This window comes from Myotis yumanensis, unplaced genomic scaffold, assembly GCF_028538775.1.
Source record: "Myotis yumanensis isolate MYYU_CA2020_CCGP unplaced genomic scaffold, mMyoYum1.0.hap1 SCAF_15, whole genome shotgun sequence".
Lineage (NCBI taxonomy): Eukaryota > Metazoa > Chordata > Mammalia > Chiroptera > Vespertilionidae > Myotis > Myotis yumanensis.
In genome coordinates, this window is record NW_027223766.1 from 10,870,912 (window position 1) to 10,942,634 (window position 71,723).

The window sequence follows — 71,723 nt, forward strand, 5'->3', positions numbered from 1 at the left end:
TGCAGGTCTGGGGGCGAAAGAAGCTTTCCAGCAGGAGTGTTCACATTGCCCCAGCGAAAGTCCTTTGCGTTCCTGTCTCCCATTACCTTGGCTTGCCTCCCTGATTCCTAATCTTCAACACCAACTCCTAAGCAAAGTTTTTAATAGCTCCCCAACTGAGTTCCTGGCATTCCCATGTGACCTCCCGCTATCAGCTTGGCAGGTCCCAAGGCCTCCGAGTGGCCACATGTATTTGTGCAGATTGTCCACTGCACAGCTCCAGGGGTTACAACGAACACAGATGACACTATGAAGGATACCTCCTGAGTTGTGCAGTGCACAATCCACACAGCCATGCGTGGCAGCCCAGCCTGATGCCCTGAGCCATCAGCATGGTCTTCTAAGCATTCTGTGGGGTGAAGTGCTGCTCAGAAGATGGCAGAGCTGGGCTTGGGAGGCAGTACACCTAAGGCACCGCAGTGTGGGCTCTGAAATCAGACTGCCCGGTTTATACACTGCTTCTTCCACTTAGCAACTGAGTGACCTCAGACAAATTATTTCATTTCTCTGTTAATACAGCTTCAGTTCCTGTAAAATAAGACAACACTAGTACCTACTCCCCAGTGTTGTTCTGAGGATTAAATGAAGTTAAAATATAGAACATTTAATCAATTTCCTGTCCCAGGGTAAGTGCTCAATAAATGCTAATTATTATAACTGTGATTTCCTCTGAAGTCAACACAGAAATCTAGAGACAAGGTCTTCAATGCTAATTAAATGTTGTATTCTTATTTAGCTTTATCTGGGTGGGGTGAGGGGGAGGCTCGGGAGGGGATGAGTTCCATGGGGCCAGAGTGGATCATGGGTGTTCACCAAGGCGGCATAGGGTTCAGAGAGTCAGAGCGTCCAGCTGAGTCGAGGTTGGTTAGGATTACTGCCTAAGAATAGATACTGACAGCTAAGGCAAGAGACAGGAAGGAGATGAGGGCTGTGAAGCCCAGAGTTAGGATCAGGTAGGAGCTCTGAACACCCTTGGGAAGCTCTCATTTTGTGGACAGCGGGTCTGGATCAGGGTTAATGCCTTTTCTTTCTATAGTAATTAGGGTCGGCTTCAGCTGTGAGTTTTGAAAACATGTAACAGTGGCTTGAACAAGATGTGTATTTTGTCAAAGAGTAGAAGTAGAAATCCCAAGGCTGACTTGTGGCTCTGCTCCTTCCGGCTCATGCCTGCATCTCTGCAGGGTCTGGCTTCATCCCCATGGTCCAGTTGGCATCCACAGCTAGGCAGCAGGATGCAAAGGAGGTGAAGAAAGGAAGTGGGGTGGGGCACTACTGCTATAACAAATGACCACAAAGTTAATGATTTAGCACAGCACTAACTTATTATCTATAATTCTGGTTGTCAGAAGTGTAAAATGTGTCTCATTGGGCTAAAACCAAGGTGTCAGCAGGACTGGGTTCCCTTCTGCAGGTTCTAGAAGAGAATCCATGTCTTGCCTTTTCCAGCTTCTACAGGCCACCTGTTCCTTAGATCACAACTTCCTCCCATCTTCAAAGTCAGCACTGGCCAGGTGAGTCTGTCTCCCAATGCCATCTCTCTGGTCCTGATTCTTCTGCCACCTTCTTCCCCATCTAATGATTACATTAGACATACCTGGATCATTCAGACTAATCTCCTTATTTTAAGGCCATCTTATTAGCATCTTTAATTTAATGTGTAACTTCAATTCCCCCTTGCCATGTAATATAACATATTCATAGGTTCTGGGGATTAGGACATGGGCATCTTGGGGGGGGGGGGCGCATTATTCTGTCTACCAACAGGCAACCATGGCAAAAGTTCTATCACTATAGAAGAAAGGTACGTGCCACACTCCCCAACAAGGCTATGATCTCAGAAAGTGGGAGTCCCTCCCCCCCCACCCCCCGCCCAGTTCCACCATAATGATGTGCTCATGGTGGAGGAGGTAAGCCTTCTTGTTTGCCCAGCATCTCTGAAGGATGCTCTTCCCTTATGTGTAGTCCAGCTGGTTCAGGTGGGGCAGGCCCATCCTCTCAGCTGCTGGTGGTGCCAATCCGAATTCTCCTACTCACTGCAATTGCTTCAGGAAATGGGCATGTCACCCAAGCCAGGTCTATCATGTCATTCCTGGGCTGGAATTTTGGAAATAATGGTCTCCTTTCAAAATTTCCTGCAGTTGCATGCCCGGGTCCTGAAAACAGTGGTGTGCATCTGTTCCCAGACTTAAACACCCACCAGCACTCTTTCCTTTTTCCCAGGTGGATGGAACCTTCTCTGCTGTGCAGGGCTGGAAAGCCTATAAGACCTATCTGGATTCTAGTGTCTTTGAAGAAAGCAACACCCTCTTTGGTCATTCATTCAATGAGAAATTCATCCTTGTAATCTTGGAATTTTGAATAAAATCAAATGTGAAATCATAGTAACTATGGCAAGTTACAGAGTGCCTCCCTTTACATCATTATCTCCTCTAAACCTAACCACAGCTTATCATCCCCAATTTACAAACCCACAGAGGGTAAGTTAATTGCCAGGGACTTTCTTACAATAAGAAAGTATGTGCTCAGAAAGAATTCAATCCCACTGAACTAATTAATACGTAAGTTTTACCTAGCAGTTAACTAAAAATAAGTGATTTGTCAACATATGACAAGAGTACCCATCTGTGCTCCCAATGGGACTGCTCAACCTCTATGTATCTTCTATATGACTCTGTTATGAGAAAAGTCCCATGGCGACACATAGTTGGAAGACCACTGGGATTGTAGAAAGAGTCCAGATCTTGGAGACAAAGGGTCGGATTAAATTCTGGCCGAACTGGTTTGGCTCAGTGGATGGAGCATCGGCCTGCGGACTCCAGGGCATGTACCTTGGTTGCGGGCACATCCCCACTGGGGGGCGTGCAGGAGGCAGCTGATCGATGTTTCTCTCTCATCGATGTTTCTAACTCTCTATCCCTCTCCCTTCTTCTCTGTGAAAAATCAATAAAATATATTTAAAAAAATAAAAAATAAAAAATTCTGGCTCTGCCGCTAACTAGCTATGTACCTTTGGATAAGTCAGGTAACCAAGCTGAGCTTCAGTTTACTGAAAAATGGAGCTACAAATACCCATTGCTGAGGAGTGCTGTAGGGATTTTAGAGAATCTTGTTAAAGTACCTAGCAATGAGCTTATAGTCAATGCTCAATGCATGGATTGATAGTAGTTAGGTACTATAATTGGTTGATCTGAGACAAAGAAATAGTCTCAATGAGTGGGAGGATGGTAAGGGCAGAAAACCTCTTGAAAGAGACCTGGGAGAGGGACTGTTAGGGGACTGTATGGGCAGAGGTCATCAGACAGCAAGGTGAGAGGTACAGGGAGGTTATAGCATGGACCAGGTGCTGTGGAAAGAGTACTGAGAGCCACAAAAGATAAGTGGTTCCATTACCAATAGTGCCAAGGACCCCATGGCCTAGAACCCAAGGGCTGGCTGGATTAAGAACCACCTCTAAGACCTTTCTCCCAGAGGGAACATTTGCCCAGATGCTGACCTAATACCAAGACCCTTGGGTTGACTTCCTATGCAAAAGGGCTGTGGCTCTTGAGCAAGTTCACCTGCTCTGCTCTTCCATCACTAGATAAGCAACCCCTCTGTCTCCCACCCACTGTCTCCCTCATCTCTCTCCAGAAGTCCGAGTAGAAACATTCTCTAGAGCTGCCTCTTCTTGCAAAACCATGGGAAGGAAGCTCCTAAAAAGCAAATATTTGGTCTCATAAACATGTCATAAATCCATAATCAGTTCTCTACATTCTTTATGTTTTTATTGATGCGTCTAATATTGTTCCGCCCTTGACTTTGAACCCACATCTTCTGGGTCCAAATTACTAAGAAGTGGCTATTCACAGGAGATTTTATTACTATTTATTACTTTTTTGTCAACGGGGCGGTTGCTTCTTTTTTATTTACCTCCAAGAAAAATATATTCCCTGGTGCACCCAGACAAAATGTGATATTAGATATATTTTCATTTTTCTGCAGAAGTGTGATATTGTCTAACCTAAATCTCCAAGAGGTCAGCTTGCCTTAAGGGATTCAGAGTGGTGTCTATTGCATGGGAACCTAAATCAACTTCCTTCCCTTAGAATGAATGAACTCAGGACAAGTGTCATCTGATGTCCAGCACACCCCTTGCAAATCTATAATAATAAAAGCTTAATATGCTAATTAGACCAGACAGCCGAACAACCTTCTGGACAACCTTCTGGACAAAGCCATGGCTGCAAGGGCCAAGCTCCTTGCACGAATTTCGTGCATAGAGCTTCTAGTTCTATCATAAATATGCATGAACCACAAGAAGGGATGGGAGCCAACTCTTGATTAACCAGCCTTCAATCAACCAGAACTCTTAGTTAACCAAAACTTTTGTACTTGGCTTCAAAGAAAAAGACTAAGGACATGGAAGAAAGAAGCTAATACTGAGAGGTTAGCTTTAGAAACAAATGTTCCAGTGGCTGTTATTTCGAGCCAATACTTCAGTAGGAGCTTACAGGGTGCCAGTCACTGTGCTGAGTAGCTTACATATATTATCTAATGTAATCCTTACAACAACTCTTGAAGGAAGTACTGTTATTAACCCCATTCTACAGATCAAAAACTGAGGCTTAAAGTGATTACATAAGTTGCCCAATCACAGAAGACTGACCTTGAACCCAACACTCTAGCTCTAGAATCTACAGGCTTGACTTATACCACCTTATTCTAGGAATCAATAAATTCAGGTCCAATGCCTACACATTTTACAGGGGCACCTAGAACTACAGTTGAGGAAATAAATTCCCAAGGAAAGGAAGGGGTTGGCCTGTGGGCACCCAACCAGCAACTGACAGAGCCAGAATTTGAAACAAGTTCACCTGCAGGACAGTACCCAGAGGTTGCACATTCAAAAGATGACAGCCAAGTTCCTCAGTTTCCAGGACAGGCCTCTCTACTCTTCCCGGGGCTCATTAAAATAGGACAATGAGACCTTGGCTTTTGGGCAAATTTCCAAGAAGAAAATTTGGAGGGGAGTAAGTTAGTCACTTAATTACCTTTTTAATTTATCAGTCAAGTAACAGGACCTAATTGAAGTTTCCCGTGGAAGTTAGATTCCATAACCAACATAATAGCCAGCATTCAATAAGCACACACAATGTGCCAAGTTCTATCCCAAGTAATTTACATGCTTTAACTTAGTTAATCCTCACAAAACTTGATGACATGGGACTGATAATATCATTCCCATTTCACAGGTGATAAAATGGAGGTGCAGAGAGATTAAGCACTCTGCTAAATTTACCGGATATTTGTCCAATAGTGCTTCCACATATATTTTCTCATTTGATGTCAGAACAAACTTATAACTCAGGCAAATTTTATTATTTTTATCACCTCTATTTTAGATATGGAGAACCAAGGGGGTTGTGTGTGTGTGTTTAATTGACTTCAGAGAGGAAGGAAGAGGGAGAGAGAGATAGAAACATCAATGATGAGAGAGAATCATTAATCGGCTGCCTCCCACATGCCTCACACTGGGGACCGAGCTGGAAACCTGGGCCTGTGCCCTGACCCAGAGTTAAACCGTGATCGCCTGGTTCATAGGTCAACACTCAACCACTGAGCCACACTGGCCAGGCTGGAGAACCAAAGTTTTGCCTGGACCCTGCCACTATTAAGTTATGAACCTTGAGCAGGCTCCTGACCACTCGTGGCCCCAATTTGGGGGCCTAAATATGGTTTGGGGTGAAACTGGATTCTCTCTAAGAAACCCCCAGCTGGAATACCCAAGATAAAGAGAGATGGCCTTGTGCTCTGGAATGTCCTTCCTCTACAGCTAACAAACCTGAGATCTCTTGGCTTAAGTACAGGGAGCTTGGCGTTTCCTTAGCGGTTCTGAATAATTATGCAGCTTAATTATCCATGTGCCCAAGGGCAGAGGAGAGAGGGTGCATTTTTACACAGATCTAATCAATGACTGCTTAATTCAGGATGAAGCCTCTCTGATGGTGCAATAGCTCTATTTCCATGAGCCCCAGATGGATGGTCTGGGGCCAGCTTCCCTGGAGATTCATGTTGAGGGAGTTCACCCATGAAAAGTCCTGGGAACATCAAGGAAAAAGCCACGCGTTTCTCAATATATTCCCCTTTAGTACAAAAGGGGGGATGGGTACTGCCACCAGGCCACTCCTCTCAAGGTCTACAGCAACAGGGAGACTCTCCCATCACACATGCACGGCAAGATCAGAGGCTGAAGTCCTCATGTTTTTCTGATTATCTTTGTGATGTGTAAAATTATTTTGTAAAGCATTCAGCTCTGCTTACATTTAAAAAGGCACTGTGTTCCGGCAGCATTTGCTTTTAAAACAAAAGGTGGGAGATAAGTAAGAATTAATAGGCCTCCTGAGTACTTGGTGACCTGTCATGGCTTTGACACCTGACATTTGGAGAGTGGGGAGCAGATGAAAAATAACACAGCAAGACTTTCACTGACTCAAAAGGTTCATGGAACTGGGCATTTTTCCAGAAGCTATCAAACAATTAAAATGTATCCAATTTGGAAACCTATTAGGAGAGTGAAATTTTTTTTTTCTACCCAACACTAAATATCCCTGGTCTAGAGAACTCCCCACTAAGAGTGCTGAGTAAGGCAGAGCCCACCTCCACTGCAGAAGTCTAAAAGGCCAGATACTCACTTTCCCACCTTCCTTTGCAACCAACTCACAGCCAATTAGAGGGTCCCCTAGGCCAGTGGTCAGCAAACTCATTAGTCAGCAGAGCCAAATATCAACAGTACAATGACTGAAATTTCTTTTGAGAGCCAAATTTTTAAAACTTAAACTATATAGGTAGGTACATTGTTATTAACTTAATTAGGGTACTCCTAAGGCTTAGGAAGAGCCACACTCAAGGGGCCAAAGAGCCACATGTGGCTCTCAAGCCGCAGTTTGCCGACCACGGCCTTAGGTTTTCAATCAGCAGCTAGTGATACAAAGAAGGAGGGCCAATGGAAAGGCATTCTGGTGAGGCTGCAGCAGTAGCAGCAATGTCTGATATCCAGGGACGTGACGGCAGCAGTGGCAATGTCCTCTGGTCAGGAGAGACATCAACAGTGTCCTCACTAGTCTGCTTTTAGACACGATTCTGGCCTCCATCCCGACAGCCACCTTGCCTCCTTGTTCCAGCTCATTTTCCAAGCCTGGGTCTCCCTGGTGATTCTGTGAATTCCCCAAAAGCCTTTCCTTAAATTACTTTTCTTCTTAAATCAGCCAAAGTTGGTTTCCATTGTTTGTAATTAGGAAGTCTGGTGATGTACTAGTCATATGATTTGGGCAAGTTGCTTACTCTCCCTGACCCTCAGTTTCCCCGTGTGTAAAATGGGGGTCATACTCCCAGGTCTTTGATTTATTTACTCAGTAAATGTGTAATCGTTGAACATCTACTAGCTGTTGGGCACGGTCTAAACCAGTGATGGAGAACCTTTTTAGCTCGGCGTGCCAGCATTTTGAAAAACCCTAACTTATCTTCACCGATACAGATCCTAGGGCATTGGAAACTAAAGAGAAAATAAACAAATGGGACTACATCAAAATAAAAAGCTTCTGCACAGCAAAAGAAACCATCAACAAAACAACAAGAAAGCCCACTGCATGGGAGAACATATTTGCCAATGTTATCACTGATAAGGGTTTAATCTCCAACATTTATAGGGAACTCATACAAATCAACAAAAGGAAGATAAACAATCCAATCAAAAAATGGGCAAAGGACCTAAATAGACACCTTTCAAAAGAGGACATTCAGAAAGCCAAGAGACATATGAAAACATGCTCAAAGTCACTAATCATCCGAGAGATGCAAATCAAAACAACAATGAGGTACCATCTCATACCTGTCAGAATGGCTATCATCAACAAATCAACACACGACAAGTGCTGGAGAGGATGTGGAGAAAAAGGAACACTCGTGCACTGCTGGTGGGAATGCAGACTGGTGCAGCCACTATGGAAGACAGTATGGAGTGTCCTCAAAAATCTAAAAATGGAACTCCCATTTGACCCTGTGATCCCACTTCTAAGAATATATCCCAAGAAACCAGAAACACCAATCAGAAAGGATATATGCATCCCTATGTTCATAGCATCACAATTCACCATAGCTAAGATCTGGAAAGAGCCTAAGTGCCCATCAGTAGATGAATGGATTAGAAAACTGTGGTACATCTACACGATGGAATACTATGCTACTGTAAAAAAAGAAAGAACTCTTACCATTTGCAACAGCATGGATGGAACTGGAGAGCATTATGCTAAGTGAAATAAGCCAGTCAATGAAGGAAAAATAGCACATGATCTCACTCATTCATGGATAATAAAGACCATTATAAACTTATGAACAAAAATAGATAAAGAGGCAGAGCTGCCTCGAACAGACTGTCAAACTACAGCGGGATGGCCGGGGAGGGTTGGGGGGCAGGAGCGGGGGGAGGGGGGGGGGGCCGGGGGGGGGGAGTAAGAGATCAACCGAAGGACTTGTATGCATGCATATAAGCATAACCAAAGGCCCTAATCGGTTTGGCTCAACGGATAGAGCGTCTGCCTACAGACTCAAGGGTCCCAGGTTCGATTCCGGTCAAGGGCATGTACCTTGGTTGCGGGCACATCCCCAGTAGGGGACGTGCAAGAGGCAGCTGATCGATGTTTCTCGCTCATCGATGTTTCTAACTCTCTATCCCTCTCCCTTCCTCTCTGTAAAAAATCAATAAAATATATTTTAAAAAAAGCATAACCAATGGACATAAGACACTGGGGGGTAGGGGAGGCCAGGGGATTGTCAAGGGCGGGGGAAAAAAGGAGACATATGTAATACGCTTTATAATACTTTAAGCAATAAAAAAGAAAAAAAGAAAAGAAAAAACAAACAAACAACAAAAAAAAACCCTAACTTAACTCTGGTGCCATGTCACATATAGAGATTTTTTGATATTTGCAACCATAGTAAAACAAAGACATATTTTTGATATTTATTTTATATATTTAAATGCCATTTAACAAAGAAAAATCAACCAAAAAAATGAGTTCACATGTCACCTCTGACACGCATGTCATAGGTTCGCCATCACTGGTCTAAACTCTCCTGGGAAAGATAGACACCAACAAATTATCATAGAGATAACTTATTATAATTGTGTAAGATTCTATGAAAAATTCCTAGCAGGATTATTTATAATGGCAAAAAAAAAGGCAAATGTCTATCAACTGATGATGGAGAAAGAAAATGTGGTATATCCATACAATAGAATATTATTGAACCATAAAAAGGACTGAAATACTGTTACATGCTTCAATATGATGAACCTTGAAAAAATTATACTGGTGAAAGAAGGCAGGCACAAAAGGCCATCTATTATATGATTCCATCTATATGTAATGTCCAGAATAGACAAATGTGTAGAGACAGGAAGTAGGTTAGTGGTTTCCAAGGGCTGGGAGGAAGGGAGAATTGGGAGTGACTCGTTAAAGGTTACAGAGTTTCTTAACTCTGTGATGAAAATGTTCTGGGATTAGATCATAGTGACGTTTGTATAAATCTGTGAATAATGTAAGAACCACTGAATTGTACACTTGAAAAGGGTCCATTTGTGGTATATGGAGTATATTTCTAAGAAGGGCTTTCGTTCTTGTTCCATTATTCATCACTGCTTCCCTTGGTGCTGGGCCTTCTTTCTCACCCAATGCTGATAGTTTCCTCAATGCTGCTGAGAAAGATGGCCTCTGGTATCCCGAGATGCACATGCTTCTGGCCCAGCGGCCCCCTCAGAAAGACCCTCCCTCTCTCAAGGTCTCTCCAGATGAATTTCAGAGAAGGCCTGATTGGCCCTCCTGCCTATCTATGGATTAATCACTGTGCCCGGTAGTAACTGATTGGCTCAGCCTAGTTACCTGGCAGCCCCTGTGGGGAAGGAGACTGGCACTGACATTAGCAACCCCACCAGAACCACACAGACAGGGGGAAATTTCCCCCCAAAGGAGGGGCTGTTATAAAAAGGGGTGAGTGGGGTGAGACGGTATGCTTGACCACCACCATCTGCTCTGCTTCACTGTGCTCACTCCAGGAACCAAGCTGTCCCCGGGGTGCCAGAAACCCTCCCTAAAGGACATCCAAGATAAGACCTAAAGAGTAGGTGGAGCCCGGCCGGTGTTGCTCAGTGGTCGAGCATCAACCCATGAACCAGGTCACAGTTCGATTCCCGGTCGGGGCACATGCCCCGTGACAGGCTCCGTCCCCAGTGTGGGGCGTGCAGGAGGCAGCCCGTGGATGATTCCTTCTCATCACTTACGTTTCTCTCTATAGATCCCTCTCCCTTCCTCTCTCTGAAATCAACAAAAGCATTTATTTTTTTAAAAAGTGTAAACTAGTGAAATAAAACCCAGTCCCTGAGGAAGAATGCTACAGGCGGAGGGAATAGCTCACAGAGGATAATATATGTCAAAACGCACCAACTCTAAACCACTAAGTAACCGAGTTGTTCTTCTGGGGCCCGGGGATCCTGACCCCCAGACTAGGTCTCCTGTGCTCTGGAGAGCTGGGACCCAGACCCCGGCCTCAGCTTTCCCGCGGGAGCGCCACCCCGCGGGCCACCACTGCGCACCTCACCCGATTCCTGAAGACGCTCCCGCTGTTTCCATCACGAGCAAAATAGGTACAGTCTTGCACCAAAAATGATCTCCAGGCCACCGAGGGAGCGCACACATGGACAGTGGTCCCATAAGCTTACAATTCAGCTGAAAAATCCCCACTTCCTAGTCATGACGTCAGGCCGTGGTGACGTCACAGCCATCCTGACGTCCCAGCGCAACGCATTGCTCACGTGTTCGTGGTGACACTGATGCGAACGAACCTACTGGGCTGCCAGCAGTGTAGAAAGTACAGCACACCCAAGTATATGCAGCACATGATGATAATAAATAATTCTTTCTACTTATAAAAGAATTGATGCAAAACAGTATGACTTAACGTTGGCAGCAGCCTCATCCTTCTTGAGTTCACTGCGTCTCTTAATTGCGTTGTTTTCTCTTGTGCTGGATATAAGCTCGTGCTGTTTTAGAAGTTTAGTGTAGCCTGAGCGCAGTGTGCATAAAGTTCCATAGGCCTTCAGGTTCACTCATCACTCACTCACTGACTCACCCACAGCAACTTCTGGTCCTGCAAGCTCCATTCATGGTAAGTGCACTATACACGCATACCATGTTTTATCTCTTATACCATACTTTTACTGTACCTTTTCTATGTATAGATACGTTTAGGTTCCCAAGTATTTACCCTTGTATTACAATTGCCTACAGTATCCAGTACAGTTACATGCTGTACAGGTGGTAGCCTAGGAGGAATAGGCTATCCCATGTGGCCTGGTGTGTGGTAGGTTAGACCATCTAGGTTTGTGCAGGTTCACTATGAAGTTCATACAATAAAATCACCTAACGATGGATTTCTCAGAAGGTATCCCCATCGTTAAGCAGCGCATGACTACAAGCAGCCTAGGGTTCCACCCCTCTTCCCAAAGAAGAAATGTCCCATAAAAGTTGCAAGCAGATATGTTCACAGTCCTCATTTTCATCGAGGTATGACTGTGCTAAAGGACGATAACATCAGCTCAGGCACATCGCTTGCATTTTGGAGCACCTTGCAAAGCAGGTTGGTTTTATTTGCATTTGAAAAAGGGAGAGGAGGAGTTTGCAAGACTGGACTGATACAGAGGCATAGTTTTTACAGGACTGAAAGAGAGCATAAAAGTCATCTACCCGCTCATCTCAGAGACAGGGAAATCGCGGAATACAGGAAGGCTTCAGTGCCTGTCCCCTAAGCTGCCCATGTCTGGCTTAGTCAGGACCCATTTGCCTGCAAGGAGAGAAGCCAGTGAAAAATCCACAGGCAGAGCTGGATCAACTAAAAACTTGGAGAGGAATAAATAAATGTTTGGCGAGTGCATATCCTAAAGCAGTGATGGCGAACCTATGACACGCGTGTCAGAGGTGACACGCGAACTCATTTTTTGGGTTGATTTTTCTTTGTTAAGTGGCATTTAAGTATATAAAATAAATATCAAAAATATAAGTCTTTGTTTTACTATGGTTGCAAATATCAAAAAATTTCTATATGTGACACGGCACCAGAGTTAAGTTAGGGTTTTTCAAAATGCTGACACGCCGAGCTCAAAAGGTTCGCCATCACTGTCCTAAAGGATTATAACTTGATGACAGCCAATTGGAAAGGTAGAGTAACAGCAAAATTCTACTACAGACCTGTAGAAATCAACTTTCTCATATATGGCATTGAAATGATGTAACTTGCCATAATAATGCTAGGAGGAAAGTATATTTGCCTAAGTTTCTTAGGTAAAAAAGACTTTAAAAATAGCCCCCTCCTCTTATTTTGTATTATTCCTGGCATGGCTTCTTCCTGGAAGGCTGCATGTGAATCAAACATTTGTAGATGAAATTGATATAAATATCACAGGAACTCTTGCTTTTTCAAGAAACACCACTGCCTATCCTTTGGGAAAATTAAGGCTGCTTCAGTAGAATAAAAAAATGGTCATTTTGTGCTTCAATAAAATGAAATCAGCTCCTAATTTGTTTCCCACAGGGGCCCAATAGGTTATAAAACTCTGCTCAAATAGTTTAACTTAAGAAGTTTAAAGAAGGGATCAGTGACAGAGGTGTGGACAGAGTTACGGGAGCCTGCAAGAGGTGAGGGCAGCAGGGAGCGGTTGTTACCTCTGTGTCTTAGGGGCAAGAGGAGGAAAGTGATTTCGCAGAATCCAATGGGAGCTGAAATCAGGGCAGAGGAGCTGCTGGCAGGAACCAGAGTCGTTGAAGGGCTCAGCCTAGGGCGCCGAAACAAGGAGGAAGAGAGGGAGAAATACTCTGACTGGTCTCCTCTCACTGTTTAATCTGTTGCAGGTAACTTTCATCGACCAAACCCAACAGAAAACCAGAGGACAAGGAGCCGGGGGGAGGTGGTGTGTGGGGCTCTGCCTGCCTGGAGGACGCTGAGAGGAACCTGCAGGCTCCACCACTTCCACATCCACTCAACATCCATCGTGTCCCTCATTCAGATGAAGAGACTCTCATCCCCAACGTTACTGAGACACGAAGTCCCATAAACTGCCATGTCATGGTAAGGAGATGTCGATACAGTCGCACTCTCACTCACAACCTAAACTGTAACATGCCCTTCACTCCAGGTAGCAGAGAGGCAAGCAGTCAATTAGAGAAGACATGCTACAGTCCACACCTCAGCCGCTGGTCATGCAGCAAAAATCAATAATCCTTCTTCCACCACCACTCCACCTTCTCCCTACCCTCAGCACCTCAAAGGCCTGGAATTTTGTTATCTGATAGAATAAAGCCAACCTTTCATTTCCATCGGATCAGAGCTCTTAGTGACCCTGTACATGCTGAGTTGTCACACTTTTCCACTAACCATTCTTACTGTATATGAGAGTAGTAAGAAGCGACCCAATGAGTTTTCTGGGCTCTGAATATGGTTCTTCTTGCCTTCATTGGGTAGCAGTAACCTAATTTCCCCTATTAATGAGAATCAGGTGCTCTACTTAATACAGTAACCTTCTGTCTGCTTGTTGGTTCAGTGGCATGAATAGTCTAAATAATCAAGGACAAGTTCAGCCTTAATGAAACCATGTCTGTGATTCCTCATGGGCCTCCAAACCCACCAACCCAAGATTTCAGGGATGGGAAGCCAAAATGCTCTAAGTGAATTGTTAGGTGTAATAGTCTAACGCAGCTGTGGGCAAACTAAGGCCCTCGGGCCGGATCTGGCCCGTTTGAAATGAATAAAACTAAAAAAAAAAAAAAAAGACCGTACCCTTTTATGTAATGATGTTTACTTTGAATTTATATTAGTTCACACAAACACTCCATCCATGCTTTTGTTCCGGCCCTCCGGTCCAGTTTAAGAACCCATTGTGGCCCTCGAGTCAAAAAGTTTGCCCACCCCTGGCTAATGTGAGGTGGGGCTACTCCTATCTCCTTCTTTGTTTCCAAGACCATGCATTCTGGAAATGGGAGAGACACTGTGTTTACTGAATTCTGTAGGACGGGAGCCCCAAACTTTGAGGATGTTATTTCCTGGCGGTCTTTAGATGGTCATTCCAGGTTCTGTCAAGCTTCTGAGTGATGGGTTACACAGTAAAATCAGCTAGCCCTTGCTGGTTTGGGCTCAGTGGGTAGAGTGTCAGCCTGCGGATTGAAGGGTCCAGGGTTCGATTCTGGTCAAGGGCACATGCTTGGGTTGCGGACTCAATCCCCAGTGGGAGGCATGCAGGAGGCAACCAATCAATGATTCTCTCTCATCATTGATGTTTCTATTTCTCGTTCTCCCTTCCTCTCTGAAATCAATAAAATATATATGTATATATTTTTTAAATCAATTAATGTCAGCATGAACCCAGCACTAAACTTCTTTTGCCATCAATGAGTTCCTCAGTTACTTAGAAGTTATATTATGTAGGACGCCAAGACAATCAAGGTCCCTTCAGAATACACAATGGCAGCTATGTTAATAACTAATCAGCTATATCTCCCGTCCTGAGTCACTTATATGGAAGAAGAATTTTCTTCCTAACAGCCCCCTTCTTTGCCCTTACTCTCCCTGTTGCCCTCATGTAACTTTCAGGAGGCAGAATGGTGTCATAGGAAGAGCCCTAGCTTTGGAGTCAAAAGTCCTGGATTCAAATTCCAGCTCTGCCCCTTGTGAGCTGTGTGATTCTAACTATGCAGTGTCCTTGTGAATAAAATGGAGATATATACCATGTAGGGTTTTGGGGTGAATTAAATAAGCCAATAGGCACTCAATAAATATGACTGCCTTCCAGCCAAATTCCACATCTGAAACACCAATTTCAGAAACAGTTTATAACAAAAGGGGTACCTTAGGGAAATTTATAAAATATCATCAGTTGAACTTTCTCTGGGCTTAGTCTTTCTGCCCTGATGATGCTCATTCCACAGTTTTATAAGCAAAATCTACAACTCTAAGCTTTTCAATTCCTCATCTTTTGCTTTCGCACATGAACAGCTCAACATTCTTTTCTGTCTCAATATTTCTAAATCTGCCAATTTTGTGTAAACTAAAATCCCCTGTCTGGGCTTGAGTCCAGTCTTCTCAGCAGATGATTTCTTTGGTAAGTCCTAATACTTACAAATCATCCTCTCTGTTCTAATTCAACTCTTGGCCCAAGTGCACACATAAGCACATGAGACTCAGGGGCTTACAGGAGTGATGGGTGGAGGAGACATTATGTGTTTGTGTGTAACCCAGTCTCTGAATACTTCTCCTACATGGAAGTTCCACACTGTCAGGATTAATGTTTTTGTAACAGAAATTGACCCTGACTCTCCTAAGCACAAATATTTTATTGGAAGACTATCAGGGTCCATAAGATCGTCATGAGGCTAAAGAAATAGGTGTGGAAAACCGAGGTGGGAGCTAAGAAGACTAGACAGCAAGGACCAGGGCAAATCTGCTGCAGCAGAGACCACCTGGGGTCAATACCCCTCCAACCATGCTGGCCACAAATGCCCTCCAACAAGGAGCCACCAACCTCCTGTCACTCCCTGACTCCCACCCCGAGAGAGTGTGATCCCTAAAGTTTGTCACATGCCTGCTCCTGGCTACACCACAGCAGGGAGCAAGAAGATCTGGTCCCTTTAGGTTCTGTATTTGAAAGTAAGCACAACCTTCAACCAAGGCACAGGAAGGCATCCCTCTGAATCAGGAGGCTAACAGGAGGTTCTAACTGAATGGCCTAAGCCAGCAGTCGGACCTCCTTAGCGCTGCCACGGAGCTGGGAGAGACTCCTGCCACCGCCATTGCTCTCGCCAGCTGTGAGCCTGGCTTCTGGCTGAACGGCACTCCCACACTGACCACCAGGGGCAGCTCCTACATTGAGCGTCTGCCCCCTGGTGGTCAGTGCACATCATAGCGACTGGTTGTTTTGCCGGTCAGTTGATTTGCGTAAGTGGGGCCTTGACTTACAAGTTTAATTCGTTCCGTGACGGAGCTTGTAACTCAAATTACTCATATATCAAATCAAAAAGTGAACAAGTGAGACACGTGATGCTGGGCTGATGTTGTGGCGTTCACTGTGACGTTCGCTGCGCCAACTAGCGGTGGGGTATCTGAAGCTGGCTTGTAACCCGAATTTTAGCTCACAACTCAAAGCAAAAAATCGGCTGAGAGACGGCTCATATCTCGAAAAACTCGTTAGTCGGGACACTCGTAAGTCAAGGCCCCACTGTATTAGCATTTTATTATATAGGACTAGAGGCCTGGTGCACAAAATTCAGGCACAGGGGTAGGGGGGGTGTCCCTCAGCCTGGCCTGCACCCTCTTGCAATCCAGGACCCCTCAGGTAGGGTCCCTAGGCCTGGCCAGCGATCAGGGCCTATCGGGGCTTTCCTTCCCCTGGCTGCCGGCAGCTGGCCCTACCCACCCGCCGCAGAGCCACCAGCTGGGTGGCCTGGGCCTCCCTTTGTGGCCACTGGTCAGGAGGCCCCGCCCACCCACTGCCGCTGGCCAGGTAGCCTGGGCCTCCCTCTTTGGGGCTCTACGATGATCTACTATCGGTTGCCCAGCAGAGGGAGGCCCTGCCCACTCGGCCGGGGTTCCGCATTTACAGGCCTCCTCCCTCCTCCCTCACCCCCCATTGATCACCCCGCTGGCTAGTGGCCTGGGCCTCCTTCTTTGGGGCGATTGATCGTGGAGCCCCCCTATCAATCGCCCCACAGAGGGTGACCTGGGCCTCCCTCTGCGGGGTGATCATGGGGTGATGATGGGGCCCCCCCACCAATCAAATCACACCCGCCTTGGCTGGCCTGGCTCCAGTGCATGTCATAGAGTGGTCATCCAGAAGGTCGTCCGGACGGTCGTTCTGCTGTTTGGTAGTTCAGTAGATTTGCATATTATGCTTTTATTATTATAGACACACATACACACACACACACACACACACACACATAATTTCAGCACACACCCATTCATTTGTTACTTTTAGGCAATTTCATCTTTTGCTTATTTGTTTAAGTTTTTCATAACTGATTTGTAGTGAGAAATAGCACTATTTATAACATGTTTTCAGGATGTGAAAATGGAACATTTCATTTCATGGCACAGGACCGTGTGCTATGACCACTAGCAGAGGAAAACCCTCTCCTTCAAGATGGGTCAGATCAGTGAGCGCAAAAGAGATGATCCTTCTGAACATTGTTCCAAATGGAGTTCCTGCCTCCTCAGACCCAGCTGAAGACCAACTCCAGGAAGCCTGGCCTGACGACTCCAGCCAGGCTGGGTAGGTGCCTTATCCTCATGGGTGTCCCAACAACCCATGTGCAGATCTCTATCGCTGCACATGTCACAGATTTGGAAATGCATACTTATGTCCCTCTGTCTCCCTGTGGCCTATATGCTCTGAGAGTAAATGTTGGTGTTTGTGTTTCCTGAGATGCTTTAGAAGAGCACCAGAAACATAGCCAAGGTCTGATGTATCCCTGTTGAGACAATGAATAAATGATATTCTATAATAAATTTTATAGCCTGGCCCTGGCCAGTGTGGCTTAGTTGGTTGGACATTGTCCCGTGCACTGAAAGGTTGCTGGTTTGATTCCTGGTCAGGGTACATGCCCAGGTTGTGGGCTGGGTCCCCAGTGTGGGGTGTGCAGGAGGCAGCTGGTCAGTGTTTTTTTTCTCTCTCTCTCTCTCCCTCTCCATTCCTCTTTCTCTAAAAACCAAAACAATAACAGATCTTTGAAGAAAAATAAATAAAATTTACAGCCTTTAAGATGCTTTTTTAAAAAATAAACAGACCTAAAGATAACCACTCCTTTTGTTTAGTTGACAGAGGAGGGGAAAAAATCTAATTTATGTACCATCTCTTCAACACATACACAATTTGAAGACCTTGAGCAAAGAATTTATGGAATACCATCTTTAGCCAAGCAGATATTTTAAAGACTAAATTATTTCTTAAACTACTACCAACAGTATACCCTGATTGAAAATATTATGTCCCTTAGGGACTGAATTTCTCAGGCAGTAGTCAGAATGGGAAAGATGAACATTCTGTACTTCTTGTTAAATTATTTTCTTCTTCCTGAAATGAATAAACTGTTGTCTAAAAGAAATCATGGGCTCTTTTTTATTTTTATTGCTATGGAATCAGCTGAGACACAACTTGGACATTCAATTCCACATACACTGACACCTCATATGTGCCAGGCATCAGGCATACATACAGCAGTGAACAGAATACATGTGCAGACTTTTGCTTTCTGGGGGGAAATGATGGGTTTAAGGCAGGCAGAGATATGCAAAGCACCCAAGAAAAAACAAAAACGGAAGATTGTATTTTTCTATTTCCCAATGAAAATTTGTAATTATTGTTAACGATTGCCCTTCAACCAATGATGTCACAGAAGCATACAACCATCTCTATAATACTTGTGTGTAAATAAATGTAAAAACTGAACAGGTTAAGTGACTTCTCCAGAATTTGACAAATCAGTAGCTGACTCATATGAGGAAACACATTTAACATGACTCAGAAACCTCTTCTCCAATCACTAGGCTTGACAAGTCCAAACATGCAGTGACTACAGTTTGTCGAAATATAACAAGCTGCGGATCTGCATTTTATCTGATGGCCAGGTAAGGACACACAAAGCACCTGATTGTTCGATTCTGCTCTTTCTCTGGGATCCTGGCTGACACTGAATAGTAGCCTCTTTAGGGGCACGAATACCTCTTATTGTTTTTCTTGTGCCCTTTGGACCAAACTCATTGATGAGAAGTCCTGATAATATCCAATCACTGGAATGTGTAAATCATAGGATTTGAATTTTACTGTGAAATTTACATTTCTCAGGGACATTGGCCAGTCCAGCAAGATTCACGGAATATTCTAACCTTTGGGTTTGATCTCAAGATGCCCAATAACCAGGACTGCTACTAACTAGCTCTGTGTTTGAGTGAGTTTCTCTTCTTTGGGCCTTAGCCTTGTCATGGGAAAAAGGAGGGAATTGAACTAGGTAACCTCTAAAAGTTTGGTTTGATTTCAAGCAGACTTTTGAGTAAATGGTTACTAAACATAGCTGAGCTTCAGTCTCCTCATCTGTAAAATGGGAATAAAAATACCTACTTTGCAAAGTTCTGTGAACATTAGTGATGAAAGTAAATAAACTACCAAATACAATGTCTGGATGAATTTTAGTCCGAGCTTTTGTTGCATATGAGAAATTTCAGCACTAAAATTTGCTGCTCAACCATTCAAGATACCATTTGAAGGGCTGTAGATAGATAGGCTTGTTTTGTTTTGTTTGTTTTTTAATACTTTTATTGATTTCAGAGAGGAAGGGAGAGGGAGAGAGAAATAGAAACATCGATGATGAGAGAGAATCATCTATCGGCCACCTCCTGCACGCCCCCCGCTGGGGATCGAGCCTGCAACCCAGGCATGTGCCCCTGACCAGAATTGAACGCAGGACCCTTCAGTCTGCAGGCCGGAGCTCTATCCACTGAGCCAAACCAGCCAGGGGTAGATAAGCTTGTTTAAATCAATTTCAGGCACTAACACAGTATTTAAAGCTTTACATCCACAATAAATTTAACAATTGGGCTATGAAAGAAGGAGGATTATAGCAAAATGTCCTCAGCCCTCTCTCACAAACAGAACCAGGACCACATTTGAGGAATACCAAATGATTCTCATTAAAGTAATAAGAATTTTTTTGGTGACATGTGTCTGACAGATTCATGGCAGCCAGAGACCCAAAAATAACACACAGCCGGCAGTTCCTGCTCAAACACACCTAACAGACGTATTTCACACTGTTTCAAGGATGCTCCACCCTAGACAGACTGGGTGGGAGGTCATATGCAAATTGCTGTGGCATTAAGCATGCATTCCTTGTGACAATACTGACAAGTTGGGTTTAATATACTGAGTTCCTCCAGCTCTTCCTTCAAAAAAGTCGCTCTAACTTGGACAGGGCGAGCCAACAAATTTGGTTGATTCCAGACCCTGCCCCACCCAACAGCTAAAGTTATTTTTAACTTACAGCTACTGTTGATAAGTATTTTTCATACACACACACACACCCTTTCAGAAAGAGAAACTCCGAAAAAACAAACATCATTACATTTCAATGACAAGTGGTCAGTCCCTGGGTCAAAGCTATAAACGAATGTCATTTTGGTTTAGAAACAACAGAGCATTTCGTATGTATCCAAGTTTTTCAGTCCTTTTTACGATTTCTCTAAATTGCCTTATGAGGCAGTGAGAAAGCTAAAATTGTACCAGGTCTACCTTTGAATAATCTAGAATTCTGAACCAAATAAGACCCATTTCCATAGTTCAAGTGCAATAAACAATAACTAGTTATATGAAAACTATCATTTCATTGCACAATTTGCTCCCATCAACACATTTTCCTGTATCTGGAAATAAGTTGAGTGAGCTACGCTCCATGACCTCAAAAGTTAAAATATGGTGGGGAAGATAGACAGGGCCTTAAAGAAGTCCAAGATGGAGGTGCCAACTTTGCATAAAAATAATAATAATGACTACCATTGGTGTCAACACCATCATGGGTATTTTATACAGATTATCTCAATAAATCTTCACAACACCCTTTACGGTAGCTACTGTCACTATTCCCATTTTACAAATGAGAGAAATGTGGCACAGAGAGGTTAAGTAACCTGCCCAAGGTCACACAGCTATTTAAGTGAGGAACTATGATTTGAACCCAGTCATCTGGCTCTAGTTGGAATTGGCAATAGACATGGGTACCAGCTTGGATTCCACCCCAGACTAGCTGGGGGTCCTTAAACAGGCTATATAACTTTTCTGAGTCTCCGTTTTCTCATCTGTAAAGTGGAGATGGCAATACCCAGCCCACAGGGTTTTATGAGGAGTATTAAACAACATGACCTTTGCAAACTGCACAGTGTTGGTGGGCTGGAAGGTATGGATGGCTGCAGAGGAAGGGATCTGGATGAATCAAGCCGGAAGCTAGCAGAGGGACTTTTCACTCTGCTGTGACTGCTTTGTGCAATCTAATCACCAAATGGCTCAGCCTGTGAAGCATCAGAACTACAAGCTATGAAGGGCAAGAAGCTACTCTGACGCCAGCAGCCTCTCGCATCCATTCACCTGTTCATACTCTGGGCCTGGGAAGGTGCTGGGATGCATCTCGAACAGGATGGACTCGCTCTCATGGAGTTTACATCCTGCAGAGAGGGATAGATTGTTACCCACCCACCCCAAAAAGTGAAAGCAAACAGTTTAATTTCAGATCCTACTAAGGGCGGCGAAGAAATCGCCTTGTGACCTGGGTAAGTCATTGGCCTAACCTTCTCTGGGGACCTCGCCCGGCATTCACAGCGCAGTTCCTTTAGTCCCGATAAGCCCGGGCGCAAGGGCATTCTGGGCCCCTCTCTCTCTTAACCCTCACCAAGACGAAAACTCTTGCCCTGTTATTTCCCAGAGAGAACGTAATAGCCCAAAGGATGCGGAACAGTGGGAAGGGGAGGAGAGTACAGCGGTTCTTCGAGACAAAAGCCCAGCCCCAGCGCCCTGGAGGAGGCTGGAACCGAGAGCGGGGCTAGGACATCCCTAACCTGCTCCCTGGCGGCTGTGCCGGGCCGGGCGCTGCGGGCGCCCACGCTGCTCGCTCGGGGTGCTCAGGGTGGGTTCAGGGACCGTCGCTGCTCTCCACTCCCAGCCGACAGGGAGCGGATGCCACTCGGCCTCCTTTCCTCTCCTCGTTCGTTTGACACCCGGGAGACAAGCCTGAAAACCGACCTGGGACCCGTTAACGACAGTTCTTGGGGCAGGGTGGGGTGCGGGCTGTCCCTCCTCGGTCCAAGCGCGGGCTCTAGGCTAAAAGGGGTCAGGAGGCTGCGCTCCAGCCCACCCTGCTCCTGGCGGCGCTGCGCCCGGCCTTGCTCCGACTGCCGGCCTCGACTCTGACAGCTCGGGGTGGCCGGGGAGCTGTCCCTCCTCCTCCTCCCGCCCCACAGGGACCCAGACGCCTCTCTGGCCTCCTCCAAGTTGCACCCCGCCAGCCGGGCGCAGAGGGAGGGCGGGATGCCGCCTCCCCAGCGCCCGGCCGTGCTCTCGGGGAGGCGGTAGCTGCGCCCGGGGGGCGGGGAGGGAGCGCCGGGGACCGGAGCGGAGGGGCAGCGGGAGCCCGGGCCTGGCAGCTCGGCTTCAAGTTTCCACCCGCGCGCGGTTGTGCAACAGCTAGAGGAGCAGGAGCCGCGGGCGCCTCGGAAAACAAGCCGAGCTCATAAACAAAGCCACGTGGCCTCCGGGCCGGGGGCCGGGCTAAGAGCAGGCGGCTCTTCCGGCAACAAAGAGCGGCGGCCAGCGGCCCGGGATAAATACCGCGGCCCGGACGGCGGCGCCGCACTCCGCCAGCCCCGCGCCCTCTGCCCTCTGCCCGCGCCGGCAATCCGCTCCGCACCCCGAAACCCGCAGCCCTCGACTCCGGTTCCCGGCAGCCCGTCCCCTCGGCGGCCCCCGCACCCCGAGCGGCGGCCCCGGGCGGCGCGTCCCCGAGGCCGCCCGGCCGGTCCCGTCCACCGGGTTGACGCGCACATCGGTGCGTCCGCACGCGGCGCCATGCCGTTCCTCGGGCAGGACTGGCGGTCCCCCGGGCAGAGCTGGGTGAAGACGGCCGATGGCTGGAAGCGCTTCCTGGATGAGAAGAGCGGCAGCTTCGTCAGCGACCTCGGCAGGTGAGCGGATGTGCCACCAACTCCCAGCCCCGCGAAGCGGTCCCGGGCTGGTGGCGGGGACGCGGGGGGCGGGTGAACGGGGGTCAGGCATGGTTGGAAGAGGATGAGGAGGAGACCCGGACCCGGGAGAGGGGAGGGAGTTGTCTGGTTTCTGCAGAGGTCGTGAGAGCACGGGATCGGGAATTGGATGTTTCTTGTTGTTCAAGGTCAGCGTGTACAAGTGGGCAGTACTTACAGAACCCTGGAATTTGAGGACAAACGCAGATATTGTCCACAAACATCCAAACTTAAGCACCCAACTGGAGGGGTCCCCTGCCTTCAGGACAACGGCGTGGCGCAGTTTGCAAGTGTGGGGGCGCGGGCGAGTGGGCCACGCGCTTCCCCCGCTGGGGTGGCGGGGCTCCCAGAGCCCAGCGCTGTAGGTACAGTCAGGTGACGGCATGGGGTGAGGGTTCCGGCCCGAGCGCCGCCAGGCTCTTCCCACGCACAGGCGACCACGGAGTGGGCTGGGAGGATGAGTAACCAGGAAGGGGCGGCCAGATGGCCCTGGGGCACCAGCTTGCAGGGCGGACTTGCTTTGGAGCGGTGGTGAGGAGTGGGGGCTGCAGAGCTGAGCAGGAGGGGAAGGAGGAGGAAGGTGAAATCCACACGTCTTCTGCTTCTGAGACGACCAACCATTTGCACCTGTTTCCTCCGTGACGCTTTGGGTTAATTTTCTTTGTACCCCTATTTCCATGGTGCCTATCAAATGCAGAAAGCCCATCTGGCTCAGCTGAGCCCCTCGAGGTCCCACCGGAGCCCTGGCTGGTGGAAAACCCGAGGCCCTCTGAACCGGGAGTTCTGCGTGGTTAACAACACAGAAGCACTGACTAAGGTCTGGAATCTGTCAGTCTGGTTCTTAACCGTTGACTTCCAGATCCCTGGCATTTGGCCCAGGTGAGGAGAGCAATGAAAGTGGGTCCAGAGGGGATCTGTGCAGCCTGGTCACCCTTGGGTGCCTTTTCTCACCCACTTTGGTTAAAACCCCTGCCCTCCCTCCTTGAATTGACTTCAATGGACAGTTTTGTAAGGGTCAGGTTCCCGCTTATAGAAACCAGTGGTTGTTTGGCCTCTTGACACTTAATTTTAAGAAAACGACCAAGAAAAGACGGTGATTTTGACAGCTTGACCTCCAGAGCCCCCCCATCTGTTTGTGATTTGTAAAGCATCAAACTCTTTGTCTCTCAGTGGGGGAAAACAAAAAACAAACAGTATTTAATCTTGAAGGCCTGTGTGACAGAGACAAGAGCATATTGACCTCTATGCTGAAGATGCCTATGGGCAGATCCTAGGCAGGTTGGGGAGCACTGCAAAGAAATTTTATTTATAGAAAATTAGATATTTACTTACAGAAAAACACTGTGGCCCTAGCTGGTTTGGCTCAGTGAATAGAGCCTTGGCCTGCAGACTGAAGGGTCCTAGGTTCAATTCCGGTCAAGGGCACATGCTGGGGTTTCGGGCTCGATCCCCAGTAGGGGGCGTGCAGGAGGCAGCTGATCAATGATTCTCCCTCTCCCTTCCTTTCTGAAGTCGACAAAAATATGTATTTTTTTAAAAAAGAAAGAAAAACACAAAGATCACCTGCTGTCACCAGACTATGTCTTTTGGGAACTCAAGTTACCAATTATTCTGTCCTGGAGAGAAGCTTGCTTCCTTCTTCCTCATTCCTCAGGAACGATGATCTCATATTTGGTACTTTATTTCTGTATAACAGTCCAGATTCTTTCTAGGGAGCCATGTCTCAGTGAGTCACCCAAATATAATTGCAGGATGCTCCTCAGTGGGAAGCAGACCACGGGGTTCAGCAGGAGAGGATTCAAAATAGAGCCTCTGGTTCATATAAATACTCCCACTGTCCCTGCTCCAGGAGATGAGATGGCATCACTCTCCTTTCCCAGTGAACAGTGGTGCCTCTCTCTCCATCCTACGGGAGACCTGAAGATAGTTTTAACTTAGCACAAACTTTAAACCCAGACTGAGATCCCTGTGCCCTTCGGAGTCTCCTTTCCTTCCTCTCATTTCACACCCTCTGAGCTAGAGCTGTGGCACTGGCTGTCATTATCACAACTGGTGATCAATATAGCGACTGCCTCTGGTTCTTTGATGAGTCAGAGTTTAGGAATCATTTGGTAGCTCCTAGCAAAGCAGCTGGCTGTTTGTTTGTGGAGTCCTGTATTTTTCCCCCCAGCAAGTGTAAACAATCCCTTCCTTACTTAGCATGAGAAGTCTGCCAACTTCTTAAAAGAGGTTGGCCTTCTGAGACCTGAGTTTAAAGTCTCAAATATCCTCACTGTTTTTGGTCTTCGTGATGTTTCTCTGTGATGTCAGGTTTGGGCTGAGTGCCTGCCGCCACAGGTGAAGTTGAATGCCTCTCCTGTTAGGAGAAAACAAAAGGCAGTCCCTTTCAAAAAGGAAAAGGGGAGGTGGGGGAAGCATTGTAAAACAGAGGACTACAGAGGCATGGTACACTTCTCTAATTCCAGGTCCCGTTCTGTGGCCTGCCCCAACAAGATCAGGGATGAAGTGTGCACGGGGACTGTTTCAGCCTGGAGCTAGTGTTTAGTGTTGACCACAGCTCCTCTGCACAGTGCACCTTCTCTGGACTCTGCTGGCCATGCTCTCTGTGATCCGAGGCCCTGGCCTCCTCCAGCCGCTGAATGTTACAAAGCCCACTGCTGCCAAGTGCCCCAAAATGAGATCATGGAGGATTTCAGATAAGCCTAAAGCAGGGCCCCTTCTCAAAAAGTTGAAACTACGCAAGACAGAGAAGGAATGACAAGTGTTAAATTTGGTGAGACAGTCCTAGCAGGTTTGGTTCAGTGGGTAGAGTGTCGGGCCACAGACTGAAGGGTCCTGGGTTCTATTCCAGTCAAGGGCATGTGCTATAGTCACAGGCTCACCCCTGGCCCTGGTCAGGGCGAGTGCGGAAGGCAACCAGTCAATGTGTCTCTGACACATCGATATTTCTCTCTCTCTCTGTCTCTCCCCCTCCCTTCCACTCTCTCTAAAAATCAATGGGGAAAATATCCTCGGGTGAGGATTAACAATAAATAAATAAATAATAAAATCTCAAAACAAAACAAAAAATTTGGTGAGACATATTTAAAATTCAAGGAAAAGAGCTCAGAATGAGTTGGGTGATCCAAGAATGTTTCAAGGAAGTGCTGGTGGAGGCACCTGAGACAGCCCTTCTCACCAACAACCCCCCTCCCTACCCTCATCCACCCCCAAATGAGTAATCTCAGCTGAGCCACAGCCACCCTTGTCCAGGCCTCCAGTCCTGCAGTCAAAAAGTTTAATGTTGCCCTAACCGGTTTGGCTCAGTGGATAGAGCGTCGTCCTGTGGACTGAAGGGTCCCAGGTTCCATTCCAGTCAAGGGCATGTACCTTGGTTGCAGGCACATCCCCAGTGGGGGGTGTGCAGGAGGCAGCTGATCGATGTGTCTCTCTCATTGATGTTTCTAACTCTCTATCCCTCTCCCTTCCTCTCTGTAAAAAATCAATAAAATATATATTTTTAAAAAGTTTAATGTTGCTTTCCAGTATAGCTAAGGCTGAACCAGGAAGCAGGAAGTTTACCTTGGTGCCCTGGATGAGAAGGGCATAAGAAAAGAAAAATAATAGTTAAGATTTTTATGAGTGCTTACTGTGAGCAAGGCTCTGTTCTGAGAGCTTTATACATACACTAAGCAGGTTTTTTTACCATGCAATCCCTGTACTAACCATATACATTTGACAATTTGGGTATGTAACAAGGCAAACGAGCATAGAAATCTCATTGGCCTTCATCTACAACTGAGCCCTTCAGAGCAGCCACTGCTTTCTTAAATGGCCTGTTGTTGCAAAGAAAGTGAGAAATAAGGCTTGTGCTTTTCTGCCCCTCCCTTTATCTCTGCTGCCAAAATAATCTTATTTTGAAATCTTTCCACCTTTTCTAAAGTTGTCTTCGAGTATCTTGGAATGTGTGATGATATTATAAGGCTGGGAGAGGCCTTCTTTCTTATTCTAGGCCTGTGCCTATACAAATCAGCAATAGTAAGAAGTGACTACAAAATAGCAACTTACTGGCTGTGATTGAAGCAAGCAACCTCCTTCAATGGTTTTGCTTTTTAAAAATAAATAAATAAATAAATAAATAAATGTCACGGGTTCCAGAATGGTGGTGGCTATTCTTGTTAAAAAAAATAAAATAAAATAAAATTCTGTTGTAATTTCCCATTGGCTTTGCATATCCTTGAAATGGACATAATTGAACTCTCAAAATAGTCTCTGAGTATATTATTGCTTAAAAGAAAACATATACGCAGGCAACATAAATAAACCCCATAACCGTACTTTCTAGACCTTCCCTCGGGGGTCCCAGAACCTAATGACCAAGAGAAAAATACACGGTTTCCGCTTTGGTTCAAGCTTCTCTACATTCTGCAGTGAGAGAGCATCATCAGTTATGTCAAATTCTTCTGAAACTAGCCTTGGGAATGACTCACGCAGGCTTAACGCAGGTTATTGTCGTTTCCTTGAGGAAAGCAAAGGCTTGAATTTTTTTTTTTTCGGGAATGTTTTCAATTAGAAAGGAATCAGGTGAAATATAAATATTTAAAATTTCTGAGGCAAGGTCACAGTCTGTGGCCCAGGCTCTGAGATTTTTCTGCTCTACCTCCAGGTATGATCCAGAATAACACAGCTTTGTTTTATATGTGGAATGTAAGCTCTCGGGTTTTGCTGGTGGTGCATGTGTGTGCTTCCTTTCAAAAGAAGCACACAGAACGGCCTCGCTGCTTCCTAAAGCTGTTCTCAGCCTTCGTGCATCATGGATCGGTCAAGTGACTTTCCATTTTCCCCTTCTCCTCAACCTTGATTGGAATTTCTTAAGTTAGCTTTAAGGACTCAGAGTTCTGCCCTCCCTTTGTTCTGCCCCTCTTCTGCCGCAAGTGGACAAACACACACTCCTGTGTGACACAAAGCTGGCCCGGAACATTCACCCTCGGCCTACGGGAGAAAGTACCTCCAAGAGAGGACATTTCTACAGCAATCTCTCTGAAACCTAAAAACACCCTGACTCTCTGAATGAAAAGGAGAAGGCTAAAGATATTAGGAAGCGCAGTAAATGGTATTAAGCAGGGCCTTCCAAGGGAAGGTTAACAAACGATTGGTTATCCATCAAGCTTATCCTGATGGGTCTAGAGACACTGAGTATGTTGTTGGTATTGTCACGTGCAAGCATTTTAGCAAGTTACTCATTGTACTCATTGAAGTGCTATTTGAGAGACCATTGTAACAACAGGGGACTGGAACTTGCTTCAAACCCTCTTTTCTACCATTTACACAATGTCCACAGATTGGAGAAATACAGATGTGTCTGATTTAACTCAATCGGTGTTTGTCCAAAAAAAGATATAAATCAAATCACATTTTAAGTTTAGCAGAGGAACTCAGGGAATTGTAAAGGACTCTAATATATTGGTGGTGTAGTTTTTTTAAAACCTAATTTATGTTTTACTTCTTGGCATTCTATAACCTACCTTGCGTATACCTACATATCTCATGGGAGTTGGGAGAGTTGGGAACCTACCTTCCCATTCTACCTCAGTGTTTCTCCTGCTTCCCTTCTGTGGAAACGCTGCAGAGGTTGACCTTGAAGGGACATTGTATAGTAGGTCAGAACTCGGTCAGTCCTCCCTAATGATGGCTCAGCCTACGAGGGAACAATCCACGTGACCCAGGTTGACCCTGCGATTCCTCCAGTGACCTGGGACTTGGGCAGTTCTGTCTTTTCGGCCCTTTTGAATGTATGAATTGTGAACTCAGCTCGTTTCCTTTGGGATCCAAGGTCCTCACCTCGAAACATGACACCAGGTGTTAGTCCATTACGTGAAAACTAAACAACTAGCTCGGTTCACAAATCATCTCCTAGAAATGGAGTTTGCAAGTCGGATTTTTGTAAATGTGATCACGTTTTCAAGGCTTAGAGAGGCATGCTAGTTAAAAGCAGCTTGGGTGCACTTTCAGTAGGAGAATTGTATGGTAGGTGAATTCTATCTTTTTGAAAAACGGCTTGGGGTAGGGACTTTTGCAAAAGGAGGGCATTGTGCATTACAGGGATACCAGTAATGGCCCCTCTCCCACTCCCTCCATTCATCCTGTGTGCTTAAAGTAATATTGTAGAGCCCTGTGTGGAGAGTGCAGGGCTGTGTGTCAAATACAATGGCAGGCACTGTTGGGAATTCAAAAGCAGCAGCAGCCCCCATCCCTGCCTTCCACTGAGATGTGACAATATCTGATCCTGAAAGAGGGATGTCTGTGCCTGGAGAGACCTCTTTGGAGGGGTATTTATTGTTGTGTTTGAGAAGCGTGTTTTATAACCAGTCAGCTACTTAGGGAAACAGCTCATGTTAAAGTATAGCCGTGACAGCACTTCCCCTCTCATCTTGTTTTTCCTAGCTACTGCAACAAGGAAGTGTACAACAAGGAGAATCTTTTCAACAGCCTCAACTATGACGTGGCGGCCAAGAAGAGAAAGAAGGACATGCTGAACTGCAAAACCAAAACTCAGTGTAAGCCCTTCGTTTTGAACTTGGGGACACTGTTTGAAGATGTTATGGTTGGCTTGGGGGGGGGGGGGGGGGCGGGGAGTAATCACACCTCCTGTTAAGACATCTGCCTCGATGTTTACCGTGTCATTGCCGGAGGATGCTGGGATCTTTGCACTCAGAAACCTGTCTATGCATTTTATGAGCAAGATGAACGTGTTCTTTATAGTCTTGTTTATACAGTCAGTTGCTAGCTGGGGTGTTTTTTTCCCGCTTGTCACTTATATTTGACATAGTTAATTTAGTTATGATACAGCGATAAGGTCAGCTGAGTCAATTCCAGAGCATGCTTTTATTTTGAACTGTTTTGAGGCTTTGAAAATGGATTTGTTTCTCCCTCTTTCCTTGTATAAATATTAGTAACATTTCTAGATGCTGTACATGAGTGTCAAAGGAGAGTGTAAAGTTCTATTAATAAGCAGGAATTACAGATCTTTAGTTTAATCCATCTGCACTGCATAGTTCCCGTGTGTTATCTGTTTTATGTCTACTTTTTATGACCTTGCATAAGTTGTAGGCTTGGCATATAAAACAAACTTGTACTTGGGCATTAGATTTTTTTTTTAATTTGGAGCTATGAGACATTAAATTTGAGTGTCAAAGATCTGGAGTGCTTCAGACAAAGTAAATTGTAACTCAGTATCTATACACTGCAGAAATTAGGCATTTGCAGCCTCTTAGATTGTCAGTAGAGTTGTGTGTGTGTGTGTGTGTGTGTGTGTGTGTGTGGTCGAAACTTTTTACACTCTGAGATAAATGAAAAAGAAACAAGTTTACAATCTTGGGCATGTTCAAACTGGGTATGTTTTCTTATTGTCTCTGTAGATTTTCACCAAGAAAAATGGATCTATGTTCACAAAGGAAGTACTAAAGAGGTGAGCATCATCTGTTATTAAAGAGTACGCTTAGCTTTACGCCTTTCCTGACAGAGTGGGGGGAAATTGAGCAACAGTGTTATTTCAAATCATGACTGTCTTCTGGGGTGTGGGTGATGGTGACAAGCAGCCCACTAACTAGCCAACCATGAGAATCTAGGGCTCCAGAGAGAGAGAAGCAAAAGTCACTAGTTGCCCCCTGCCCCCAGTCATTCAGTAAGATAATGTATGTAAAAATATGTATAAAGATGCCCACCTCAAATATATTATTATGAAGCCCTGGTCTCTTTGCCTCAACACAGTGCCTCCTTTTTGTTCTAAGATCACTTTAGATTTCTACTCAGTTAAGTTTTAGCCCTGGAAGAGCTAATCACTAAATAGAGCAGAATATTTTTTGCCTGATCCCTGTGAGGCACCGAGCTAGATGTACTAGTAGAAGGGGACCAAACTATAATTACCACACTTGATGGCACTTTATATAACTCTTAGTGCATACTTTCTCTCTGCACAGGAAGTATTTGCTCAGACAACTAGGATACAAGGCAGTAGGAGAGAATGATGGACTTTCTATCATTGGAGAACATCTGGTTCCCTCTGTGATCTGAGACCCCGAAGGGTCAGTGAGGCACCCAGATACCCAGAGCTGAGCTGGGACTATGAGTCAGTTCTCTCTACTCCCAGTTCCTTATGGGTTCGTAGGTCAAAGATCAAAACTTCTTTTTAAAAAATATATATGTTCTCTGCATCTGGATGTGGTGGATGGGAGCTACACTGATTAATTTGTGCAGTTATTCAGTTAATATTCAAGAAAAAATATTAATGTTTATTAAAATGTTCTATTATATTATTTTATATTTATTTCAGCCCTTTGTATTCAGCATGTCTCTGTTGAAATAAACCTACGTTTCTATAAAATATATATATATGTTTTCATTGATTTTAGAGAGAGGGGAAGGAAGAGGGATAGAGAGATAGCAACATTGATGAAAAAGAGACATTGACTGGCTGCCTCCTGCACACTCCCTACTGGGGATTGAGCCCGTAGCCCGGCATGCGCCCTGACCGGGGAATGGAACCATGACCTCCTGGTTCATGGGCCAACGCTCAACCACTGAGCCACACCTGCTGGGCCAAAACTTTTTGCTTCTTCATGAAGCCTTAAACACCCTTCTGATGATCAAATTGAGAAAGCACTGGCGATGCGAGGCGAGGTAGCAGGCAGAGTCGGCAGGTAGGCCTGCTGCTCCTCCCAGGAGTGTGTTACCATGAGCAGCTGCCACCGTCTCACACATCACACATCCAGCTCCGAGCCTTTCCTTGATGAGCAGCTACTTATGAATTTCCCCAGCTACTCTGTGCAGGGAACAAGGGCCCAAATGGTTCAAGTCACAAAGAGGGGTGTTAACCTGTGAGTCACTGACCGAAGCAGCTGCCAGCTCCACTACCCCCATATTTGTGGCTCTCAGGGGGTTCCCAGAAAAGGCATGTCATGGCACAAGAAAGGAGGAAATGGTCATGGTTACCTAGGACAGGCACCAAGTGTATTCTGTCCAGTCCGGGTGGATTGTTCTGGAATAACCTCCGCATCCCTCTCCTCATGTTCAGCGCCATGGTTACTGCACGTTGGGGGAAGCTTTCAACAGGCTGGACTTTTCCACCGCCATTCTGGACTCCAGAAGGTTTAACTACGTCGTCCGGGTAAGTCCCAGGAACCCGAAGGCTGACCCAGCCTCTCTCTCTCAAGTTGTATTGTCTTTTCGGGTTGTCTACAAGTAGTTTCCCCAAAGAAGTGACTTTTTAGGACCCTGAGAACTTTGAGGAAAGCAGAAATGGACTCCTCAACTTCCCCCTTCCCGACGTACTTCTTATGTGGGTTGTTGGGGTGTCCCTGAGATTGGCCCCAATAGAGGACAGAGGGCAGATGGGATGCCAGGATGCTTAGGGAGCCACTCCCAGCCCCCGTGGGTAAAGGGGAGCACGCTGCAGCCAGCAACATTAGCGAGAGAGAACTGAGCAGTAAGCAAGCCATAAAGCACCTTGGCTGGTTTTGAAAACCTTCTGCACATCTGACTCTTCTCACGATCCAACTCCTTGACCCACTGCAGCTGCCTCTAGGTGAGCCCAAGGCTTTCTGGGTTCAGACCACAACAGTGGATGAGTTCAAAGCACCTCAGTGCTTCTTTCCCGTAACTCCATCCTACCGCCACCCTCATATGATAACAGTAGCCACTCCTGTGTTTACCTGAAACTACCTGTCGGGGTCAGTTGCTTTCCCTTTGTTTTTAATGAGCTTTCTCGAAATACCAATGATGATGATGGTCAAGCAAGTAAGTCTAGCCATGGCCTCCAAGTCAGGGATTCTTCTTAATTGGTTTATCATTGTGCGTTTTTGTCAGTGGTGCAGCCTGGGAGGTGGTAGCTGTTTGGATTTTAGGCTCAGGAGTAGGAGGGAACGTGGGTGTTGGTAGGTTTGGTTTTTATTTTCTTCTTCCCGGGTTGTTGTGCTCCTCCGTGCCATGTCATTGAGTCAGATGATTGCGAAGGCTCAGCCAGAGCGATGACATTCAGGCCCCCCTGAGGCCCGGATCCTTCACCTGTCATCTGGGCAGATGCAGGGCTGCCGTCCCAGCTGACCTGATGAGAACCCAGGCCTCCTTAGAGGGAGGAGCTCTGAGCTGAGCCGGGGCCACATGAGCAGATCTGTCCACTCTTCAGCTGAGCCCTTATTCCAATCCAAAAGGGTTGAAAATAGGAGCCCATCTCGATGAAACGTTCGTGTCGTTCGGTGTGACTCTGTCACTTCAGGGAGGTCACTGCGGCCTGCAGCCAGTGCAGGCTGGTTGGAGACAGGCCAGGAAGATCTGGACACTGTTGCTAAGAATATGAATAGTTTCCATCCTCTCAGTGTTGGAGCCAGACACCCAGATCTGGCGTCTTCGTTACAAACTGGTCAGCAACATGGCCAGTTTTCAGATGGTTCTCCTTCCCACCTGTTATTCCTTTCACAAGAAAGAGAGTTACAGAAAGGAGCCAGGATCAGAACAAGGAAAATCTATTTCATGCAATCATGCATTATCGTCCTTTATCCTTTCAATAACCCTACAAAAGTGTAGGTACTTTTTAAAAAATATATATTTTATTGATTTTTTACAGAGAGGAAGGGAAAAGGATAGAGAGTTAGAAACATCAATGAGAGAGAAACATCTATCAGCTGCCTCCTGCACACCCCCTACTGGGGATATACCCGCAACCAAGGTACATGCCCTCAGCCGGAATCGAACCTGGGACCCTTCAGTCCGCAGGCCGACGTTCTATCCACTGAGCCAAACCGGTTAGGGCAAAGTGTAGGTACTTTTATTATCTCTGTTTAAACAAATGGAGGTGTAGCCCAGCAGGCGTGGCTCAGTGGTTGAGCATTGACCTATGAACCAGGAGGTCACGGTTCAATTCATGGTCAGGGCACATGCCCAGGTTGAGGGCTCGATCACCAGTGTGGGGCATGCAGGATGCAGCCAATCAATGATTCTCTCTCATCATTGATGTCTCTATCTCTTTCTCTCCCTCTCCTTTCCTCTCTGAAGTTAATAAAAATATATTTTTTAAAATAAACAAATGGAGGTGTAGCAAGATAAAATGAATTTTCCAAGGTCATGAAGTTACATAAGTACAAAAGGAGGATCTGAAGCCAGCGCAGTCCACAGTAAGTTTTATGTAAGCAGAGGACTGTCAGTAAAATGGCCCGGGGTCAGCGGATCGAAAGCTCCTACCACCTTCACTGTTTCAGCCTCTCCAAGACTCAGTTTCCCCCTCTGTAAGATTACAGAACAGCCTCAGCTGCACCGGATGGCTGTGAAACTCAGTAATGCATTATATATGGAAATAGTCTGCGGACCAGAAACTATTATGCAAAGTCAGCTACTGATATTTACTAGTATTGTTAAGTTGATAAAAATGGTTTTTCTACTTTAAAAATAATAAGTAGGAGATCTTGCAGTTGATTAAGACTCAGCACAAAGCACTTGTGTCTGGTAGTGTCTAATTGCAAACTGTCTCATGAGCACTTTCTCTGCAATAATTTTGAAGTTAGAGAAACTGCCCAATGCTTTCAGAGTTGTTAGGTTCAGAAGTAGTGGAAAAATATTACTGTTTTGGAAAGAACAATCTTTTTTTTTCCCCTTCACTGTCAGAGCCCTCTGTAATTTGAGAAATAATATGTTATTTTTATGAAGAGCTTAAAACAATTTAATGATAGGCACTGCATTTTGAGGCTTTCTTCTGAGGAACTCAATACACTTCTCGTATATTCTTCTTATCCTTAAACCAACTTTGCGAAGTGGCTTGCCAGTATCTTCTCCCCATTTACTACTTCGACCTAATGGTTTCTTGATGCTGCAGTGATTTCTTAGTTCCAGTAAGAAGCTGAACCAACTTTGAAGGCCTTAAAAAATTGTCTTATTCTCTTTAAAGGCAAAGTCCATTTTTTTAAATATGTTGTGTACATGCTGGCTGACATCTCCAGAAGAAGAGACGCAGAAGGAATCAAAGAGATGGCCAACGCTGCTATCTCAAAATGTTATAATTTTGAATAGTCAGCACAGGAATTTGTGGAAATTTCGAAACCAAACATTTTGAATATAAATTGGCAGAGGTTTTATATATTTTTTTAAAATATATTTTATTGATTTTTTTACAGAGAGGAAAGGAGAGGGATAGAGAGTCAGAAACATCTATCAGCTGCCTCCTGCATACCCCCTACTGGGGATGTGCTCGCAACCAAGGTACATGCCCTTGACCAGAATCGAACCTGGGACCCTTCAGTCCACAGGCTGACGCTCCACTGAGCCAAACCGGTTAGGGCAGGTTTTATATATTTTTAATATAAATTGCATTTGTACCAGAACTGAATTCAAGCTACACCTATTGACATCATCCCCTTCCCCACACACACCCAATGGCTTGAATACTATTTTAACTGTGGGTTTTAAAGATGATTTAAAGTCTTTAGAAGCAGCAACTGACTCATTTATGAATGGTCATTTTTTAAGAAATTGTTTACACCATGCCTCAAGACCAACACATTTTGGAAATTCCCCTTGTCGGGGGCGTGACTGGAGAGGATTCCAGGAGCTGGGCCGGTGGCGGGGCTCAAACTGGGTAACCACAGGAGGGAAGTGCTGACTGACTCACCCAGGGCCCAGAGAAAGTGAGGATCCAGTAAACTGGGAGGGGTTCAGAGACCACACACTGCTCATGGCTCCATGAAGGGAGCCTGCTGTGACCGTGGCCCCAACCCTGGCTGCGTGTTAGAATCACCTGTGAAGCTGGTCGACAGAAGGCCACCTCAGCTGTGGCTGATGGCATTGGCTGAAGGGGTGCCCGGCATTGCTATGCAAATGTATCCACCAGGTGATCCCAGTGTGTTTTCAAGTTTGCAAACCAGCTCAGGAACTACGTGGGGGCCCAAATGGTATATTTTGCACACGAGGTTTTTAAATAGATCGTGAGGCAGGCACACGGGATGCTTTAATGTCAGGGTGGCCTGTGACCTGGTCCTCCCAGCTCTCTCTGTGGAATGAGACTGTGACCACGTTGGGGGTCACCACAGATGCTGTGTACAGACCAGGAATGTCCTAGAGAACCTTGCCTACCAGTTTCCTGACTGGGATGAACTGACCCCCATAGCTAGCGGATCAGGAAGGACAAACGAAAGCTGCCCACTCTCTCTGTCCCTCTGCAGCAGAGAATCACAACCTAAACCCATGCATGTTCTTATTTTGTCCCTGCATCACCACCCCAAGTCCATTTGGATATTTCCAGCAAGTTATGCATTCCTACCACCTCCTAAAAGTCTCTTCCAAAAACATGTTTTAGTTTAAGTTGACTGGTGGTTTGGCAAACAAAGGCTGAAATAGGGCACCATGACTCAAATGCAAACCCAATGCCTTCAATTAAGGGCGTGCTGTTGCCAAGCCCCTGGGAGGGCGTGATGTGCATGGGCAGCCAGCCCCTCTGCCACTGTGACCTTGGATTAATTTAGTGCTGCACACACTCGGCGGCTGGCCTCCCTTTGATGGAGGGTGGCCTCTGCCTCTTGGGTCTTAAAATTGATGTTATCTTTTTCCATTGCGACTGAGAAGCTGGGATGAAGGGAAGGTGTCCAGCCCTCAATGGCAACAGAGTCAAAATCGAAGAGCCATGAGCCCATTTAAAAACGGCTCACAGAAATGGTGGGGGATCGTGAGAACCCACTGCAGGGCACCATCAGTGAGGGCACAGGGCTGTCCGGCAGTGACTGGCCATCAGACTGCTAGTGATTTCCCAGGACAAAGTCTGCATGTCTTGGAATTCCTGGCCTTCTCAGTCAGAGTGAGCACTGAGACAAGCAGAACCTGCTACGTGTGGGAGCCCACAGAAGTGAGGAAGCGCATGTAGAAGTGGGGGGCTGGCTACCTGAAGAAGTGAGGGTGCCCACACAACCACAGGAGTCATTGCAGAAGTAGGAGGGTTCCCACAGAAGTGGGGGCACCCAAAGAAACAGGGGAAGGCTGACAGACGAGATAGCGGCGTTTTTGACCATGGACCCCTAACAGTAAATAAATATGAAAACATGTGCTGTCCGTGTATGTCTACTCATGAATTCAGCTGTAAATCACATACTTATAGAAGGTGCTGATAGTGGTCTCTCCCGTTGTGTTGCTGTGAGAATTAAACTGAATACAAACAAGTAAAAGGCATTCCAACAGTGCCTGGTACATGGTATCAGTTGTTGCTGTTACTATTATCTTTAGGGTCCTAATTACAGGCATCAGAAAACTCTCAAAAATGGAAATTAAAGGTGAAATAAAATATAGAGATTGATTTTTAAAATTCTTTCCCATCCTGCTTTGGAGACTGCTGGATCAAAGTGTGCCTGTTTTTTGTATGACGTTTTTCTTGAGGACTCAGAATCTAAACATATCCCACCACAGGTCCAGAAGTATATTTCAGACTAAAAGTCTACCTAGGTTTCTAGGCTAACCCGGGTGCTCAATACAGGGGTATGCTACACTGGACAGGTGAGCGGAGTTTTAAGTGCCTGTTCGGCAGACTTTTCTCCCAGTCATGGAGGGAGGCCCCGAGAGCATCTGACACTGTGTTCTGAGTTGCTGTGATTGAGGGTAGGACAGAGGTTTATTTTACGTCTGTGACCTAGGACCCGAAGGCCCCTGGAGTCCACTGAAGAAAGAGCTCTCCAATGGCCAGGAGTTGGCAGCATCCTCCTGCCGGGTCCCCATACCTAGCAAATTATTTGGGGCGAAGGCTTTCGACTCCCTAAACTGTATTGTAAACCCATAACCCTTCCCTGGTAAATCCATAACCGTATCCCTAGCGTTGCCATAGCCATTTGAGAATCATGTAGGACCTGGCCCCTGCTTGTCAGGAGCTTCTGGGCTACTTTGGGGAACAAGGTACAGCTACTGAAGTGGCAAGTTGAGTCTGGTCCCGTTTGAAGCATGGAGGGGGGAGCACTGGAGACAGCATCTATCTTGGAAGAGGTAGAACCCGAGTGTCTCCTTCCTTGAAAGATGGCCAGGTGCAGAGGAAGGTGGAAGGCTTTGCAAGGACAAATGTCCCAAAGAGAAACCTGAGATGGGGAAGAACAGAAGTGGAAGGGAGTGATGGTGGGCCCAGGGCTGAGAGCCATGTGACATCCAACCTCGTAGAATCAGAGGGTAGAGGTGAGGGGCGCTGGAGTAGATGGGGAGTCCAACTTAAGCAGGGTCATTGAGTCACACAGAGCTGTTCAGACTGATGCAACAGAGAGCAGGACGCCATTGCAAGTTCAAAAATATCTGGATGGATGGAAGGCAGAGGCAAGTTTCTCTCGGCCGAGAATACAATTAATCCGTGTAAACTTGGCCCTCCTTCTTAGGATCTTAACGCCCTCAGTTAGAGAGATGTTTCACTTGCAAATAATATTTACCCAGCCTTGACATGCCTGCAGATGATTAATGTAGCTGAAAAGTTTCTCTCTTCCAGCTTGTCAGTGTTCAAGCTCAACGTCAGGACAAAACTTTCCAGGTTTTTAACTTGTTTTAAATTTTATTTACCCATTAAATAAAGTACAGAGCACGCGGTGCAGGCAGAGGCATTGCCTGATGTAACCAGGAGTTTATTGCAAGAAACATTATCTTCCTGTAGGTACTGGGGCTGTGAGAAATGGCAGGGGCTTTCTTGAAGCTGCTTTTCTACCTCTGATAATCCCGTGGCATGTTTTCCAATCAGACTTAGAATTCAACGTGCAGAGCACACTGTCATAGGAGATGGAGGGATTTGGGGATAAATTTATGTTCTTCATAGTCTATGCGAAATGGACTGTACTTAGGCAATAGCCTGATGGTTAACCTTGGTGTGGTTTTGTTTCAAACTAATAGGTAGGGCAGCTGCTATTTGTTGTTGATGCTTCTGAAGCCCCCATTATTTAGTGACCCTTGAGATCTCAGCTGCTTGCCCTCCTGGAAAGTCTCTGTGATATGTTTGCATTGTAAGTAGAGGGTAGAGGTGGGGCATCAGCCTGGGACCAGACCCCATATGGATGCCAGCCTGACAGTTCAGACCATCTACCATTGACCTTGATTGTGTCATTTGACCATGTGAGGAGCCACCTCCTCTAGAGCAGGAGGAATTCGGGTATATTGTTTCCCAGGTCCCTTCCAGCTATAACACTCCTTGATTCTAATCTCATGTATTAACAAACAAATACTGGGTGAGCACTACCTTGTGCCAGATTGGGGTGGAGGGATAAACAAAACAATGCCTGCTGTCTTGAGAGTCAGATCCCAACTAAACAATTAGTAAGTAAACAAGTTCATGCCAGATATGTATAAGATGGAACAAGGAAGAACAATGAAACCACAGTAAGACAAAGATGGTTACTGGGAGGTTTCCATATAGGATGGTGATGGCGGAAGGTGGCTCTGGGCAGGTGACATTTGAACTGAGACCTGAGGGATGGGATGGAGCCAGCTTGTGAAGACAGGCAAGGGCGAAGGCTGGGAGGGGGGAATGAGCCTGTCCGGGGAACCTATGGCAGGCTGTGTGGCCGGAGCGGAACGAACTGGGGAAGCACTGTGTACAGTGAGGCTAGCAAAGGAGCAAGAACCAGATCAGGGAGGACCTTGCCATTCATGGGAAGAAGATTGGATTTCTTTTTTTAAGTGCAAAGGGAAGCCATTTGAGGGTTCCAAGCAGAGAAGTGACATGAACTGATTCACTGGTTAAAGATAAACTGAAGGGAAGAGAAGAGAGGAAACCTGCTTTTTCTGTGGGTAACGCGAGGTAGGAGGGAAATCTCTTTTCTGCCCATTCATCTTCAAACCGTGGTTGATATCCACTCTGAGATTCGCTAGATGCTGTTGCTTGCAACTAGATTTTTCTCCTACGTGTCCAAACGAGCATGAGCCCAAGCTCAGGGGCAGGATGTGGTTTCGGTATGCGGTGACCACCCTCCCTTCCTCCGGTGGCCCAGAACCTTTCCTGTTACTGCACAGCTAGTCGCTGCAAATCATGCTACATATCCCACAACCCACACGGTGATGACACCATGGAATTCAGGAGGAGCCGAGAACCGTCCTCCTCCTCCCCCTCCGCCCTCCTGCCTCTCCTTAAACACGGCCACAAATACCCGGCACCTGGGCTAAAATCTGTCCAGCAGAAACCAACAGCCACTTCCAAACAAGACATTTGCTTCCGCTCTCCTTTTCTCTTGTGGCAAAGAATCCAATTGGCTAAGGCCCAGCGGTTCTCAACCTGTGGGTCGAGACCCCTTGGGGGGTCGCCTAAGACCATCGGAAAACACATATATAACTACATATTGTTTTTGTGATTAATCACTATGCTTTAATTATGTTCAATTTGTAACAATGAAATTGGGGGTCACCACAACATGAGGAACTGTATTAGAGGGTCACGGCATTAGGAAGGTTGAGAATCACTGGGCTAAGCCATCTTGGTAAATCAATGGCTAAATACAATTCTACTCTCCTAGGCACACAGCTCTCTTGACACAGAAATTAATAAATCCTGTCCTCTTGACCATGAATTTCACACAGTACTACCTACCGGTTGGTTCTGGGCCTATTTTTCATGCTGATATGAAAACTGGGCCTAAAAGGTTTACCCAAGGCTAATAAAGGTGTTATTAACACCTTCTGGGTGTTATTTCTCCCTTAATGTTAAAAGCTGATTACCTGTCACAAGGTAATATTGATATAAAATTTCAAGACTCTGTTTCCCAGAACAGAACCATACATGGCATTGCTACTGTTTTTAGAGTAAAGTTTGGCCCTAGGTGCAAATTTGATTGGCCTTGAGAAACTGAAGTTTTGAAGCTATCAGCATACATGTGTTCTGTTAGACATATCTGGGCTCAAGTGCTGGTTCCGTCACTTACTACTGCTGGTATGTCTTAGGTAAGTTACATAACTTCTCTGAGCTGCAGTAGCCTCTGTTGTCAAATGGAGAACCCATCCCCTTTGGGTTACCATCGAAGCTTAAAGGAAATCACACATGTAAAGTGCTTAGCACAGTTACTGCCATGTAATAAACATCCTTTATTATTATTAGCAAAATAAGACTTCATGGTAGATGCACCTATGTAAGTCATAAAATGTATCAACATTAACTTTTATTAACAGAGAGGGAGATATTAAATGTATCACAAACATAATAAAAATGACATAAAGGAATATTAAAATTTTGAAAGCATCTAAGCAGTTGGTTGACAATACATAAAATTGAAATAGAGGAGTTCTAAAAGTCTTTAAACCAACAGTAATTTTACCTAGTAATATTCTCTGTATTGTAATAATAATAATTCATTGAGTATATTCTTGGTACCAGGCACTATTATGAGTGCTTTATGAACACATTTTATCTTCACAGCAACTCTGAGACAGGAAATATTATGCATGTTTTGCAGATGGGAAACTGAGGCAGGCAGTCTGGCTCTACAGCCCTCACTCTTAAACTCTATGATATATACAGCAGAAGTTGGCAAACTAGGACACAAGGGCCAACTATGGTCCCCCACCTGTTTTTGTAAATAAAGTTTTATTGAAACACAGCCACACCTGTTCATTTACATATTATCTACAGCTGCTTTCATGCAACTGCTGAGCTGAGTAGTTGCAGTAGAGACCATATGGCCCAGAAAGACTATAATATTTACTATCCGGCCCTTTACAGAAAAAGTTTGCTAATCCTGATACCAACTTTAAATTTCACTGAAAGATTGAGGTTTGGAAGGGGAAGAAATAATAACTTATAATACTAATACTGTCTCATATTTTGTTTACAGTGGGTTTTTTTACATATTCATCTCATTTAATTCTCATAACAACCCTGTGATGTAAGTAGTCCTTCTATTTCCATTTTAGAAATGAAGAAACTGGGGTTCTGAGAGGTTAAATGACTTGAATCATAGACTCGACAGTAAACTCCATGAGTGTAAGGATCATGCATCTGTATCCGCATGTCCACGTCACCTACCACAACACCAGGATAGAGTTGCCACTCAAAAAACACTTGCTAAATGAATGACAGATGTAAAGGTCACCCAGCGAGAGAATCTAGGTCTCCTCCCGACCCCACAGCTGCCCTGGAGGTGAAGAGAAGGACTTTCCATTAAGATGGGATTAAACACAGGACAGTGAACATGTCATTCTGCTGTCGATGGACAAATTTTGGCTGCTCTATTCCTTCTCCTCAGAGATCATTTCAGTCCGACCAAAAGGTTTTTTCTTTTCCCTCAAATGCACAGTCATGGTTCTGAGATCATTCTTGTCCTTGTGATTGGCACATTTTTAGACAAAACTAAAAGTGACACCCTCATGAGATGGTAGTCACAGGGACTCAGCTTGGGATGGATTCCAGACCGAGCTCTGCCCGCCCTCCTCCCACCCCCTTGACCCACCTCCCACCCCCTCACCCCTATGAGTCACACAGCCGACTGCCCTTCCAAGAACGACTCGAGGCTTTGTTTTCTTTCATCATGCTTTGTGTTGGTCATGTGAGGCTCAGGGTATTAATAGACCATCGCTTGGCCTTCTGAATCTTGTTGTTGGTCCGGGAGATAAATGAAAGGTCTGGCCAGTCCCTCTGTGCCATTTTTCACTCCTCTTTTGACTGTCACGTGCTGGTTGGTGACAGAGCTGGGCCAGACAGGCAGAGGGCATCCAGGGTGGCCACTGCCCATGGACGTTTTGAATTCTTGCCTCTCTTAGTGGCCACTTGGTAGCTCCTGACTTCCGACCTTGGATCACCAGTACTAATCTTAACAAACCAGCCACTGCCTTTTCTAGGCGCCTTCTTCCCAGTCAGGTGACGGCGTCTCTGCCTGCATGTGTGAGAGAGAGAGAGGCAGAAAAGGAAAGCTTTGGGGGTGGTTCTTTTTGTTTTTTATTTTTGAACTTAAAGTTATGCTCAGGAAATTAAAAGCCTGTATGTGGTTTGACAGGCTCCCAAGGGGCTCCATGGGGACAGAATTTTTAAACAAATGCTTTGGAAGCAGAGGTTCTTTGAATTGCTTGGGGCTTGGATCCAACAGTTTCAGTTCTCCTCTGCAGCCCAGTTTTTAGAATGTCACTTTGCTAGTTCCCTCAGCCTTGATTCCAGCACCCAGCACAGTGTCATATCCAGTGTTTACTGATCTGAAGGAAAGTTCAGTTGGGGCCTGGCCAGCAGATGAAACTCCCCTGGAAAGTTTCCGAGGAGCAGGGATTCAAGCTTTCAAATAAAGCCGAGATCTTGGTTCTCTATGTCTAGTTTACTTTTTAAGACTAAGGCTAGTTAGGTTTTCCTGAGGCCTATTGGATTCTGGTAAAATTATTTTCACTTTACATCAACGTCTTTTGATGACTCTGTGAAAGCATGAAGGGTGATGACTCTGCCAAGGCCTCTCACTGCATGTGGAGTAATTGGTAAGGATTAGTTTCTCAAGCCTCACTTAGCCCATCTGTGAAATGGGTCACTCCAGTCTGCAGTTTTACTTTTCAACAATAGAATCTTTGAATTTTTACAAAAATCTTTCCACATCTGTAAAGAATCTTGCTATGGAAGGGAAGGAAGATTGGGCTGAGGGTGGATCAACTTAAGTTACTATCGCTCTTCTTAATTGGTGATCATGGGGGTGGTGGGAATGGGACAGACTTCTTCAATGAACAAACTCACCTTTATTTCCCACCTAATTAATGCCAGCCACTCTGCTCAGGGCTGTATGTGCATGCCCTTGTGAAAAGCTCTCAATAACCCTGGGGACTCTAAGTATTAGTAGTACAGATGAGGAAACTGAGGCACCAAGAAACTCAGTCATTTTCTCATAGTCACAGAGACAACAAGTGGTCAAACCAAGACTTGAACCTAAACCTAGAGCTGCAAATATCCTAGCCGCTTAGCAATAGACACTCTACATCCCTGAATTTCTCTCTCTTCCAATGATTGGACTCTTTCTATAAAAAGTTAAGTGCAACAAAAGAGTGTAATTAATAGGCATTTTCATTGAATGCTGCATAAGCAGGAGATATCCTGGTAAGAATGGCCACTTCCTTGGAAAGTGCCTGGGAAAGGTGAACGTGAGCATTTGGGTGCCTTGCAAGCAGTCAGTGCCAGTGGGGAAGAAGTTCAGTGCGGGTAAAGAAGTCCTGCTTGGAGTGATTATTCGGAACTCAGACATTCGCAGGTCATAAGAGGTTTTGTTCCCTTCAGAGTACATCAGCTCCACTTGCTGAAGTAGGACAAGCAGAATGAATTAGCCCCGGCTGCAGCCAAACTCTTTATATGTAAAAGAAAAAAAGCAATTAAATATTCAGTCTGATTCTTGGGTTTTGAATTACCCCCATTTGTCTTTCCCTTTGAGCATCTGCTTTTTATTGCATCGTGGCCCTGCCTGCCGTTTATCTCTCCCCGTCAGTCTGTATCTACGTGTCATGTGACTCAAAAGCAAAGATTAGAGGAGAAAAATATCTCTGTATTCTAAGCCTGGCAACTTCTATTTTTACCCACAGCTGTTGGAACTGATAGCGAAGTCACAGCTCACATCCCTGAGTGGCATTGCCCAAAAGAACTTCATGAACATTTTGGAAAAAGTGGTATTGAAAGGTGAGCTCTCTCTCTCTCTCTCACCCCTTTTTATAGGCATGGGGATGGACAGATGGATTTTCCAGCAGAGTGGACATGTCATTAGATGTAGGGGAATGTGAGTGGATGGAAAGGAATCACTCCAGATGCATCTCAGATCCCAGATGAGAAAAAGGCACAACTCATGCCCATGGCAAAGAGTAAGAGCACCACCCTCCTGTCCTTTTCCTGAAATCATCTACCCTGCCGTAAGCCTCTCGGTTTTCTCAGGGTCAACACCTGTCCCCACCTTGGATACCAAGCCTCTGGAGCCCAAATCCCTAGAAAATGGAGCTGTGTACAACGCAGAAGAGATTCCTGGGCTCTTGGAGCTAGAAGGAACCTTGGGTTTTTGGATCAACTGAGTCATTGTACATATGGGGAAACTGAGGCCCATGAGAAAGAGTGATTTGTCCAGATCACACAAAGAGTCATCCATCCAGGATTAGAACCCATGCTCCCAACTCCCCTATGCTCCTGCCAATAACCATCTAAACGGGATGGCACAGCCGGGCAAAAGCACCTGCTTTCAGCTCAGGTGAACCGCTGGTGTGGGTGGAACAATGAAAAAGAAAGAGTCTTTGTAGAAAACTAGGGAGACTAGAACAAAGAGGGACCCAGATAACGGAAACTCTACCCGGTAACCTCGAGTGCAGAAGCTTGGCCAGGCCGAAAGGAAACCGTATCCCCAGAGGCCGTACCCCGGTAACACGAGCAGCATACAGAAGAAAGGCCCCCTTACACAATGTAGGGTGTCCCAGTGGCCTAACTATTATTTCTCTCTTTCTTCCCCACCCAAGTCCTGGAAGACCAGCAAAACATTAGACTAATAAGGGAACTACTCCAGACCCTCTACACGTCCTTGTGCACATTGGTGCAAAGGGTCGGCAAGTGCGTGCTGGTCGGGAACATTAACATGTGGGTGTACCGAATGGAGACGATTCTGCACTGGCAGCAGCAGCTGAACAACATTCAGATCACCAGGGTAAGCAGGGCCGCCCAGCTCAGCCTGGCAGGGGAAGCTGCAGTCGGCTCTTTATCTCCACTCTGGTGCTGAAGAGCCTGGACCGTTCTATTCTGGTGCTGTCTACTGAGTGCTGGAGGGGGCTTCCTGATAACGGGAGGCTGGGAAGAAGAATTTGGCGAGACAGGATCAGAGGGTGTGAAAGAGGAAACGTGGTGGGAGACCCGGCAAGTGGGCTTTGGGGAAGAGGCTGGCTGTGCCGCTGAAATCTTCAGTGCCGTTTGCAGGTCTCTCCTCTTCAGCCTTTTCTTCTTAAAGCCTGTGTTGTTTGCAGCTTTTGGATGCTGCTGCCTTGGATACAATAGAGCGGTGGTGGCCGTGGCTTGGAGAACTGGTCCCAACCTTTTAAAATTCTAGTTCCGAATCTCAAGGGTTAGGTCAAAGGAAGCCTTTGATTAAAGACTATGAACATACATGTGAGAAAACACATGAGCAATTCTAATTCAAAGCCCCCCCCACCCCCACCCCCACCCCCAAAAAGAAAGAAAAGTCCTATATTACCAGCTTAACTACTATCAGTGGTTTCTTTTCGGTTTTAACTTGGCCCTCGGTTCTCGTCCTCTCACCCGTGAGCAGGAGGACCAAGCCCATAAAAGCTGTGAGGAGAGGCGGGGTAATCTCCCAGGGCTCACTAATGGACAGGCGCACTTAGGCCGCTCATGTCGCACTTGGCTGACTTATCTAACCACTGACCACGGCTGCTTTAAGTGGTTCCGGGACCCACGCTGATAAAGTTTGGGTCTGCCCCACCTCTCCAGAAAATAACATGAGAAACCTCTTTGACCTCTTTTAAACGATTCTTTTGCTAAATGAAGTTTTCCCAATGCAGTGTCCTTGAAATTACTGTTCAAAACCTCTCTGCACCTTGGTTTCTTAAACTCTGAAACAGAGGCCTCATAGTATGTGACTTCCTTAGAATCACACACATGCATACACATACACACATGCACACACACACGCAATGCAGAGCACAAGCCCAAGTAATGTATCAAAAGCGATCTCAATTCTTAGACTGTTATAAAATAATACAAGACTTTCCTATGAGCGTTTATCTGATTTGTTTTAAATTATTCCATTCCCATCTCTCAAGGGTAGGCATAGTTTGACCCTGTAAATTTGAGGCCCAAGTTTCCAGCTTATCTCTCACAGAAAACCCACTTACACTTTCTACCTAATCTCTGGCACTCTCTGTAGCCTGGACTTAATACTTCGTGTTTTTTTCTAAGCCCAGAAGAGAATTACCCAGCCAGTGATATAAATGAGCAAGTCCCACTTGTCCCAATCCATCTTCCCTCCAGCAACTTTGGGACACCCAGTGGATGTCACTTTTGCCCAGAGCTGGCCTCTGTCCCCTCTGTCCACCTCTCAGGAGCCCCTTGACCACATCCACCCACGTACCTTGCACTTCCATGGGCTGACTTCCCCAGGGGCCCTTTCACTTGACCCACACACACTCTTGCGAAGTAGCATTGTAGTTTCTATTTCTTCATTGGAGGTGAGGGGGCCAGAGAAGTTCAGTGACTTTCCCCAAGTAACTCAGCAATTAGAAACAGAGCAAGGCCAGAACCCTGGACTCCTTATTCCTAAAATGGCAAAGATTTCTTAACATCAGTGCTTTCCAAACTTTCTTTCAATCCAGTTTTCTTCCAACTATTTATTCAATGATTCAGCTTTTTGCAAATCTTTTAAATCCAAAGAAATCCCACATAGAGCCGATTAAATACTGAAGTTCATCTCATTCTGCTCATGGTGCTCCACTAGGCCAAGCTGTTCTCTGCACACTCTCAGCTTGGTCCTGGCTTGGACCTTTTAACTTGTCACCTCCCCTGACCACCCAATCTGTTGAAGCCACTATCATCTCACCTCCTCCAGAGCAGTTATTACCATCTGAAATGACCTCATCTGGGGATTCACACTGTGGTCTCCATCCACTGCCTCATCAGCTCCACAAAGAGAGAACATTACCATCTTGTTCCCTGCTCTGCCCCCTCTATCTGGCATAGAGTAGAAGGCAGTCAATAAATTTAGTTGAATGAATGAATGATTAAAGGGAAGTTTCTGCCCACCGCCTGCCTGAAGTACTTGTGAGATTTAAGAAGTTAATACATGGAAAGCACTTGGAACTGTGCCTGCCATGCAGTAAGTATTGTAAATGCATCAGCTGTTATGATTATTAAGGGCCCACTCTGTGGCGGACACTCTTCTAAGTCCTTTACATTCAGCAGGATGGGGCAGAAGTAGGTTTATAGTTGTATGTGAAACAGAGTTTATTCTTGTATTATTCTTAATCATATTACTTTCTGTATGAACCACTGTAAACCCACTTTTGCCCCACCCTGTATATCAACCCATCTAGTGAATAACTAACTGTAAGTAGGAGTCATCACAATAGCTAATAGTTCCTGGGCACTGTGCTAAGGACTTGCGTGCATCCGCCATTCCATTCCTCCCAGCAACACTGTGAGATACGCGTTTCCTCATTTTGTAGATGATGGAGTAGTTAGGAATAACCTGGCCGGGGTGTCGCCACCTTTAAGACAGAGCTTGGGGATTGAACCCAGACCTCTCTGCAAGGCTGTGCTTTCATCAACGCTCTCTCCTCCCTCAGGCCCTCCTTCTTGACCCTCCTTGGCCATGAGCTGCAAGATTTTGAGAGCAGGAAACCCTGAGAGTCTTGAAGAGCTTTTCATGCAAATGGTTGGAGAAAGAGAGGGAGGGAGAGAGAGAGGAGAAAGAGAGAAGGGGTTTAATTACTTCAGTCTGGACTGTATTTAAAAAGCTTACTTTTTAACAGTTTGGACCAAAGAAAAGTACTTTATTACACGAAAGTATCAGCAGGTGACATTTATATGAATTGCTTTCTAGTTGTCAAAGTTCTATCGGTATCTTCTTGTCCATAAAAATTTTATATCTAACTCTATGGAGTCAGTTTTTTATTGGCAAACTAATTAGTATAATAAAGGATGAAAAATGAAAAGCACGGGGTTGGGGGAGGGGGGTTAAATAGAATCACAGAGCGCTGTGAGCGAGGCAGGGTTTTGAAGCCTGTGGGCAGGGAGGACATAAAGGATTTTAGCCAAATGCTCGATCAAAGGAGCAAGAGTAACTTATTTTTCTCTTAAATGTTTATATTCAAGAAGAAGAAGGCACACAAGCAGTTAACCGCGTATCAGGAGTAAGGGCTCAGCATGGGGTCTGGGCAAGAATTTTGGAAAAGTTCAGGTTTGAAAATTTGAGGGTGAACTCTGCCAAGCGGACTTTAATAGGAGTTCATATAATAATTGGCCTGGGAGTTTTAACCAAAAAAGTAGATGCTTTGAAGTGCTGGGAACAAAGAGAAAACCTCCTGGCAGTTTTATTAGCTCACATGATCAGCAGCAGATGATAAACGACAAATAGGTCTCGGGCCTTCTGCAGCCCCGGCAGAGTCCTGAATTTTACAAACAATTGAAAGTTCAACCCTGCAGCCTGAGCAATAAAAATTGCCAAGTCATAGACACTTCTGATGAGTTAGGAGGCTGAAACGGCTCCAGACCTGAGCTTGTTGGAGCTAGAAGGGATCTTCAGAATCTTCTAAACCAATTCATTTTGGACATGGGCAGACTGAGACCCACACTTCCCAGGGGTACCTGGGTCCCAGATCTGTTGCATGTCCCTCCCATGTCAGTTCCCATACTTCTTCGTAGGCCATCTTTCCAGGTCCCCCGCCACTGCCACCTTCCCTCTACATGCCTGTCCTGCTTTGCAGGGGACACAGGATGGAACTGCTAATTGCATGTCCCCCAGGAATCCTGGTGGTCGGGCTTTGATGTGCTGCCTATGGAGTCTAGTTCCCTAGAAACTTGAGAAGGAAACTCGATACCCATTCCCAGGATATTTTCCCCTGAGCTAAGGAAGGGTTTCTTCATTCTGTACTTCTTTTCCTGTGACCCGCAGAGGTGACAGAATACTGAGCTAAAAATGTCAGTAGTGCACACTCAGAAAGCCCACCCAGGAATCAACCACAGTCTCAAGTGATTTGTGCTGACTTCTTATCCAGATGGCAGCATCCAATTGATGCTCAAGACCTGTCAGCAAATACTGAGGACTGTCTATGTAGAGATTGCTCGCAGAGTGCTTTCTGCACACCTCCTAGGTAGCATTTAACAGATTTTTCTAGAAGTATTTGCTTGTTTCTGGGTCTCTCGCCTGCCTAATGAGCCGTTGCAGCACCTCCAGGGCCAGCCCATAGTAAGCCCTCAAAAGGTGTTGCTTGTGCTGGGCTAGTCAGCAAAGAATACTAAGTTAGACCCTGGCTTCAGGGATGGGGGTCTGGGAGGGATAACATGAGCTCATCCAATTTAAGCAACAAAGGGCTTAAATAAAAGTTCAGGAATATAGTTGAGAAGCTCGTGATCAATTACCAAGGCATTATCCACAGACAAACAGTGTTCAAAAGGTTCCGTGGGGCCCTAGGTCTGAATAGAGATGCCTCCATGGCTGGTGGTGGCATTTAGGCTACCAGGGTTCTGGGTGCCATTTTCACAGGGCGAGTACATGTGTGCACACACGCAAGCATACACACACACGCATACACATACACACACACACAGAGACCAACCAGAGCAGGGTCGTTTTGCTGCTGCTGTTGACCTATTTAATGATTCAGGTGTCATTCATTCCACAGATATTTATTGAGTGCCGACTATATGCTAGGCGCTCTTCTAGGCATTGGGGGCACAGCAAAGAAAAAAAGATCAAACGTCCTGCCTCCTTGGACTTACATGCTAACAGCAACGTGGTATCCCGGCTTCCTTTTGTAAAAGGCTGCATTATACAAACCAAAGGGGGCCTGCAGCCAGAAGCACCTGAGAGAGAGCCTAGGGATTCTGGGGAGATGCAAAGAATAAGGCCTGTGGGAGTCGCCAGAGCCAGAAAGGCCTTTCGGAGGAAGCGTACCATTTGGATGGGCAGAGAGGGAGGGCAGGGGGAGCGGAGGCCTCGTGGGCAGCGTGTTTGGGTGCTGGTGAGCAAATCTGCTCAGAGGGTCAGTGGTCACCAGGGGCCAGTGAGGTAGGAGGCTGGGGTGGCGGGCAGGGGGTACTCTGTCCAGGACAGTGAGCTCTCACAGAAGGTAGCGAATCTCCTAATTGAGTGAACTGACTAAAGCAGGAGAAGCCAACGTGTGCTGCTGGGGAAATCTTGAGTCAACGCATGAGGCTTTGTGAAGCAGGAAAATCTCCTGGCGCCATTCAGCTCCAGCCGGTCCAGGCTCTTCTCTGTGGTCTCAGCCATGGGCCCTGTGTCTGTGCTTAGGGCAGGGAGAATTGCTGCTTTGATGTCTGATCAATAAACCAGTGTGAAGATGGAGGGTGAGGGGACAGCTGCATCCCTGGGGGCTGTCGTCTGGTGACCTGCTGCTCTCTGCCCCAAGACTTAACATCACCTTCTCCCCGCAGCCTGCCTTCAAAGGCCTCACCTTCACCGACCTGCCTTTGTGCCTGCAACTGAACATCATGCAGAGGCTGAGCGACGGGCGCGACCTGGTCAGCCTGGGCCAGGTGGGCCCCAACCTGCACGTGCTCAGTGAGGACCGGCTGCTGTGGAAGAGGCTCTGCCTGTACCACTTCTCCGAGCGGCAGGTCGGTGCGGCCCGCGGACACTCCTTCCTTCTCCCCCCTCCTCGGTCCCCACCCTCAAGCTTCCTTGGCCTCTTCTCAAGCTTGAGGTGTGGGTGTCCACCCTCCAGGGCTCCCTGGTTTGATTCGAAAACAACAGTCGGAGAACTTTCTAAATTGTGTGTGTGATATTTTGGTATTTTTTAGGTGGTTTTGATGGGCGGGGGGGAAACACACCTTCATAACCATCCACATTTTACAACTTTCTAAAAAAAAAAAAAATTCACAAATTGACCCCAGTCCTTCTTTTCTGTAACAAAGTAACTTATACTTTTATGATATACTGTATTACAGCTAAAGTACTTTTACAAGTGGTATTTCATTTTATATTAATGACCCCAGGAAGGGAGGGTATCATGATGCCCACTTTAAACACATGAGGAGACTCAGGCCACAAATGGCTGAGTAACATCGAAATTAGTGAGGGGTTCTCTAGTTGAAGAAACTGGCCTTGAATTTGAATTTGGGCCTCTTGACGCCAACTCTAGGCTCTTCCCCCACCTCATGCTGCCTCAGTCTTGTTTTCCAACTTCTTTATATAGAAGTGTGAGGTCAACTAGTTCTGCTCATGAAGCCTGTAATATTTAGATATAAAATAGAGCCACTGTGTCAGGCAGTCACTGCATCTCCCTGGAAATGATCACTCAAGCTAGAGCAAAGAAAAGATTGACATTGTTCATTGAGATCACCTAAACTTTAATTTTTTTTAATTTATTGATTTTGAGAGAGAGAGAGAGAGAGAGAGAGAAACATTGATTTATTGTTTCACTTACCTATGCACTCATTGGTTGTTCCTTTTATGTGCCCTGACCAGAGATCGAACCCACAACCAACATTGGCATATTTGGACGATGCTCTAACCAACTGAGCTACCTGGCCAGTACTAGCCAAATGCAGTTTAGTGGAGGTCACTAGACAGATGTCACCAACCACCTGTTTCCTTTAAAGACTGATTAAAAGTTGTTTATCAGAAGCTTCTTCTTTCTATCTTGGCTATTTCCCCTTAGCTATTATAGGATAGAGATGAAAAAGGAGGGAAGTGGTGGGAGCAGAACTTTCAGAACCAGAAAACCACAAGCCCTCTCCTTGTTGAACTCTCCTGCAACGACTTTTATTTGATATTTAGATCCGCAAGCGATTGATTCTGTCGGACAAAGGACAGCTGGATTGGAAGAAGATGTATTTTAAACTTGTGCGATGCTACCCACGGAAAGAGCAGTATGGAGATACCCTACAGCTCTGCAAACACTGTCACATTCTTTCCTGGAAGGTATGTTCCTCGGAGGTGGCAGCCACAGACCCCTTGCCCAGCCCCTAAGAGACAATAGTACCAGCCATTACAACGCCAACTCCTTTCCTAATTGCAACCTCCAGCTGAAGGTGAAGATAAAACCAGTTCTTTCCCTGGGGAAAAAAACTTTCAAAGACCATAATTTCCTTTGCCCCCCCCCCCTTTAGGTTTATTTTTTTTCTGCAACCCACCCACCCCCAAATTCTCCTATCCCTGCACACAAGTGCACATGCGCGCGCGCGCGCACACACACACACACACATACCTCTTTAGTTTTTGCAGAATTTATGGCATTCTTGGCAGAGGGATGTTGTTTTGAGTTGGGCAATGCCTTATGGTGCTCCAAGCCAACGAGATGCTTCTGAGAACTCAAACCTGACCTTGATGTTCCTTTGCAGGGCACCGACCACCCGTGCACAGCCAATAACCCCGAGAGCTGCTCCGTTTCACTCTCTCCCCAGGACTTTATCAACTTGTTCAAGTTCTGAATCACAGCCCATGACAACACTTCCGAAGGGCTCCCTGCTGATTGGATGTTGGGAATACAGAGTTTGGACACTTCATTTGTAAATAGTGTACATTTTAAACATTGGCTCGAAGCTTCTGAGATAAGTCACGGAGAGGACACTGGAGGGGAGAAACGCAGTCACTGGCTGGGAACCTAAGAATATGGACTTCTCATTAGAATTGGTATGGAAAAGCAGAAATACTGTAAATAAACTTTATTTTCCCTAACGATTTGCCAGCAAGATGATAAGGGCAGGAGTTCCGTGTCATCGGTGAAAGTGGAATTCTCTTGATGGTCACGGGAACTCCTGTATATAGAGTTCCTCAGAGATGCGGAAGAAGAGGGCAAAACTCGAATACAAGATAGAACACGCTTTGTTTACAATGTGAAAATGTGTTTTAAAAAGAAAAAAAGGAAGAAGAAAAACTGCAGATGAGAAATCCCTGGGCTTTTGGTTTTGATTTTGGGTTAGCTTTGAAAAGGCAACGGAAGTACCACCCATCTTACCCCCCCACGGGCACACATAGGGCCTTATCTTATGAAGATATCACACAATAGTCTACCTCGGAAAGCATACAGCGATCTCTCTGACACAGTGCGTCGTCCAGTAGGCAGTGTCTGTGCGTCTCGTTTTCTCATCAGATAAAAAGTGATTGAAAATGGAGGGGGTCTTGGAGGCAGTCCTCATTAGGCTCCTTGGGAGGTGAAGGGGGCAGTCTTCAGAGTTGCCTCTCTACTAGAACAACCTCAAAACATGCAGGCCTTTTATCCTTTCATGTCATAGCTCATTCAGGGCAACAGAAGGCCAATTAAAAACCATCCCAGAGGATGTCCAATCACAGAAAAGAGAGAATTGGTCGCCCCCTGCTGTTTAATTTCTTGGCATGTCTGCTTCCTGGGGCATCTTCTCGGATAAGCGTCAGCGTATCTCTGTGGACTGGTCGGAGCCAGAGTGCTGATAAAGGCCTGTGAAGCAGGTTTGACCTGTCAGTGGAACCCTTCCTCTCGATGGGTGATGAGCTGAGGAGCTTTCTTTTCGTTATGCCCCACGTCTAAATGTGGTCGACCTGCGCGAGGGCTTCTTGCAGGATGATAACATAAAGCCTGGCGTTCCAGCCAGATAAGGAACAGAGGTGCTTAGAGTTCATCCTAAACATGCTTTGTACCCCAGGGGATCTTGCTTGGCCAATACCAGTAGGTAACTACGTGGGAGAAAAATCTCAGGATGTAATGAGTTCGTTATCAAATATTCCTGGGATAGGGTGGGGAGTGTTTTTGTTTTTTACTTTTTATAGAACTTTGCTTTTCTACAATAATGTACATATTTTTGCCATTGTATTTGCTTTGCCTTTTTTTTCTTGTAAATAAAGTTGCCACCCTGCATGTGCTTGGAAAATAAGTGAAGCAAAATAGGAACTTGGTTCACATCCACTCTGAGAGTCAGTGAATCCTTAGGGGTTGAACTTGGGGTGACCTGAAGAGGGGAAAGATGGGTAGGCATGCACAGAAACAAGCCCAGGGACCAGCTAGTGATGTGGGGCCGTCGCATGCCCTTCCCTCAACACGCAACTCAAGTACCAGCATTTGGAAGAGAAGCCAGTTGTTAGTCGATGCTCCTCACTTTGCAATGTTTGTGCCCACACCAGGGTTTCTCAGTAATTTTTTCATGATCACCCTCCAGGAAGAAAAAATTAAATTGAATTTAAATTCTCCCTAATGAGAAAAATTAAATATTAAACAAAATCTTATTGGGTGATATTGAGCTTTGGGGTGCCACAAACCATTGTAATACTGAGAGGTGTTTGCTCTCCTCTCTCCGCCGAGTCAAGATCACACTGAGAATGCAGGGTCTACAGTGAGGAATTAAAAAGCTTCCATAATTCAGACAGCTTTTCTCAAGTGTCTCGGCTTTCTTAAAGTTGTGGGGTGAGAGCTTTGGAACCTTTGTTTATAATTTTAGGGTTAGGTGTTCATGGCCTTCCACATCTTCCCACCAACTCGTGACCTCTGACCCTTCATGTTGATCAAGGAGGTGGCAGCTCCAGGGCACCTTCAGGTTTACAGTCCCAGAAATGTCACCTGCTCTGGACTCTCAGCACAAAGCTGGCGAAGCAGCCTCGGTGGGACTGTCCGCAGTCCTCATGCTTGCTCAAGGCAACCCCTACCACAAGTGACAGGGTTATGGTTTTCTGAGCTGTTTGCCTAGATGGTGTCTCTGGGCTCTCCCATCTCCTCTGGTGTCACTGGAGGTGGTGTGTGACAGTCAAGAGGAATTTTTAAGGAAGAAAAGAGAAAGCGACATCTGGTTCTCTTTCAGTGGAAGAGGAGACTAAGAAGGAAAAGGCAGGTGCAGAGGGAGAGGGAAAGGAATAGAAGTGGCATCTCTTTGAAGCTGTGGTTTGTGTGAGGGCAATGGGGACGCGCATAGCTGTCACAGAGCATCCGTGTTGGTAGCAGTGCAGCATGGTCAGAGCCTCCCCTGTAAGTAAAGTGAGGTAGGAAAAACATTCATGTTCCCTGGGCACTAATCATCTACAGAATGTCTAGGCAAACCCTCCTAGGACAACCCCACCTAAAAAATAAAAACACGGAATCCCTGTCTCAGAACTACTGGTCTAAAAGCCAGAAGGGACATGCCAATGGAAATTGCTGGAAGAGAGAGACCACTCTGCTCTCTTTGCTGTCCACCCCAATCCTGTGGAGTAACATTTGAGATTGATGGAAAATATCAAGTAATTTGGACTTCCAGAAAAGGAAGCAGTTTTGTACAGAGGAGTGTGAGCAAATCCACAGGCATGTTATCATTTGGTCCAACTCAAAGGTCGATGAGCAAGAGCCTAGAGCTTCTTGAGACTGGAGAACAGCCTTTGAGGAGAGGAGAATATGCGAAACTTGGGCGTGTTCACTTTATAGTGAGATCCGGAAAAAAGTGTAATGACATCTTAAACTAGACTGGTTATTACTCAACGCTGTTACTTTGAGCAGATGGACCAGTCGCGTGGGAGGGCCAGTGGCAGAAATTTCAAGGTGTCAGTTGTGCGGTGACATTTGTTTCATGATGATCAATTTTATATTGAAGTGGCTCAGAGCAGATATTTTAGATGAGCTGGGTTTATACTGCAAAACTGAACACAAGTGCGGGCTTTGCTTGGTGGTGGTGAGGTAAGACAACGAGTGTGTATTGCATTACTGCCACAGCTGTCATCTTTGTAGATTCAAAAACTTTTTCACGGCAAGCTTGCTGTTAACCACAGGCTCCTTGCTCCCGTTGTTTTTGTGGGCGAAGAGAAAGAGTTTGGAATTTCATTTGTCTGAGCAAGGGGTATGATATACAAGAAGGTCAATCATTTCAAGACATGTTCAACGGTATATCATCCTTAGCGTTCAATACAAAGTTGATCAAAATATGCACCTGAGTTTATATTTTCCTGCCAGGTTGTAGGGCAAAAAATGCCTTGCTATGCAAATACTCTCTTTTATGTGTCAATTTTTTTAACTGTAACTTTATGTGTGAATTTTTTTTCTAATGAAACTATATCATCAGTTTCTATGTCGACATCTGTTGTTTTGTGTGTGTTTTTAATCTGTTTCCAACTCCCTGAGTCTGTGAACCATCCCTCTGACTGGATGCTGGCCTAAAATCCTATTAGTGTTTAAACAGACTTCAGAGATACCTTGAACCTCTAGGCAAATGCAGACCCGTGACTTTTTGATATATCTTGGGCCCTTGATGTCTTCAACAAACAAGATTGTAATCCCTCTAAATTCGTTTTCTGTAGCTGCTTTCTTCTCTGTTTTGTTAAGGAAAGTAAACCCCCCATGGTTTTCCAAGGAAAGGAAAGTCTTACCCCAGACTTTAGTGCTGGAAGGGAGGTTAGAGATGTTGAAGTCTGGTCCTCCCTGTGCCTCAGCCCCCCTGGTACTCAGTGGTAGACCTGCCCGTAAACCTGGGGTGTTCTGAGGCCTTGACTTTGTGCCCCCTGCCCCCACACCTTTCTGTGTGGCTGGAGACACATAAAACCAACATGATTCTTCTCAAGACCTTCACTGAGGAAGGCAAGCATGAGGGTCCGGTGTTAGGCATCTGGCCGTCACTTTTCCAAACATTTTAGGTCCCTGGTTCTTCCTGGAGAAATCCAGGAGCCACTTAAAATTTTTACAGGCGTCTAACTCTGTGCGAGCACAGCATTCTAGTGAGTGCAACCTGCTGGCCACAAAGTAAGCAGCGTGTTTTGACAGATTCATTTTCCCTGGGTACTTACATTTTAATTATAAAAGTGGCCCTTAAGACAGGTAATAGCTGAGCATTTGGCTTGCCTTCTAGAACCTGACGTTCTGATGATTACCAAGCAGGCATTTCCTCTCTCCTTAAACTGAGAGGTACATTTAATCCACCCCCTCCACCTCCCTGTCCTCTGGTACCTGCTGTGGAGCCCATCCCGTGAGCCTCTATCCCCGAGGAAGTTTGCTCTCTGCTAAACCTCATCTCTACTAAGCAAGGCGGGGAGGGGAGGGGGGCGGGATTATTCCATGAGACAGCAAGGAGCAAGGAACCACGATATTCAAGTCTCTGTCTGCTGGACATTTTTCAAAGTGTCCTTGAACTCAACTCAGCAAACAAAACTTCCTGAAAAACCTCTCAAAACTTAGGCCCTGCTCCATTTGGCCAAAACTGGATGGCTGCTCCAAAACTCTGAACTTCTTGAAACTCCATCTGCTACAACATTACTCCTGGAGTGTGAACGTGACTTTTTCTGTCTTCGAGTATAGAAATGTTTGTTTAATTAACGATACACAAGTCTGTTAAGCAGAAGGCTCCAAGCGGTGTTCTACCCTTGAGCACTCTTGGCGCCATCTTGATTCTACCAAGTGCCAATCACCCTGGCTCAAGGGGGTATATTCAAGTCCATGTCCTAAGCTTAGACGCTTTTCTTTTTTAATGACAAATAGTACAGGGGGTTGAACATTGTAACTGAAAGTATAAGGTTAGATCAATTACATGCAAAGATGTTCATTTAATATCGTGTGAGCTGAGTCCATCTGTATAAATTATTTGCACACTTTTCTTGCATGATGAACTGACATTTTTATAGTTTGTACCAGACGGTGGCATATTTTTGTAAAACTTTTTGACACTGAATTGCAATAAATGTTTTTCCAACAATACACACTGGTGCATTTTTGGTGTATATCAATTCCAGTTGGCTTTTTATCATACTGAGTGTGTTTATCTTTTGCCTCGCTAGGCTTATATGCCTTCTCCCAGAAACTTCTCATTGTTGTAAAATTTCTAGGAATACATAAAAAAAGAAGCTTGCTGCTGGGTACCAACCTGAGTCAGTAATACAGCATTATGCTTACATGAGATATTTCTATATTTGCTGTTTGTATAGTACAAAGATTAGGGAATAATGAACTTTCAAGTTGATATCAATGTTCTCACCAACATTTAATGAATAACTACTATATGCTAGACTCTGCAAGGCACTAGGAATAGGATGATGAACAAGACTCACATGGTCCCTGCCTTAATGGAATTTAGGTTCTAGTGAGAAAGACAATAAAAACAAATAGGAAAAAACAAAATTTGTAATAAGTGCTATGAAGGGAATAAAGAAGGGCTGAGACAGGGAAGGGGAGAAGGACTTGGCCCTAGAAGAATAAGGGCATGAGCATTCCAGGAAGAGGAAATGGCTTGTGCGAGGTGCAGATCATGGCCCTGCCAGACAAAGAACACTCTTACCCCCATCTCAATCTCCTCAACTCCAAGATGATGATAATCATTTATTTCTTATGGTTGTGGGGGTCAAGTGAACTAGTACATGTAAAGTACTTGGAGCCAGGCATATAATATGAGTTCAATTTACATCAACAATTATTATTCCCTGAGCCTGAAAAGGGGGTAAAAATTACACTGTGTTCTAAGTTGGGTGCGATTTGCTCAGGTGACTTACTTGTGGGTAACTGTCTCAGTACATTCACTCTGGAACGTACCCTGATCCTGCCACTAACTCTCCACCACAAAATGGCATACAATGTTCATGAGAGGTAATTTTTTAAAATTTGCACCAGGATCACAAAATTTCACCATTTCAGAAAAAGCCCATGCATTCTTTGCTCAGGCTGTTCCAATGTGCCTAAATGCTGTTCCCCCGCCCCTCTGTCTGGTAAGCTTCTGTTGCTTGTGGGGCCACCTCCTTGCTGTAGCCTCCTCAAGTAAATCTCATCTCCCAGAACATTCTAATCCTTTTTGTGGCTGTGTCTAGTACCTAGCACAGTGCCAGGGCAGAATGAATGAATAAACCCACACATCATATATTCATTAAATGCTTTTAAAGTCTCAGTTATAACCACACACTTACCTTTGGCTAGAATGAGAATCAGCATGAGTTTATGTATATAGGTCCTCAGTTAAAAATTAATAGTAGTTGATGAAGTAACAAGTGTAGAGACTCAGTATTCATTAAAGTTTCTTTTAAGTGCAACTAAGTCTTTACAAGTCTAGTAAATTTTCATACAAAATAAGAGGGCCTTCTTTTACTGTTTGAAAAACTCAAACTGAACAGACCAAAGTTTCTTAAAAGAAAAAAAAAAGTCCTTTAGCAAACTTACTAAAAATTCCTTTCAAGATTTTAAAGCTGCAATTATAAATCTAATGAATTTGCGTTTTTTATAAGCACTTCAAATAACTGCTCAGAGAAGCTTTAACCCTAATAAGCAAAACATTCCCAAATAAAAGTCATAATTTATAAATTCAATAACTTAAGCATAAATATACCTCCAATTTTCTTTAAAAAAAAAACTCTAACAAGGTAAAATTATTATACCTTTCCACTTAAAATCACATCTTACACTAATTATTATTTTAAATGGACATAAATCATGCAGCTACGGTAGGCAGAACAATGGCTACTGAAGATGTCCACATCCTACTCCCCAGAGCCTGTGAACGTTAGGTTACATGGGAAACGGAAAACGCGGGTGTGATTAAATTGGGTGCTTTGAGATGGGGAGATCATCCCGGCCTCTCTGGGAGGGCTCAGTGCAATCACGGGGTCCTTAAAAGTGGAAGAGGGAGGCAGAACGGTGTAAGTGATGCAATGTGAAAAGGACTCATCCCGCCATCGCTCCCTTTGAAGATGGAGAAAGGGGACCACGAACCAAGGAATGAGAGCAACATCTGGAATCTGGAAAATGCAAACGCAAGGAAACAACCTTCCCCTAGGGCCTTGGTCGGCAAACTCATTAGTCAACAGAGCCAAATATCAACAGTACTTCTTCAAAATAGACTCGCCCAGGCTGAAAACCGACTTCTGCGCGTGGGCCACGAAGTTTCAATTGCACTGTACGTGCGCCCACACGTGGTATTTTGTGGAAGAGCCACACTCAAGGGGCCAAAAAGCTGCATGTGGCTCGCAAGTCGCAGTTTGCCGACCATGGCCCTAGGGCCACGGGAAGGAACGCAGCCCTCCCAACACCTTGACCGAAGCCCAGTGAGATCCTTGTTCGACTTCTGAACTTCTTGTGCATTTGTGTTATTTCAAGCTACTAACTTCCATGGTAATTTGTCACAGCAGTAACAGGCAACCACGACAGTGAATCTGACAGATTCTGTAGGGTGCCCAGCAACCCATCTCTACAAAGCTTTTCTCTATCTATTCAAATTTCCTTTCAGACAAATTCCCAATGGCCATAGCTATGTAGATGCATAATAGATAGATAGATGATAGATAGATAGATAGATAGATAGATAACTGATTGATATATAGATAGATAGATAGATAACTGATTGATACATAGATAGATAGATAGATAGATAGATAGATGATAGATAGGGATAAATATGCTGTTGACTCTATTTCTCTAGAGAACCCTGACTAATATGAGCTCCTAGAAAGAGAACAAGGGCAAGGACAGGCTAGAGGAAGGCTTCAGAGGGCAGAAGGGAACAGAAGAAAAACCAGAGGGAGAGCAGAATCTAGTGGCTGTAGGAGGCCATCAGCCAACTACCACATCCTGAGAAATCATATTGGCAGATGCCAAAGAGTAAGTGCATCCAAGCAGTCCTCTTAACCCACATACAAGTGTTTGAGTGGCTCCCCTTTGTACTTTTCAAACTTGTATTCAATTGTTTTGTCTACATCTAACTATTCAGTTTTTCTTAATTGCAAAATTATTCCCAGGAGCCCTATTTCCTTCAAAGAGTCCGCACAGCATGCCGATCAAGAGCACAGAATCGTCCTAACCAGTTTGGCTCAGTGGATAGAGCATCAGCCTGCAGACTCAAGGGTCCCAGGTTCGATTCCAGTCAAGGGCATGTACCTTGGTTGCAGGCACATCCCCAGTAGGGGGTGTGCAGGAGGCAGCTGATTGATGTTTCTCTCTCATCAATGTTCCTAACTCTCTATCCCTCTCCCTTCCTCTCTGTAAAAAATCAATAAAATATATATATTTTTAAAAAGCACACAGAATCGAAGAGGCCAGTGAAGATGGAGGCAGAGGCTGATGTTATACACCACAAGCCAGGAACACCACCACCTGCCACCAACTACCAGGAGGTGGGAGAAGCCGGGAAAGACTCTGCCCTACGGGCTTCAGAGGAAGCATGGTCTCTGACACCTTGATTTCGGACTTCTGACCTCCAGAACAGAGAATAAAGTTCTGTTGTTTCAGGCCACCGGGATTATGGTCATTTGTTATGGCAGCCCTAGGAAATAATACACTACCCCACAGTTTGGTGACTTAAAACAGCAGTAATTATTATTTCTCCTGGTTCTGTGGCAATCTGGGTTGGGCTCAGTGAGGTAGTTCCGCTGGTCTTGCTTGTGTGTGGTCATTCATGTAGCTGCAATGACCGGGTGGCTCGACTAAAGCTAGAGTGGCTAAAATGGCCTCACTCACATGTCCCAGCCGTGGTGCTGGCTGTCCCTTTACATGCGGTCTCTTGTCCCTCAGTGGTGTAGCTTGGTATTCCTTATGTGGTGGGGGCAACAGCCTAAGAGGATGAAGATGGAAGCTGAGAGGCTGCATGAGGCTTCATCTAGAACGCAGACAACATCACTGCTGCCACATTCGTTAGTCAAAGCAGGTCACAAGGCAGCCCAGCTCCGCAGAGTAGGGAGATAACCTCAGTCTCTTGATGGGAGGAGCTGCAAAACATTGGGCCATTTTAATCTGTTACAGCATCCAAGAGAAAAAGTAATCCTATCCACTTCAAACTTCACATATTTAAGCAGAAGTCTTGTCATTCCTAGCTAAAAATACCCATTTTACTGGCAGAGAAACTGAGAATGGATTAAATTGACTCCTTCAAAAAAAAAAGAGTAAAGAATCTGAAGCCAACCTGCCTGGGTCAAACCCTCCTCCGCCATTCCTAGTTGTATTGGACACTGGCCAAACCTTGCCACTCCTCAGTCCCCTCATCTGTAAAATGAGGATGATGACAGTACCTGCACCGCAGAACTGCTGTGAGGAGTAATAGGGCTGACGCAGTTGATGTGATTAATACACTTTGTGTGGTGAGAGCAGTGGTTAACACATAGTAAACTTGGCAAAAACATTTCTTCTATGGATCACAAGACCACTTTCCATTTTGTTTTTGCATCATGTGCTCGAGGCAGAAAAACCATGTAAAAATCACTGTCTATAAAAAGAAGCATAGTGAGTAAATCAATGACCCCCTCAAACTGTTTAAACCAGTGAGTGGTCTCTGACCATCCCATTAAATAATTTTTAAGTATAAACGCAATCTATGTATATTTATTTATCTATGCAGTATTCACTAATTATTAGCTAAATATTAACTAATATTTCAAAGCATAATGAACACTTAAGAGTCATTATTAGTAGTGATAGATATAAATCCACATTTCAAATAGTTGTGATCATTTTGAACTTGCTGGCCAATTTTTAGTCAGATCTCATTAGCTTATGGTTCACACCGCAGCCAATGAGGAGGTGAGCTACAGATCGGATCTGAGAGGGACCTTATAAAATAAACCAGGCTGAGGCTCGGATACTGGGATGAGACTGCTAATAACCAATAGGAGCTGAAACGCTGCTGCAGAATTTGACCTGAAGGTCATCAAGAAAGCCGTTCCCATGGAAGCCACAGGAAGAGCCATATAAGATTGGGAGCCAATACTGAAAAAAAAATTTCTTTTTCATGCTTACACCCCAGACTGAGATTTCCCAGTAAGCTAGTTAGAGCCATCATATTTAAGAAACCCATATATTTATGAGGAAGAGGCATGTATATAAGCCAATTAATTTTCATATTCTATAATCAGGTATACATGAATTTCAGCAGAGACATAATAATACTTAACTTATATCGAATAGACTTTTCTGTGTTTCAATTTTCTCATCTGTAAAATGGGAATAATACTAGCACTGCCTCCTAGGATGGTTGGTTGGATTAAATGAGCTATTTTATATAAAATAGTGCCTGGTGCAGAAGAAATAGGACACGTGTTAGTGTTCAATATTGTAGTTATTATTGTTACTTTTATATCGAATAGGTAGGCACTGTGCTTGATTAACCCAACAATCCTATGAAAGTGTACTAGTTCTTATCCCCAAGTTACAGAAGAGGGAAGTGGGCACCGTAGCAGAGGGATTCAAAATTAGCCTGTCTACATCCAGAGTCTGTGGAGCGTAGGGGTTAAGAGTGGCCAATTTTGCTGGGCACTTCCGGGAATGCGAAGGCGAAAGTACTTTTTCCAAAACAGCAACCGATAAAATGTAGTCCTAAAATAACTTGCAACCCAAAAGCCTGGCTCCAAGCTCTTTTAAAACATTTGCATGAATTCTTCACTCCTGTCACAATTAGAAAGGACAGAAACTCATCATGAAGTCCTGGGCATGCAGATGTGAGCTTGCTGGTCGGTGCTACTGGGGCCCATCCTGGCGTGTTGGTCCTTCAACCCCGCAGCCCGCTCTTCTGCAGAAAGCTGCGTCCTGCTCCTTGGATGCCATACCCTCCAAAGAGGAATTTCAGGTCCTCCAAGTGTAGCCTGGGCCAGCTGTGCCTGCTCGCTGTGTTTATATAACCATCCATCCCAGCTCCCAAACAAGGGATGCTGGTACTGTGTAATTACAGGCTTGCTGGCCTGTCACAGGGGAAAGAAAACACGGGTAATAGCTCCATCTGCCTGTGAAAGCCAATCTCTCTCTAGAATCCCAAGAAAGATCCTAGAAAAGGAAGCACCTGGCCAGGTCCCCTAGCACCACCATTCAAAACATCCATTTTTATTAAATAAACAGACTTTGGCCTCCCCCAAGCTAAGCATGACTATGGCCTCATGAATGACATCATCACATCTGGGTAGCATTTTGTTCAATGGAGTGGCTCTTATAAAGTTCCCAGTCATATCAATAGCTCTTAAACGTGTCCTTTAATCAAGAACAGCTAGAGTTCAACTTGAGAAGCATAAAAAAGACATGTTCGCTAATCCTTATTTGTCCATCAATCAGGATTTCAGATACCAAAACCATGCTTCTCTTTTTCACGCTAAGCGCTCCTGTTCACTGTTCTCATAGGGGAGGGGGAGAAGGTTCCAGTGAAATTAGGTAGACAGAATTAGGTATCAATTCTAAGATGAACATTCTTTTCACACATTTATATATATAATTTTTTAAATTGATTTCAGAGAGATGAAGGGAGAGGGAGAGAGAGAGATAGAAACATCAATGATGAGAGAGAATCATTGATCGGCTGCCTCCTGCACGCCCCACACGGAGCCTACAACCCGGGCATATGCCCTGATCAGGGATCAAACCGTGACCTCCTGGTTCATAGGTTGATGCTCAACCACTGAGCCATGCCGGCCAGTCCTCTTTTCACTTTCAATGTTTGAATTCAGACTGCATCTTACAATCCATGGCATCTTAGATTCAATGAAATACAGACTCATGATTGAAACACATGTAGCCCATCAATTCTATTCTTAAATCTTCCCCTGATTGGCCCCCTCCTCTCCTTCTCCACTGCTTTCTCCCCAAGAGCCCTCAGCATCGCCTGCCTGGAAGTTTGCAAGAGGTGCTCAACCTGTCTCCTCGTCTCCATGTAATTCTCAAACCAGAAATAAAAATCATCGTGGTACCCAATTCACATTTCCTAAACTGGTATTCCATGGACTACTTTCCTGGGAGGTGTTAATGAACCCATCATGATGAAAGACCTCTGTGGTCCCATAAGTTTGGGAAACTCAGCATAGTATATCCTCACCCTGTGTAACACTGCCCATGGATTGTTAAGGGGCCTTTTAAAAATGTGTTTTCCCAAAAAAATTATATGCTCAAAAGAAAATATCAGACAACTTTACGGAAGCAAAAGATAGACAAAGTAAACATGTCAAGTCTATAAGCATTTTTTTGTCGCACAAATTTATTTGGGACTAAATGTTGGTCTGAGCAATAACCTGAAAATTTTGAAGTGTGATCACATTCCTTGTCAAGAGAAGCTAATATAATACATGTTTTCAAGTGGCTTTTAAAATCCAGGGGGAAAACTGCGTTAACGACCAAGGGGCAAATGTATTCTAAAGAAAAAAGGCCCTTTCTTCCTGCCATTGGAATATAGCTTCCCAGCATTTCTGGAAAAGCTACCAACAAAGACAAAAAAAATTAGGTTTCAAAGTAGTCATTTTGTGGATGAAGGTAGAAACCTACAATCTTTCCTTCACCACATTTCATATTTAAACCTTCTATTTTTAACCTGATGGTGGGATTCATGGCTAATGCTTATGAGATCTGTGTCTAGACAGTTGAGAAAAACAGGAAATGAGTTACATTGTTGTAGCTTTAGAGAATTTAACCTTTTGTCTTCTAGCTCCAAGCTCTGCTTAAAAAAAAAAAAAAAAAGCCTTTCTCCTGAGAATTTCAGGGCCTTTAAGGAACTATAATCACCCAGGGCCTCTTCAGGGAGCAGAGACGGCTATTTTGGAGGAAAAGGAAAATAGAACATGGGTTCATGTGCTTGGACCATAAAACGAACGTGGCCACTTGGAGGACCAGGTTTACTGTCTGCTTCTGAATTCTAAGCACGTGCTTGCAGCTCTCTGATCATGTGCGCAGGGGCAGGGACAGCCTGGGGAACGCGACCTCCCTCTGTGCTGGATGCACAGTTTGGTGCTGCACGGCTTCAAATGTCCCCCAGACGCACATGAAAAAGCAGCAGCTGGCATTTGTGGGACGCTTTCTATGGGCCAGGCATTGAGGTAAGCGTGTCGCATATATTACCTCATTCAATCCCTGCAACAGCCCAAAGATGTGGTGACTATGATCACTCCCACGTTAGCCATGAAGAAATGGAAGCACAGAGAAGTTTAAGGGACCTCACAAGAGTAGCAGAACTGGCATTTGAACCCAAATCAAAAAACTTCTAGAACCTCTGTGCGACACTGGCATGCTCTACAGTTGCAGAGCTGTTGTCAGGATTAAATGAAATGATGTATGCAATAAACTTATCACAGTTGCTAGCCCATAATAAGCCTCACAATTACTGCTGTTATTTACATGTATAAGTAAAATAATGCTGCCCTTCAGTATTAAGTAGATGCTGGGACTCATCCCCCCGTTGTAAGGTGCACAGCACTTAGTGCTCCTAAGTAGCTATTAACCTGAAAGGAATTGAATAGTGGGGGTGAGGTCTCTTCTCCAACAACCTCGGCCATCTAAATCATAACATAAAACTGAAAGTAAACAAGTACTAGTGACTCTGCAATATTGTAGTTAACCTGTTCTACTTGTTATTGGAAGACAAACAGAAGCCTGCTTAACGATACTCATGCATTTGCCTTTTTTTCATTTATTGCATTCATTTATTCATTCTTTCATACATTCTTTCAACAGATATTTATCATGTACCTACAGTCTGCAAGACAATGAGCCAAGTGCAAGAGAAATAATAATGAACAACAACAAACAAAAAGTTCCCGACTGGTGAGGCTCAGTGGTTGAGCGTTGACCTATGAACCAGGAGATCTTGGTTCGATTCCTGGTCAGGGCATCGATGTCTGGGTTGCAGGCTTGACCCCTAGTGGGGGGGCTGCCTCAGGGTTTGCAGGAGGCAGCTGATTAATGATTCGCTCTCATCATTGATGTTTCTATCTCTCCCTCTCCCTCTCTGAAACCAACAAAAAAAAAATTTTTTTTTAAAAAAAGAACAAATAAAATGTAAAAAGTTAAACAATTTGAAAAATCAACATTTTTTCTCAGATCCATTAGAAAAGTGAAGTCACGGGGCAAAGGGTTGCCCTGAACATTGAAGAGACAGACAGGTACAGAGAATCATAAATGACCAGAGCAGAAGTCAGGAACTGGGGTAAGAAAACTCCAGCTATCACTGATGAATTGCTACCGCTCAGTGTAAACATGTCTGAGAGACACAAACTTTAGGAGGTGCCAGTCACCTTCCGGTGAGTTTTACCCCCAGGAGGAGTACCAGGTCCTCAAAATGACTGAGAAATATCAGCTCCTGCTTCCGGACAGAGAGAGAAAAGGACCGGTTTTAAACACATCAGAGCACTCGGTTCTTCTAAACAAGGCCTGCCCTCAGGAGAAACTGTTACAGAGCTTAATCTGAAGTTTTATCAGAGCCTAACACCCCTGGAGGCAGGGAAATGCCCATCTCCAGCCTCCTCCAGCTGCACTGCTTCCCCGAGGAGGGTGGGTCCATGCTGAGAAGCACTGAAGTTCAGAGACTAGGGTCCCCGGCTCATCAAAAGACAGAGCTAATCACAGGATCATAAAATGCTTCCCCTCGCCCCCTCACATTGCATTTACCTTAAAATGAATGTATTCACCACAGCTTTTTATACAGATACACATTGAAATAAATGTATATGTTTGTCTATATACAGGTATTTCTTGTCCACTGAGAAGGCCTAAAAGCAATGATGCTCCAGGAGCAACGAGCACACCCAGCACCAAGATCTTGATTTTATTTTATTTTTTTTAATATATTTTATTGATTGTTTACAGAGAGGAAGGGAGAGGGATAGAGAGTTAGAAACATCGATGAGAGAGAAACATCGATCAGCTGCCTCCTGCACACCCGCTGCTTGGGATGTGCCTGCAACCAAGGTACATGCCCTTGATTGGAATCGAACCTGGGACCCTTCAGTCTGCAGGCCGATGCTCTATCCACTGAGCCAAATTGGTTAGGGCAAGATCTTGATTTTAAATACATTCTCCAATAAAAGAGTGATTGTCGGGGGGGGGGGGGGGCGGGGGGGGCGGCGGATGTTGCTTCTAAGGTCAGGGCAAGGAAAATGCAGGATAAGCTAGAATAACAAGGAAGTGCACGCCCCCCCCAAACCCCCCACCCCCGCGCAAAGAAAAGAAAGAAAAAGAAAGAAAGCGCTCAAGAATGATGGGGCATGTTGAAAGGATACAGGAGCCAACATGATTAAGTTCCCAAGGGGCCCACCGTCTCCTCATTTGCCCCAACAAACCCAGGGAGGGCAGAACTAAACCCCACCCTCTGTAATCGGCTGTCACAGGGCACTCTAGCCAGTTCTCTCTGCCACCAACTATAGGAACTATTTTTCAAGCTCAGTCCGTATCCTAAGGAAGTCCCCATCACACAGTCAGGGGAGGGTAAGCACCCAGCCTTTCCCCTGGGCAGCGAGGAAGGAGTCACAACATGCAATGAATGCTCTTTCCAGTAGCATCTCCCCACCTCCCACCCCTGCTTGTGTATTAAGTCTGGCTTAGGGGAGCGGGGGGAGCAATCCTTCGACAACAGGTTGACGAGAGTGCCCTGTTGTAGTGGATGCTGAGGTCTCTGCCCAGATCTGTCCTCAAGACTGAAGCCCACATTGCCTCCGTGTACCTGTGAAATCGCTCTAAGCCAGCCGTGGGCAAACTACGGCCCGCTTGAAATGAATAAAACTAAAAAAAAAAAAGACCGTACCCTTTTATGTAATGATGTTTACTTTGAATTTATATTAGGTCACACAAACACTCCATCCATGCTTTTGTTCCGGCCCTCCGGTCCAGTTTAAGAACCCATTGTGGCCCTCGAGTCAAAAAGTTTGCCCACCCCTGCTCTAAGCTGAAGAAAACTACCTCACCCAAGGTCATGTCCCCTTCCCAGGGGCAATGTGCATCCATGACTGGTTGGTCCATGTAGACGTATAAAGACCCGGCCTTCTTGCCTCAACAGGGGGCAACTCTGCAAAACCACCTCAGCTCCAAAGCTAATGGAGGGCCTTCGTGGTGACTGCGTTGAAGTTCAACCAGCCCAGCCCTACTTCCTTTGTTCTCCCTCAGGTGCTGATCCCCAAACACTCCCGAATAAACCTCCTGTACACGAGTCTCCATCAGAGAGTCTTTTCCTGGGAACTTGACTTGTAACACTTGGTGAATTCCATAGATGATGGTCAGTCTCACTCTCACTTTAGAATCTGCTAACTACTGAATTGGTAGCCGAGTCAAAATTGAGGGAAAAGAAGTCCCACTTAGCACCATATTTATGATAGTAACAACCAAAGAGAAACTGATTAATAAATCATGGCAAAACAGCTTCATGAAATATCAAGTATCCCGCAAAAATTGTAAACATTTTATAGCAAAATATTCCAGAAAAATGACAATGGTCTAATTAATATTAAGAGAACAGAAAGTTGATTCTGGATTGGGAAAAAAACAACAAAGAACATCTTTGGAGGAATTTGAATATAGACTGTGTATTAGATAATTGTTGCATCAACGCTAAATTTCTTGGACAGGATCATAATATTGTCAGGCAGAAAAATGTCTTTGTTTTTAAGAAATCCTGCTGAAGTATTTATAGGTAAAATCTTGTGATGCTTGCAACTTGTTTCCAAATGGTTCAGCAAACAATCATGAGCAAGAGAAGAGAGAGAGAGAGAGAGAGAGAGAGAGAGAGAGAGAAGGTAAGAAAGAGGGAATAAGAGGAACAGAGCAACCAAAGAGCAAGAATATTCACTTCCTAGTGATCTTATTCCCATTCCTGTGCTAAATGCTCCCCCTTGTGTACCAAAAGGGCAGAATGCAGTCATTAAAAACTCCCCTGCACAGTGGGAATGCAAGATGCCAAGATTTAAAGGAGGCCATCAAAGTGTGGCATGTTTTAATGTATTCTTTCCCAATCCCCAAACAACAGTGCAGTTCACATCACCCCCCACTTTGCTCTCCATGATGGCAAACTCTGACCTTCAGTTCTGGTGGAGGGAGGGCAGGGTTGGCAAAGGGGCGGGGAGGATAGTACCGATAGCCTTGCCTGTGAAGGGCACAGGCTCCGGAGTCAAGTAGATCAGGGGCTGCATCCCACTTTGTCCACTTATTGGCTGGGTGACCTCTTAGAGCAGTGGTTCTCAACCTTCTGGCCCTTTAAATACAGTTCCTCATGTTGTGACCCAACCATAAAATAATTTTCATTGCGCCCTAACCGGTTTGGCTCAGTGGATAGAGAGTCAGCCTGTGGACTGAAGGGTCCCAGGTTCGATTCCGGTCAAGCGCATGTACCTTGGTTGCGGGCACATCCCCAGTAGGGAGTGTGCAGGAGGCAGCTGATCGATGTTTCTCTCTCATCGATGTGTCTAACTCTCTATCCCTCTCCCTTCCTCTCTGTAAAAAATCAATAAAATATATTAGAAAAAATTATTTTCATTGCTACTTCATAACTGTGATGTTGCTACTGTTCTGAATCGTAATGTAAATATCTGATATGCAGGATTGTCTTAGGTGACCCCTGGGAAAGGGTCGTTCGACTGCCAAAGGGGTCGCGACCCCCAGGTTGAGAACTGCTATCTTGGTGCCTCAGCTTCCTCATGAGTGAAGCAGGAATGATAATGGAATGAAAGGGTAACTGGGAGGATTAAATGAGACCATGCAGACCAAGACATAGCATAGGGAGTGGTCCATGGTCTAATTAGAGTTCAATAAGCATTAACCAATTATTATGACCTATTAATCTCTTCTTGAGGAGGCTTCTAAATGAGTTCCTTAGTGCCTTGTGCCTTGTAGAGCATAATTTGAAAAATACTGCCCTAAAATATTGGATTTGTGGACTTTACTCTTCGGTGCGAATCCATCCAGTGTTTTTTGGACAAAACTATTACTAATGACATATGAAAGACAAAAAATAAATTTAAAAATTACTCTTCAGGGATACATGCACTGAAAGGGTTATGTCGCTGGATTTATCTTCCATCATAAGTGATTTTCAAGAAAATAGACTTTTTGAGTTCTCCACCAATTTGCTGCTCAACATTGTGTCTCCTCTTCAGCTTTTTTAAAAAATATATTTTATTGATTTTTTACAGAGAGGAAGGGAGAGGGATAGAGAGTTAGAAACATCGATCAGCTGCCTCCTGCACACTCCCCACTGGGTATGTGCCCGCAACCAAGGTATATGCCCTTGACCAGAATCAAACCTGGGGCCCTTGAGTCCACAGGCCGACACTCTATCCACTGAGCCAAAGATGCTAGGGCTCCTCTTCAGCTTTTGACACTCTAATCATGGTCTCCTCCAGGGCAGTCACTCTCACACCCGTATCAAGATGCCCAAAGCAGACCTGCAACAGGGACTGTAGGGGAGGGGGATTGGCATCCGCTGTATCTTCTGAAGAACTATTTTGGACACACGAGATGACAAAAGCCCTGAGCAGCGTGCCTGGCAGATCATTAAGTATACTTACTAGTAAAAGTAAAGGTAAGACGAAGACAGAGCACATTAAACATGCTATTTTCTTGCTCGACCAGCATTGCTCAGTGGT

At 45.3% G+C, this 71,723-nt stretch overlaps 1 protein-coding gene and 1 long non-coding RNA gene across 5 annotated transcripts; both read left to right on the forward strand.

Moving 5' to 3' along the window:
• The first annotated feature begins 589 nt into the window (after positions 1-589).
• Positions 590-2,420, forward strand: LOC138993340 (uncharacterized). 4 transcript variants are annotated; one of them, XR_011468264.1, is made up of 4 exons: positions 977-992; positions 1,076-1,282; positions 1,486-1,550; positions 2,260-2,420. It is a non-coding gene; the product is annotated as an uncharacterized lncRNA (long non-coding RNA). The 4 variants fall into 4 exon arrangements; XR_011468262.1 differs by lacking the exons at positions 977-992; positions 1,076-1,282 and adding an exon at positions 590-665 and having other exon boundaries at positions 1,451-1,550; XR_011468265.1 differs by lacking the exon at positions 1,076-1,282 and having other exon boundaries at positions 927-992.
• A 20,027-nt stretch (positions 2,421-22,447) lies between these two features.
• Positions 22,448-58,140, forward strand: FBXO32 (F-box protein 32). Its single transcript, XM_070392380.1, has 9 exons — positions 22,448-22,836; positions 29,317-29,429; positions 30,291-30,340; positions 31,946-32,038; positions 44,383-44,476; positions 45,295-45,479; positions 50,957-51,139; positions 52,302-52,445; positions 52,865-58,140. Exons 1-9 carry the CDS (start codon positions 22,721-22,723, stop codon positions 52,952-52,954), a joined length of 1,068 nt encoding a protein of 355 aa, XP_070248481.1. The 5' UTR covers positions 22,448-22,720; the 3' UTR covers positions 52,955-58,140.
• The last annotated feature ends 13,583 nt before the right edge of the window (positions 58,141-71,723 follow it).

What these genes read in the sequence shown, in the direction of transcription:
- FBXO32 (XM_070392380.1), top strand. Translation starts at nt 22,721, where the DNA reads ATGCCGTTCCTCGGGCAGGACTGGCGGTCCCCCGGGCAGAGCTGGGTG. An exon ending in GGTTTAACTACGTCGTCCGG is followed by an intron (nt 32,039 to 44,382) that starts GTAAGTCCCAGG and finishes TTTTACCCACAG; the next exon opens with CTGTTGGAACTGATAGCGAA. An exon ending in ACCACTTCTCCGAGCGGCAG is followed by an intron (nt 51,140 to 52,301) that starts GTCGGTGCGGCC and finishes TTTGATATTTAG; the next exon opens with ATCCGCAAGCGATTGATTCT.